We start from the raw sequence: 72,089 nt of genomic DNA, 5'->3' as shown, positions 1-72,089 counted from the left end.
TTGGAATTTTTTAAGAATATCACCAAGACCTGCCCCGATTCACAGAGATGAAAATTAGACGCCATTTCTCAAAGGAAGGGTAGCAAGATATTTATATCCATCTTCAATCCATCACAAAACTCTACAAGATAAATATGATTATCATCCCTAACTATAGATGAGAAAACTGAGTCCTTTGTACTTAGTAAGTTTCATAGATTCCCACTGCTGAAAGCAGGTAAACCAGTATTTAAAGACAGCAGCTCTGCTGAATGTAGTGATGCATATCTGGAATCCCAAAGATTCAGGAGGCTAGCCTGGGCAACTTCCTGTCTCAAAATTAATAATAATAATAATAATAATAATAACAAAGGACTATGGATTTAGCTCAGTGGTAGAGCACCCTTGAGTTCAATCCCTTGTACAAAAGAAAAAACAAATGATTCCGGTACTGGTACCTTTAACAGTAGTTTTAGAAGTACTTACTTGTGTGTCATATGTGAGTAGTTATTTTGATTGTATATCAGTAAATCTAACATGATTACTAGATCTATAAAATTTTGTTATTTGAAAGATCATAATTTTTTAACTATTATGTACAAGAATGACAAATACCACATTTTTCTTTCATATATGGATGTTTTATTTTTTAAAAAAAAAAAGTCAATCTGAATAATAGTGATACTAGGGACTGGAAAGGATGGGAGGAGAAAAGATAGCTCCTCTTGGATAACAAATACTAAAGCAGAAAAAGGTACTAAGTGACTGTTCTACAGCACTGTGGAGAGATATAGAGGTGGAAAATACTCTGAATTTGCACTTATCTTCAACATGGGAATGTGCTCTTTGCCATGATTGTCCTCACAATCTACCACACAACCTCACATGCCATATCATAGAGAGGGCATTCCTTAATCTCCAAAATGTGTGCAATCTCTCTACTTTCTGAGCCTCTGTTGTAAGTTCACCTTTATGTCAGAGTACTTACCTTGCCTCACCTTATATTACAGATGTTTGCACCTGACTTCCTCTCCTCTGCTAACCTATTTGTCTTTCCTATTGCTCTTCTATAGCACATGACACAGAAAAAAAAATCGGTAACTACTTACAAATTAAAATGATATATGAACCTATTAAAGAATTATTAGACATTCATTATTTATTGATTGTCCACTATAGGTAAACAATCAGTCAAGCACTGGCACAAAAAGATTAATCAAACATGGCCAAACCCTTATAGAGTAGGAAAATATAGTTACCCATTAGGTCTGAATACAATTCTCAGAGTTCAAGAGTTTCTACCAGTACATTTATTAACAGCCATGATAAGATCGTATGTCCAACTTAAAATGAGTTACCCGACACAAATTTTTAAACTTCATTTTTTAAAGCTACAAGGACATAAACATTCAAATAATGTAAACATTCAAATAATGCAGGGTCTATTTTTGTCCAATTAGTGAAAAAGCCCTTCCCTCAACATCTGACAATATTCTTTGCAATTTAAAAACAAAGATAAAAATTTATAGAAAGATAAGTAGATCAAAGGCTGAAAGTAAATAATATTTGACAATAATAGCCTCAGAATTTCAACAGATCAAAACCCTTATCAACTAAAGTATAAGATTAAGTATTTTACCTATCTGAACTTATTAATATACCTTATCACTAAAGTGCAATCAATTTAAAAATTGCCTTTATTAAAAATTTTAGCTGAGATTTATGATAAATCTTGCTATTTTAATTCATGAACATTTGTGTCAATAAGGCTTTATTTTAGTTAAATCAACAATATCAATCTTCTAATTTAAAATAAAAACTGAAATTTCAGAGAATGTTACATGTCTTTTGCAAAAGATAAGTTTTTAAAGAGGACCTGATTGGCTTTTTTTTTTTCCCTTTGTAAATCAGCCAGAACTCAAGGTGACCTCCCATGAGGAACAAATCCGAAAATTGAATTCATCTTCTAAAGAAAAATACTTTTGTGTCCATTTCTCTAACCAATGGCCCTGCACACAGCTATGTCAAGCATCCTGCTGACTCATAGAAAAACAAACCTCAAGTCATTCAATGACAAATTCCGTCAAATCAAAATAGGAAATGATTTTAAACTTTATAGAGCTATATTCCTAGAGACATTTGAGTTTTAGAAAAGTAAAGTCTTAGGCTGAAAGAAATGATTTCTAATTGAGAAGTTTAGACATTGGCTAGTAAGGAAGCATGACAATGGATGATAGAAGTCTTCTTTGGTCTACTACAGTCTCATTAAACACAAAACTTCAGATTATATCAAAACATGTGTTTCATCATCATAGAAAATTAAATAATCACTAGAATTAAATAATCTATTTAATTATGATTTATATAAGGACCTCAATTGTCTCCTCTGAAATTTATACCACTTGGTCATTACTAGTTTAAATTACTTTTTAAAATTGACAATAATGCAGGAAATTTAATATCTCTAAGCCAGTTTCTGCATCTCTAAAATAACAAAAATAAAACCTACATTAAAAACTCATTGGTTGAAGAAAATTACACATGTGGTATGCCAACCCAGCTCTTAGCATTCAGGAGGAACTCAGCAATGCTTTTGTTTTCCTTTTCTTTTATCTCATTATATAAAATAAAAGTTCCTTAGGAGCTTCCTTTGCTTAAGCCAAATAAAAAAATCCTGCAAAAAAATATACAATTACTGTGAATGTATCTGCCTTGCTTTGCTAACTTTTTATTATCATAGTAATAACTATCATTTGAAGCACTCTTTCAACTTTGTGCCACAGTCTTTAAAACATTTAACAGATGCCAAAACTAAAAATTCAGGTAAATTAAGAAACTTGTCAATGTTATATGGCTGGTCAGTTGAAGAGCTGGAGTTTTTAGGTAGGCAACCAAGCTCAAAATTTGTGGTTCCCAATTTTATTTTATAGTAGTCTGCCTAGGACATAAAATTGCACAGTCCTGTTTTTATTTAATAATACTTAATAATATCCACTCTTAACCTTTCTCTTTATAATCCCTATATTGTACCCAGCAATCTAGTCACATTCTTTTATTATAATGCTGGTCTTAGTATGTTTATCAAACATTTCTACAGTTAATCTGAGTTAACTTTCTTATAATAAATGTAATGGAAAAGACATTTTACAAACTTTAAAACATTAGACTCTTAGGGAATTTTTGAAAGGATCTGCAATCACTCATGTGCTCCTTATTGAGCATAAGCCTTATATTTAGGAAATATTAAGCAGTGGCATTTAAGTATCTGTTACACTACATAGCTATTCATTTCACAAAACTATTTAAATTATGCTTTTTCATAAGGATCTTCAAATTTCCTTAATTCAGTTCAGTGGTGTTTTAATCTGAAATATTTCTTATCATTTTGTGGAACTGGACATTATACAAGGAAAATATTGTTTTTACTCATCGAATAGAACATTAGACAAAAGTGGAAGTACACTATAATTCAATTATAATCTGTTCCATATCATATATTAATATTTTATGATTATCAGTCCATTATTTTCTGTAATCAATTGTTCATTTTTGAGAAAATAGTTAACACTCTTGTTTGCTTTTATTTTCTCCTGTGAAGATAACATCTCTCTCTCTATTTTTCTTCTTTTCCTGACTGCTTTTAAGGTTTTATTTTTGTCTTTGGAAGTTTTATCAAGATGTACCTTTGTATTTATCTTATTTGGGTTTCTTAACACTTTTTGCCTTGATATTTTAATCAATTTGGGAAATTTTTTCTATGCTATTTTTTCTTATTTATCTTTTCTCTGATATTTCTATTTCAGATAAGATCCTCAATATCAATATGAACTCTTTCAACAGCCTTCCATCTGTCCTCCCTGTCTCTAGTCTTTAAATATAGCTTCCTTGAATGAACATATTATGGTACTTTCATGATTAAGATGCTCACTGTCTGGAAGATCAAGTCCAAGACCCTTAGTAGCATGTCTATACAGGTATTCCACAACATCATGCTTAGCTGTCACTATGGCAACATGTCTCACTCTTACTAGACTAATACTTCAACAGTAAACAACCTACTACTACTTGTAGTCTCCCCAAACTTACACTGGGTGTCAGTAATATATCTGTACTTCTTATTTCTGCCATAGTAGCACTAAATATATATATAGATAGATAGATAGATAGATACATATATATATACATATATGTAAAACATATGTATATATAATTAATTTATATTAATTTATAAATTAATATAATATAGAAGGAAAATTGTCAGCAATAAAGTCAAGGAACTTTCTCTGTTGTCAGGCAGAAATAGAGAATCAGGAAACATGAGAGAAAAGATAAGTGTTAAAGGGGACCAGTATAGAGGTCCGGCATCTGAATAATAGAAATTCAAAAAAGAGTGAAAAAAATGGAGATGAGGAAATTAACAATGAATGAATAGCATAAAATTATTCACAGTTAAAAATTTGAGTATTTAAAGTGAAAAATGGGGATGTTCATAATGAAGGCCCATACCTTAATACCATCATAAAAACTTGCAAGATTAAAAATGGGTTAGTTAGCCAGGCACAGTGGTGCACACCTGTAATGTCAGTGGCTTGGGAGGCTGAGACAGGAGGACCATGAGCTCAAAGCCAGCCTTAGCAATGATGAGGCACTAAGCAGCTCAGTGAGATCCTGTCTCTAAATAAAATACAAAATAGGATTGGGGATGTGACTTAGTGTTCCAGTGTTCCTGAGCCCAATCCCCAGTACCAAAAAAAAAAAAAATGTCTAGTTGTCATCCAAGTGAGAAAGGCCAGTGAACAGTTGGCTATATGAGTTTGGAGTTGAAAGGAGAGCTCTGGACTGGACTGAGAGTTCAGCATTGGACTGATATTTGTGTATTATCAGTGTAAATATAAGGGAAGGCAGTAAGGTTGTATGATATCAACAAAGCAAGGTATGTAGAGAAGAACATCAGGACTGAGTCTTACAGGACTTCAACATTAAGAGGTTGGAGAAAAGAGGAAGAACTCACAAGGAGACTTAGAGGAAGCAACACCTGAGGTCAGAAGACAAGGAAAAGTGGGTGTTGGCCTGAAAGTCAAAGAAAGAAGTGTTGGTTATTAGCTGCGCCAAGCATTGCTGATAGACTAATGTGAGGAGAGGAAATTGAATTTAGCAGAATGGAGGTCACTGGTAATCATGAGGATAAGAGATTTATTAGAACAGTGAAATCAAAAGCTTCTTGGGTGATTATAAAAAAATGAGTGTGAAGAATCTGAGATAGTGAGTATAGAAAGTTTGTTGATCACTTTTGCTGAAAGGGAAATGAAAGAAAATGTGTTAGGTAGAGGAGAAGTGGAGCCAATGAAGATGTTATTTTTTTAAATGGGAGATAAAGTGTACTTAATTACTGATGGAGATAAATGATCCAGTAAAGAGGAAAATCTGATGGTATTATTAAGAAAGGGGAGAAATGTCCTTGAGTGGGGAGGTAAAGTGAGATTGAATGTATAACATGGGAGGAGTTGGACTTAGATTGGAGTACTCATGGTCATCTTTTATCACAGAAGGGGAGAGCAAAATGCATGGGTATGGAAATGTGTAGATATTCTCTTCTGATAGCTCCAATTTTCTCAGTGAACTGGAGGGCAAGGTCAGATGAGACTGAGCATGACAATGGAAGTGCTGGAAAAGTGAGGAGGAAAGAGCGGGTTTGCAGTAGCCATCAAAGAGACTGGCAGAGTAAATGGACAAGTCAAGGCGTTCCAATTTCCAGGCAGTGCAGTGGGCCTATCTATGTCTCACATGCAGGAACTTAATGAAAGCACAATACATAGGAATATTTCTTCAGCTATATTAGTTGAAGGGGTTCCACTGCCTGCAAGTCAGACAATGATATCTGACCAAGGTCAAGGTTGTGCTTCAACCAGATGAGTGTGAGGGGATAGGAGTATGGAAACTGAGGATATGTAGAAAGGAGTGACTGCAAGGGTCAGTCACGGAATTTAAGTCATGGACAAAAGAGAATATCAGGGAAGAAAGAAAAATGCAAAGCAGGACCTAACCAGGCACGCTGATAGATTCTTAGAATAAATTAATGTAAACCTTTCTTTAAAACTGACAATCTGTTGATTCTAAAGCTGAACCTGATAATATGGGAACTGAGTCATCCTAATTCCTCATTCCTCATGGACTGCAGGTAATTCCTACCACATGACTCATTTTTTATAGTTCTTTTCCTCTGGATATGAATGGAGAAAAGGGCAAGACATTAAAATCTTTGCTTTTCTATCTAGATGTAGCATCTTTGTTTTATGCCTAGATATTCAAAAGTAGGCGTACAGAGAGTATTCTTGTAAAAAGCTTTAGAATATACAAAATTGAAATGTGTTGTTAAGTCTCCGTGACTGCTTTGAGCTTCCTCAGCTCCAGTGCTCTCAGCAGCTCATTCGGACTTGTGGTTGTTCTATTTCCCCATTGCAGTTTCCTTCCCAAGTTCACAGGCAGCACCCATGCACAGTAATTTTCTCAGACTTTTGTTTTGTTTTGTTTTGTTTTGTTTGAGACAGTGTCTTGCTAAGTTGCTCAGGACTTGACTAAATTACCGAGGCTGGTCTTGAACTTGTGATCCGCCTGCCTCAGCCTACTAAGACACTGGGATTATAGGTGTGTGCCACTGCACCCAGCTGCAAACTTCCTTTTTTGAAAACTGCATGTGATGTAATAAGTTCTACCAAGTAATCCATTAACCATGATGGTAAAATAATTCCAACTGGGCTTGAGTTCTTGATGTTATTATTTGTACTAGTCTTCAGAATGAACTTTCCTCATCTCATAGTAAGAAATATGGCTTTTATCATAAGCCAGGTCACAAATACATATAACCACACACACACACACTTATGCAACTGAAACAAAAATTTTACAGTTATACCCTTACTCCTCATGATGGACTCTGACAATGTCCTCTATTTAAAAACATATCAGCTAGGACTCTAAGTTATTTGCCATCTACAACTGGTTAATGGGCTGCAATTTAGCAATAAGAGGGGCTTTTATTTTGTAATGCAATTAGATTTAAGGAAGGCCCAGGAAAGGATATATTTGAATGGAAAGGCCTATTCAATCTCCTTAAACTATACTACAATATAGTGATTAAAAATAAAGTAAAAACAGTATCTTAAGTAATATATTAGTAAACTATTCTGGTGTACTCTGGATAAATGACTATAGTCCTGGTTTTTTCATCTTATCAAGAACAACAGAAAGGTCATAAAGAATAAATAAATCATATTGTGTCTAATCTTCAAAAATAAATCCATGAAGTAAACTTCTTAAGAACAACAATTAAGTACATATTTGTTATACGTTGAATCTATATTGTCCCCCAGTGGCTCACAGATTAAGAGTTTGGTCTCCAAGAAAATAGGGCTCAGAGGTGGGCTTTGGGGGAGTTATTGGATCATGAAGGCTCTGACCTTATAGTGGATTAATCCATTGATAGCTGACTGGACTACTGGAAGGTGGTGGAGACTGAGAGTGGGACCTGGCTGAATGGAGTGGGTCTTTGGAAGCATGCTCTTGGGACTAGATCTTATCCCTGGCCCCTATTTTCCTCTTTCTCTTTCTGCTTCATGGTTTTCATGAGCCAAGCAACTTTTCCCTGCCACACCCTTCCTGCCATGGTGATCTGTCTCACCTGAGTCCCTAAACAAGGGAGCCAGTGGACCTTGGACTAAAACCTCTGAAACTGAGCCAAAGTAAATCTTTTATCCTTCAAGTTGTTCATGTCATATATGTTGATCACAGTGACAAAATACTGACTTACACAATATTCATTACTTTTGATGGCCAGTTTCTCTTCTCTAGGCACTGATACTTATTTGTTGATGTAAAGACAACTATAAAACAATAAATTGTCAGTCATCTACTAAGAGCTTGAAGAGCAATCCACATGATAGCAACTCCAGAGGGCTATAGTTACTTTCTAGTTCTCTTTTTACAGATGAGAAAACTGAGGCACAGATACAGTAAGCTGCCCCAGTTTCTCTAATAAATCTGTGAATCAGGCAGTATAGTTCCAGATCTATATTTTTAACAAATATCAGATGGCTATTATTTGTACTTAGGGATGGATAGCTAAGTCAGTAATTTGTCCTTTTCCTGGGTCTTCTGTGTCTTATGTTCTCTTTAAGCCACTACTCAGTGATTTCTTTCTAGATTAATAGATGCCTTGCATTAAGTCTATGGTAATTATTTTTATTAAGTCTTTGGTAATTATTTTTATTAATTCTTTCTCTGTGTGTGTGATGCTAAGAATTGAACACACATGCTAAGTAAGTTCTCTACCACTGAGATACCATCCACCAGCTGTTAATTATTTCATCATACTTACAGCATCCATGAAGTAAAGGCTTTTATTATTCCTTTTATCATCTCTCACCCATGACTACAGGTGAGAAAACTGAGGCTATATAAGCAAATAACCTGAGCAAGATTATGCAGTTGGGGAATGGTGGAGAAAGGTGTCATACTCTAGTTTTCTAGGAGTGGTGTATTAATTACCACATCATCTACACATTTTGCTTTATTCTTCCCCTTTTGTTCAGAACATGTATATGGTTTCTGGATTCTCTGTGCACTGAGAAACACTAGGTTACTTTTCTGTTGCTTTTGCCTTTCCGGTGTATAGCCTGTTCTAACCCTTTAACCATTCTATCCTGACTTGAAGCTGGGCTGTTTTGTTCTATCACTGATCTCACACCTCTGTGTGGCCAGTGTTTGCACTAAAGCAGTCACATTCTCTGCTTTTCTATCTCTCTGTCACTTGTTCTTTTGAAATTATCTCCTGCTGTGATAGAAGAAGGGGCTCTGTGTTTTCACTGGGGAACTTGTTTTTTCAGAAGTCTTTAAAAAAAAAAGTATTATCATCAAGATTTTTTCTAGGAAAATATGAACATGATTTTTCTCAAATGGTTACTATTCTTCTGTTATAAATCATCCCTTAGATGCAGGGGAGCATTTGTTTTTATTGCTCATCCTGAGTGGACTATGTGTTCAAGTCTTGTGATTCAGCTGAAGTGTTAAAGTCCACAGTGACGCAAAAATAGAGTTTAAATTTCTGCCTGGATGGCATGTGTTATTTTAGGACACCTGAACTTCTTGGATCAAAGATACTAAATAGCTTCATCCTAATCAAAAATATCATTACTGTTTTGTTTTCTTCTAATATTTTTAGAATTCTGTTGAGATATAAAGTATTTTAGAGTAAAAAGAAAATACAGTCATATGCCACATTGGAATGCTTTGATGAAAAGGGACCACATATATGACAGTGGTCCTATGAGATTATAATGAAACTGAAAACTTCCTATCATCTAGTGAATGCATAGCCAAAGGAAAGGCAAGAAAAAGAACTCAGAAGAAAATTTACAGTGAAGGAGTTAACAGAAACTTTTGCAGACTTCAACAATCTCCTTAAGAAGTTTGAAAATATGGACCCCAATGCTAAAGGGTTCTTATTAATAGGGAGAAATGTGCATGGTAACATTATCTGTTTACAAGTGGATCTGTGATGAGAAAAGGAACAAACCAAGCAAACCATCATGAAGGAATTTCTAAAAAGTGACATCTTCACCGGAAGCCATGGGCAAGTCCTTCAGGAGGTGCATCGGAAGCATTGCTTTTGCAGGGAATGACAGTTCTGCATGTCAAAACCTTCCATTATGCAAGATGCAGATACGGAGGTGGAAGATTAATGTGGATGAGCCTGGCCTTCTGTAAGTGCAGACTAATGTGTTTGTATCTTCTTTTAAACAAAACAATTTAAAAAGTAAAAAAATAATAATTTAAATAAAGAAAAAAATTTGTGCAGTTGTACAATGTGTTTGTGTTTAAACTAACTAAATGTGTTTTAAATTTATAATATCATAATCACAATTAATACACTACTACAATTATGGATAATAGTGTATTAATTATATCATATTTGTATATAAACACAATTTGACTAATCTTATTCCCCAGAACTTTCCCTTTCTCTCTCCTCCCCCAGCCACCCTCCTCATTATTCACTTGTTCCATCTACTGATCTTTCATTATTATCTTAGAGCACTACAAAATATATGTATATATATATATATATATATATGTACATATACATGTGTATATATATATATATATATATGCAGTATTCATTATAATAGTATGTTCATACAAATATTCAGCATAATTTGGTAGATTTCATACCTCAGTACTTCCGCATGCCTCTCTTTGCTCTTAAAAGCTCCTTCCTTTACTCTATTGGTCTCCCTTCTGTTTTCATGATACCCCCTTTTTTTTTGTTTTCTTTTTTTCCGTATTTCTTTCTTACTTCCATATATAAGAGAAAACATTCAACCTTTGACTTTCTGAATTTGGCTTAGCATATATGGAACACTTGGCATGATGTTTTTCAGTCTATCCATTTTCCAGCAAAAGACATAATTTCATTCTTCTTTTTGACTACATGAAACCCATTGTGGTGGGGCAATGTCAGCAGCTTGGGAGGCTGAGGCAGGAGAATCATGAGTACAAAGCCAGCTTGAGCAAAAGTGAGGTGCTAAGCAACTCAGTGAGACCCTGTCTCTAAATAAAATACAAAATAGAGCTGGGGATGTGACTCAGTGGTCGAGTGCCCCTGAGTTCAATCCCCAATAACCGCCCCCCCCAAAAAAACCAACACATTGTGTATGTATACCACATTTTCTTAATCCATTTTTCTGTAGATAGGAGCCTAGGGTGGTTACATAACTTGGCTATTGTGAATTGTGCTGCTATAAACATTGGTATGGATGTATCATTATAGTAGATTAATTTCAGTTTTCTTAGGTAAATACCAATGGGTGGGATAGCAGGGTCATAGGATGATTCCATTTCTAGTCTTTGTGTGTGTGTGTGTGTGTGTGTGTCTTGTGTGTGCAAGGCCAGCACTTTATCAACTAGCCCATTTCTAGTCTTTTGAGGAATCTCCATACTTTTAATCTAAATATTTTTATAAAACAGTCAAATAGTAAAAAAAAAAAAAAAAGTGTTAAGTTTATTAAGTGAAAAAGTTACAATAAGCTAAGTAAATTGATTGTTGAAGAAAGAAAAAACTTTTTAGAGATTCAGTATAACCCAAGTTAAAGTGATAATAAAGTTTGCAGTAGTGGACTGTAGTGTCCTAAGCCTTCACATTCACTCAAACTCATTCACTGAGTTACTCAGAGCAACTCCTAGTCCTGCAAGTTCCATTCACATTATATACCCTATACAGGTACACCATATTTTAAATCTTTTATACCATACTTTTATTGTATCTTCTCTATGTTTAGATATACAATATATACCATTGTGTTACAGTTGCCTAAAGAATTTAGTATAGTAACATTCAATATAGATTTATAGCCTAGAAGCAATAGGTTATACCATATACCTAGATGTTTAGTTGACTATACCATCTGGGTTTGTGTAAGTATACTCTGTGATATTCACACAATGATGAAATCACTTAATGTTCTCTCTCTCTCTCTCTCTCTCTCTCTCTCTCTCTCTCTCTCTCTCTCTCTCTCTCTCGGGAGTAGGGGGAGGGACTGGAGATTGAACCCAGAGACACTCTACCACTGGGCTATATCTCTTTTTGAGACAGAGTCTCACTAAATTGCCCAGGCTGGCCTTGACTTTGCAATCTTCCTGCCTCAGCCTCCTAAGTAATGACTGAATACTTTTTTTTTCATGATTTAATTTTTTAAAAATTTTTTGAAATGAAACCATTGTACATTGACCAAACCATATCTACTGAAGGAATAAATAAGTGAAAAAATATTCTATTGTACAACACACCAAAAAAGAAAAAAAGAAAGAAAGAAAATCCTTTAAAGGGGGAAAAATAGATAATGGTGGGGAAAAAAAAAAGGATTTTATACCTCTAACCAGGTCCTCGGCCATAATGAACATTCTAAACCATGATACCATTTGATGATGGGATGTCCCCACCCCATATGAATCAGTCATCAGCCTCTCTGTGATGAGTGTAAGTACCAGCACTTTGTGGAATGTGTAGCCTCAGCTTACCCACCTCCAAGCTTTGGGGGAAGGGAAATTAAGTTTGCCCTGGGAGCCCTTTAGGCCACAGGGTCTGATGTCCCTGGAACACTCACTTAGGATCCCCCCACCTTGGCTCCATTGGCTGAAGGGACTTAGATTCCGTGGTGAGGATGAGGGCAAGGGGTGTAGTTGCCACCAGAGGCAAGATGGCAATCGGAGGAAACCCACTGGTGTGATGTTGTGACTCTCAGAGCCCACAGTTAGACAGAATCTCCTTCCCAGGACGTGCTGTCGGTCTCCATCAGGAATTGGGCCTTTGTGGTTGGTTCTTAAAGACCAGAAATAAGGCACCAGGAATTGGAAAGTGTGACTCCAGAAAAGAGCGAGTGAATTTCCCCTTCCCCGTGCCCAGCCTGCACCTTCTCTAAGGGGAGATGCCTTCTTGTAGGAATTGCCTAGGTATTGAGTTTTGAGGCCTGCTTTGTTCTTAATTAACATCCTCAGACCTTAAGCCTTTTCCTAAGCTTTCTCTACTGCACTGGAGTTCTAAATCCCTTTGAGTTTTGTGTTACTGGGCCGGTCATAGGGGGATTGGGGGTTTTGTAGGGGAATTTTGTTTTGTTTTGGCTAATGAGTACACATTCAGGTACCACTTTAACATGTGGATCCTTCTCCCAACCACCAAGAGAAGCATCTGCTCACTTCCATTTTCTAAGAGTTTCTGAGGGGGAAGCTCCTATTTCTTTTTTTTTTTTAAATGGGAGCCTATCTATTTCCTGCACTTCAAGAAGAATCAAAATGTTCCTAAATTTCAAAAACCTCATGCAAAATGTCTCCTGTAAACTCTTTTGAAGAGATCTAACTCTAAGTGAAATAAATACAACCAAAAGATACATAGGCTTGTTAGGTTTTAAAGCAACTCACATGATTTGTGCTTCCTCAAATTGTTCAGACTCATCGTGTCAAACATCATAGACAAACTTCCACATGTAGCTTATAAAATTATTTATCTATTAAACATCTTACATAAACTATTAGAATACACTATCACTTCTGCTTTACCATGCAACTGTAAAGTGTTGTGGCTATAGATTTCATGGTTGACTCCTACCATTTCTCCTATTTACTTGTGATGAGTCATCTCCTGGTAACAGAGTGGAAAAGCATTTAAAAATTACCTGGTTTTGACAAGGTCCATCACAAGTTTAAAGTATTTTATAAAATAACTACTAATTGAGACCTGATAAGAGTTGCTTATTTTCATACTTAAAAGAGCTACTAGGGCCCAGCATTTGGAGGAAAGCCTTTGAACATCAGAAGACCCAAATCCTAAATTCTATTTTTTTTTTTTTAAATAATTGTCTGATGTTGAGCTTGTCATTCTAACTTCTCTCATATTCTTTCCATCTAAAATGTAGCTCAAGCTGAGCATGGTGGCACAAGCACAAAGTCCCAGCTATTCAAGAGGCTAAGGCAGCCCAGGAGTTTGAGGCCAGCTTGGAAAATTTGCCCCCCCCCCCGCCCCCCGGGGGCCCTTTAGGCCACAGGGCTAAAACATATCAAGAAACTATCTAAACAAACAAACAAAAACAAAACACAATTGAAAATACCTGTCAGATCTAAGTCTGAAATTCACTCTCTATGGCAAAGGAAATGTAAGTGATGATGATTTATAAATAGCAAATGGAAGATTCTATTTTATTTCTGAATTTGGTTTATGTTTGCACTGTGAAAATATAGAAACCCTCCAAAAGGATGAGATGAGAACATTGTTACTGACTCCTTACCTTGATTGATTTTTTTTTGTATTCATATATTCTTCAACTATGTTGAGTTGTTTGAATACTGTACTGTTAAGTTCAAAATAAAATGCATTTTTAATGAAAATGATTCACAAGGGCTTTTTATTAGGTTTTGGTATAAATCCACACATCAACTTGAAAGGCCCAGTTCTGATGCAGCTGTTATACATTTGCTTCACAGCTTATTTGTAATGTCATTAGTCACTGTCAGGTCTATTAGTCAGAAGTTTCAAATATATAATGAGACTCACTTGTGGATGTCATTTTTAGTAATTTTTTTAATGTTGACATACAGTTTAGTGTGTTGAAATTCAGCTTTATTCACAGATATCTCCTTCTGTTCTTTTGCAGATCAACATGACTCACTCAAAACTACAGTGCCTCTCTATGTTTTAGGCATTTGTGTCATCATATTAATTTTTTATCCTTTTACTATTTTCATTAATTATTTTTTCCCTTTAACTTTTACTGACCAATGTGGACTAAATTGTAATTGCAACATTTCTATGAAATAATACCAAATTAAGACCGATAGTGGCACTTTGTAAGTTAGTGAGGAATATTAACATTTTTGAACACAGTAAAGTTGATTTAAAACCAGATAGGGGGCTGGGGATGTGGCTCAAGCAGTAGCGTGCTCGCCTGGCATGCGTGCGGCCCGGGGTTCAATCCTCAGCACCACATACCAACAAAGATGTTGTGTCCGCCGAGAACTTAAAAATAAATATTAAAAATTCTCTCTCTCACTCTCTCTTAAAAAAATAAAAATAAAAAAAATAAAACCAGATAGGCTTTGAAGCAACTTTTGATTTATATTTAAGTTCTAGTTTTGAAGGATTTTTAATATTATGTTACAGTTTAGATATCCTTAGAGTGTCTTATAAAATTCTAGTGATTTCAAAACAACACAGCTTTATATTATCTTTATCTTATTCCACTCTTACTAAAAAGCTAAAATAAACTATAAAAAAGAAGTATCTATATTAACTTACATAGATGAATTGACACTAAATCTAGTATAGATTGCTTCATATGGTTGATTATTTGCTCATTAAGTGAATATATACACAGGCATAATGGCACATGCCTGAAATCCCAGCAGCTCAGGAGGATCAGACAGGAGAATTGCAAGTTTAAAGCCAGCCTCAGCAACTTAGTGAGGCCCTAAGCAACTTAGTGAGACCTGTCTCAAAATAAAACATAAAAAGTGTTGGGTTTATGGCCCAGTGGTTATGTGCACCTGGGTTCAATCTCAGAGGAGGAGGAGGAGGAGGAGGGGGAGGAGGAGGGGAAGGAGGAGGGGGAGGAGGAGGGGAGAAGGAGGTGAGGAGGGGGAGAGGAGGAGGAGGAGCCCAGAAGAATATACAGTCCTTACCTACTTTGTACCAGATGCTATACCAGGTGAAGAGAGTAAGTTGATGAATAAAATTTAGGCACTACTTCCGTGGAACTCAGAATTTGGTGGAAGAGATGAACACAGTAATTTGTGTACCACAGAATCAATGCCATTTGAAATGTATAAACTGGGCACTATGGAACCACAGAAGAAAGCTGCTAGGTCTTCAGGTTTAGAAAAATCTTTCTGAAAGAGATTTCACTGATGCTTTGACTTTAAAAATTATTTTAAGTATTTATCAAAGTAATATATGGAAAAGTAACACTCAAATAATTTAGAAGAGCTTGAGATTAAAAACTAACAAAATTACTTCTCTTCAACAGGTGTTTGGCTTCCTATAAGCAAAAGTTGTTTCAAACATTTTTATTTCCATTTATTTTGATGAATCTATCTTAAGATTCAATTATATCATTCTTTTACCTTTGATCATTTTAGTTATTTATCATTTTATTACTTCTACAGATTACTTCTGTGATAACAAATACCTGATAGATAGACTATTGTATGATTTTGTCATCCATATTCTTTCTTCTACCTTTTTTCCTCCAACACTTTCTAACAGTTTCAGCTAACTTGTTGCTTGATATTATTATCATTTATAATTTGATATAGAACAACAATCAAAATTTTTATTCTTTTTCTATAAACTGACTCATAAAAAATTTACACTGATTTGATTATGCTGGGTCAGGTGCTGTGCTAAAATGGAATGCATTTCTTATCAATTGCTTAAAGATTTATTTTCTCCACATCATACCATGCCTTTTAACACAACTTCTTTCTTTGATTTTGCTTTGGGTTAGTAATCAATTTTTCTCTCATGTTTTAGAGAGGTAATATATAGCTTTATCATGTTTTTCCCATAATTGTCAGACTGAGGCCTTTTCTCAATTGCCCTCCTCCTGGCATCATTCATCCTCCCATTCTCATCCGCATCAGTTACTCTGGAATTTCTACACAGCCTCTTTCTGGGAATTTTCTGCATTGTTTTCCTGGGAGGGATCCTCTCATTCTGAATCCCATCTCCCCTCTTCCTTTTTTTTTTTTTTAATCTTCTTTCAATTTTTCTAGCAAACATAGTAAAATAACTCTTTAAAAATATGTGCTAAATATCATATTGACAAATTACTCTGCTGTGTGTGTGTGTGGGTGGGTGGGTGGAGGGGGAGATTGGACTGAAGATCATTCTAGAGTCAAAGTTTTCTCTATAAACCCAAAGACATTGATCTATTTTCTGAATATTCAATATTGGTAATAAATTAATCCATTATCATTCTTTTTTGAGAACCCATTTTTTTTGCAGGGGTGGGGGGTTGCCAGAGATTGAACTCAGGGGCACTCAACCACTGAGCCACATTCCCAGGCCTATTTTGTATCTTATTCAGAGACAGAATCTCACTGAGTTGTTTAGCACTTTAATGCCTTGTTAGGGTCTGTAAACAAGTCAAGATGGCGCCTGGCATTTTGCCAGAGGGAGTGGTTTGTGAAGTAACACCAGCGAGCCATTAAGTGTGGAGATTCCTTATTGGTTGATTGCTGTATCTAGTTTATGTTAATTAAGATAAGCTGTGTGGAATGTATATATACACCTCGGGTCCTACAATAAACGGCTCCCACTCCTGCTGTATCAATGTACACAAGTTGTTCGTCACCCCCCACCCCCCCGCCCCCCAATCCCCCACCCCCCGTTATTTTGCTGCAGCCAGACTGTGACAATGCCAGTCCAGCTAGACATCTTAACATAACCAAAACCAGTATATTGATGTTATGTCCAGACCTGGTCACCATATGTCTCTCTCATCTCAGTAAATTGGAACTATTTTTCCCATTTTTCAGGCCAAAAGTGTTCTAATCAACATTGATTCTTCTGTTTCTTTCACATCTCATATTTATCCCATCAGGCAAACCTATAGAATTTACTTTCAATAAACCACAGAATGGTATCTCTTCCTAACCACCTTCATTATTCATGGCTAAGTTCAAGACCCCCATAATTTTGCATCTAAATTGTTACAATAGCCTTTTAACTTGTCTATTACTGCCCTACTCTGTTCTTCAGCAATTTCTTTTCAGCAGGTTAGTAGGAAGAAATGTTTGTAAGTGTTAGCTTGTATTATTCAACAGCTCCAGATTTCCTACAATGGGCCCATGCAATTGCCAATCTGACTCATCATAAAAACAGTTCTCCTTATAAGGACCTAAATGAGCCTGCTTTAGGTTCCTTATATGGACCTAAAAGAGAGCCTAAAATTGACTGCATTCCATTATGTCTTTGATTTCCTTTTCTAATCCCCTCAATGTTTCTGCTCAGTTACATAATACCCCACCAACACCAACACCAATCTTGCTCTTGGTTAAGCATTCCAGAACTCTTCAGTCTCATAGCTTTTGCAAGAACTGCTTCTTCTGCCTGGAATGCCCTTCCCCCCAGTACTCACATGGCTCAACTTTCTCAGATAGCTGGTTCAAATGCCGATTTCTCTGTGATAAGCAGAATTACTAAGGAGCCACTAAGATTCCTCTCCCCGGAAGTATGCACACAGTGTAATTCCTTTCTCTTCACTGTGGGTGGACTTGAGAATAATGGGTGATTGCTTGTGATTAAATCACTAATCAGTTGACTTTCAGTTCATCTAAAAGGTGATTATTCAGATTATAATAGGTGAACCTGTCCTACTCAGAGAAGCCTTTAAAAGAAGGTGAATATCAGAGAGTCAATCTAGTTGGCCTCAAAGAAAATAAACCATGTCGTGAATCACCAAAGGCAGTAGCATGCAAAGGAAATGCAGGTGCCACATAGGAACTGAGGGTAACCACAATCAAGAGGAGCTACTAAGAAAGCAGGGACCTTAGAACTATAATCACAAGGAAGTGAATTTATTCCAGTAACCTGAATGACCATGCTGAGAACTTTGAGCTTCACATGAGAATCAGAGCACAATCAAGACCTTGATTTTAACTTCGTAAGACCTTGATCAGTGGACCCAGGTAGTCTATGCCTGCACTCTTGACTTAATTCACAAAAGCTATAAAATAACAGATTTATGGTATTCTAAAGTACTGAGTTTGTGATAACTTGTTAAACAACATTGGAAAACTAATATACTCTATGGTCTTTCCTGGCTAACCTATTTGAAATTGCAAACTTTCCTTTTTGAAGCCAATCCCCTGTAATAAATATAAAATATATACATATAAATATATTTTTTTTCCTTTGTGGTACTGGGGATTGAGCCCAGGACCTTACTCATGCTAGGCAAGTGCTCTTCCACTGAGTTCCATCCCCAGCCCCTCCTTTATATTTTTATGACACTACTTTATTTTGTTTTGTCTCTCCCCAAATGAAATGGAAACTCCAGAAGCACAAAGATTTTCATCTTTTTTGTTTGCTATTTTAACTGGCATGTAGTAGACATTTAATAAATATTTGTTTAATCAATTAATAAAATTATTATCAGATATATAAATAAAAGACATAATAATCATAATATCCCCCCCAGAACAATCAAATTGATCATTTGTTTAATGTATAATAATGTCTTCAAAAATCAACTAAATTTGTAATTTAGTTAATAAAATTAATAAGTTATTACCTAATTTATCTCTAGATATGTGAAGTATTACTATAAAAAGTAAACTAAAACTTAAAAATTCATGAATTTGATGCTATAAACAATAATAGGACTGATAAATATTTATTGCAGGCTTATCATTTGTCTGATATACATCTAAATGTCTTCTTATCCTCTAATTCACTTTATCCTCATAAAAACATTATAAGGTAGTTAGCACTATTATCCTCATTTTACACCTAGTGAAACTGATATACAGAAGTTTAATAATTAACTCAAGGTCATACAACAGAGGGGATAGAATCAGATTTAAAAGCAGCCAGCATAACTCCAGAGCTGAGGCTTTTTAACCACTGTATCTGAAATTTAAAGGTTGTAACCTCATTGTGTTTTCAACATTTGAACAGAGATAAAATTTATGTTTGTCCGTAGCCAAAATATAATAAATGGAGAAGACCAATAAAAAGCTGTAAAAAATATTTAAGTCACATGACAAAAGGTTGATATTCCTACTAGGAAAATAATTAAAAACTAAGAAGAAAAGCAGAATACGTTGCTGGGAAAATGACAACCAATACAACAGAAAATTACAGAAGAAAAAATTTAAATATTAATGAATAATATTGTTGATAAAAGAAAGTTCATTTAAGATAGTTTTAGGCATTATCTCTTTCATCTTAAATTGGCAAAAGAATAGTTAATGTTTGGTGAGTGTTCAATAGGATGGGCACTTTCATTGATTTGCCAAGGCAAGTTTGAGTAAGAACAATATTACTGGAACATGATTCACCAGATGTCAATTTCCTTTGAAAAAATTAATATTTGTAAGGAAAAAAATGTGATAGCATGCGTGAGGCACTGGGTTTGATTCTCAGCACCATGTAAAAATAAAAATAAAGATATTGTGACCACCTGAAACTAAAAAATAAATTTTAAAAAAATCTGTTATGTCTGGATGAGGAAAACATGCCTATAATCTCAGCCACTCAGGAGGCTGAAGCAGGAGAGTTACAATTTTCAGGCCAACCTGGGCAATAGGAAGACCCTAAGCACCTAAGCAACTTAGGGCTGTCTCACTAAAAAAAATTTTTTAAAAAATTAAAGAACTGGGGAGAAGACAGCTCAATGATAGAGCTCACCTGGGATCAATCCCCAGTATCATCAATAAAAATAACAGTGAAATAATCACATGTGAAGCAAAAGGTGCATATCTCAAGTCATCAATAATGAAAAACTAGAAATAACCAAAATATGAAGAGATGTTGGTAGACAATTGTTAAATTATTCATTGCTCATGCACAGTTAATACAGATATTTGTAAAGATAATTATCTATGTCTCTGTGTCTACTTCCCCAAGCAGGAACAAGCTCAATAAAGGAAGAACAGTTTTTGTTTTTGTTTTTCTTGTATTCTTTATTCAGAGTTATTCTCAAAAATCAACATAGTTTTGGAAAAGACTCATAATATGACACTAAATGAAAAAAGGCAGCAAAAAATAAACCCACAGGATGATTCAAATTGTTTAAAATATAATATATAGGGTTGTGCATTTATACATAGGAACAGGCTTGTTTTTTTTTTTAAAGCTATGCAAAATTTTAAATGAAGTTATCACTGGGTTTTTTTGTTGTTACTTTTTTTTTTTTTTTTTTGCATCAGGGATTGAATCCAGGGGCACTTAACCACTAAGCCACATCCCCATATTTTTTTATTTTTTATTTTGAGACAGGGTCTGGCTAACTTACTTTGGGCTTTGCTAAGTTGCTGAGGATCCCTTTGAACTTGTGACCCTCCTGCCTCAGCCTCCTGAACTTCTGGGATTATAGGCATACACCACAATGCCTGGCTGAGTTTTGTTTCAACTTATATTTATTTTATTTTTATAATCTACTGAAAATTTTTAAAGCAAGTCTTTTATAGTGAAAATAAAAAGTAAACAAAAATGAAAGACACTTTAAATAAATTGTTAATAAAAATATACATAACTCATATTCAGCTGCCATATATATAAATAAATATATATATATTTAAATATATTATAGTACATAAAGACAAATGGGCCTTCATATTCTCAACTGCTTTCCTGAATCACATCGCACAGCTAGAGGGTGGCATGTCTGCCTAATGGAAGACAACTACACCATAGAAACAAAAATAGAAAGTTTCACACTGAAAAATCCTCCAAGGAAGAGATGAAGTTTCTCACCCAACAACACATAATTGATTTGACATTATAGAGCTTTGTTTTTTAAAAAAATATATACTACAAACATACTTCTTAAGACCTTGTATTCATAACTAATACCACTGACACTTTGTTATTTTGTTGTTGTTGTTGTTTAAACTAATTACATTTTACCTGGGACAAACACCTATTTCAAACAGACTGGTAGAGAAGAATAGACCAATATATCTGCAAAGTTATGATCAATACTTCCGCATCATAAGAAAGGGGTAAAAATTATTCCATTCAATCAGCGATATCTATTAGTACTTCTGTGTGGTAAAAGCAAAAGACACAGGAAAACAACAGAAAAGCATAAAAAATAGGGGAGAATAGCAAAGAGCATCACCAGTGGCAGTAGGGAATCTCCTGTGACAGCTATTACAGAAGGTAACAAAGTGACATTCCATTTAAAATTGTTTCAAATCTTTGCCACCTGTACCTCAGATGGAGCATTAATCTCCAGGATATATAAAGATCTCAAAAAACTTAACACCACAAAAACAAGTAACCTAATCAATAAACAGGCAAAGAAACTGAAGAGACACTTTACAAAAGAAGAAATATGAATAGCCAACAAATATACGAAAAAATATTCAACATCACTAGCAATTAGAGAAATGCAAATTAAAACTACACTGAGATATATCTCACTCCAGTCAGAATGGCAATTATCAAGAATACAAGTAAATAAATGTTAGTGAGGAATGTGGGGGAAAAGGTACACTCATATATTGCTGACGGGACTGCAAATTGGTACAATCACTCTGGAACGCAGTATGGAGATTCCTCCAAAATCTTGGAATGAAACGACCATTTGACCCAGGTATCGCACTCCTCGGCATATACCCCAAAACTGTAAAATCAACATACTATAGTGATGCAGCTGCATCAATGTTCATAGCAGTTCAATTCACAATAACTAAGCTATATGGAACCAAACTAGGTGCCCTTCAATAGATGGATAAAGAAAATGTGGTAAATATACACAATGGATATTAGTTCACCATAAAATAAAAATAAAATTATGGCATTTGCCAGTAAATGGACAGAACTGGAGCCTATTATGCTAAGTGAAATAAACCAATCCCCAAAACCCCAAGGCTGAATGTTCTCTCTGATATGTTGATACTGACTCACAATGAGGGGTGGGGAGATGGTGAGTAGATGTGCATCGGATTGGACATGGTGGAATGAGGTTAAAGAGGGGTAGTGGGAATGGGAAAGACAGTAGAATGAATCAGATATAACTTTCCTATGTTCATATATAAATACACAACCAGTGTAACTCCACATCATGTACCACCACAAGAATGGGAAGTTATACCCCATGTATGTATGATGGCAAAATATATTCTACTGCTATGTATAACTAAAAAGAACAAATAAAAATTAATTAATTAAATTAATAAAGGACAAAAATTTAAAACAAAAAAATAAATTAATAAAAACAAAAATTATATTCCACCAGGCATTTCAACAAAAGATTATAATTGAGCTAGGGGCAGCCTTGTTCACCCATATTTCCAAAGACTCAGGAGGCTGAACAGGAGAATCACAAGTTCCAAGCCAGCCTCAGCAACTTAGCTGGGCCCTGTCTCAGAATAAAAATTTTTAGAAAGTCTGGGAATGTAGCTCAGAGGTTGAGCCTTTCTTTGTTTTGTATTGCAAAACAAAGAAAAAAAGAAGACTTTTTTCCGTGGCCAGAGGACTCACCCAATGATCTGCATCAGTCAGTCACTTTTACATGTCTATAACATAGTCACAATAAATTTATAAATGAATGAGTAAACAACTTGTTGAATATTTGTAGCACACAAACTCCTTATCTAACTTCTGGGTGTGTCTCTCTTAACCTTAATACATGGAACCACTAGAGCATATTTATAGCTAAGAAATACATATGGAAAGCCACATTTCCTTAAGAGACATTTTGCTTATTAATTTGCTTTATGTCTGTTTTCCCCAATAGAGAGCAAACTCAATAAAGGTGGAAGTGTGATTTTTTTATTTGTGATTTGTATTCTTTATTCAATACTATATTTGTAGCACAAAGAATAGAGTCTGTAATACAGCATGTACCCAATACATATTTGTTGAATAAGTGAGAAAGCTTGCACATCGTTTGCAGATCTTATATAATTTTCCTTATAACAATAAATATTAAATGTTTAATAGTGCCTAAGTACAGCAATTCTAGAAATTTCTTCAAGGTATTATGTCAGCTTAAATGTAACTTGAGTTGACAATTAAATAGTCCTTAGTATTCAGGCAGAAATACTCAAAAATAGGCACAGTTGGATATCTTCCTTAGTGGCCCAGGAGAAAACATGTAGGAAATGATAAAGGAGGGTATAAGTAGACACTAAGAGGCCTGGGTACTATATTTTTTCTGTGATATAAAAGTCATAAGCAGTGTGGTTAATTATGCTCCCACATCCCATTTGCAGTTAGGATTAGCTCAAATGCAGAAAGCTAGCTAGCTCTGGTGTTGACCACCAGTTGAGGGCAGCAGAGAGCTACTTGGGACAATACAGAATCCTATAAGACTTCACTTCTCCCAGCTGAGAGGAGATGCTTAGCCAGATCCACAGCATGCTTCTGAAGATGCAGCCCATTTGGAAAACTTGTCCGCAGGCAGGACTGCAGTAACAGAATAGCCAAACACACAAATGCAAAAAGCCTAGAAGACAGGGAGATAGGCAGGAAGCAATACCAGGACTGCAGAATCATCCAGGCTTGACTCAGCACAGTTCCCACGAGGCATTGAATCAGAAAGCCATCTCTCTCCAATGCTGCTAAATCTGAGGACATCTTTGATTACTTCCAACTCCCAAATTGGGGATCCAAAAATCACTAATGAAAGATGTTTTGTACTTTCTTTATGCAAAGATTATTCCTGCTGTGGAAGTAATTTAAAATTATTGGCATTATGGGAGAAAATCATACTGAAAGAAGAGTAGCAGGCATAAACTCTATCATATTATAAGGAGTCCCAAGAATTCAATAAAAACTGAGATTTTTCAAATATGTGCAGAGAAATCCTGGTGAGGCCTAACAGCAGCATCAGTCAGTAACCTCAGTACCTAATGCAAAGCTCCAAACATAAGGATGACCAAATGCAATTTGCAGCCATCTGAAGCCAAGTTTCACACTCCTTTTCTATGTCTTCCTAATGGTATAACCTTAGGTGAGATATTTAGACTCCTTGAGCCAGTTTCCTGACTTCTAAAATAAAGTAACTGTCTTTATAGGGTAATATAAGAAATCTATGGAGGAAGACATGCCTTGTTGATTTTATACAGGTTAAGAATCTCTAGTTCAAAAATCCAAAATCCAAAATGCTCCTAAATGTGAAAATATTGAGCACTGATATGCCACTCAATTTTTTTTTTGGATTTGGGAGCATTTCAAATTTCGGATTTTTAGATTAGAAATGCTCAACTGGTAATATCCATGTAAATATTATAAAATGGTGGGGGGGGGATTTGAAACCTGCAAGACTTCTGACCCTAAAATTTTTGGATGAGAGATACTCAACCTGTACTTTAATTACCAATTCAAGTAATAAGGAAGATAAAAATATATCTAGGAAACAACAGTAAGACACATGAGGAAGAAATCTTTGACAGATTCAGAATTTTTCCTCATAATAATCACTGTTCCTTCTGTAAATCCCGGTCAGTATATATCTTCACCCTCTCTGGAGATTTTATTAAGTGCTAAGCATATTTACATCATGGAGTGATGTAAACAATCTGTGAAAAATCTTCTCCCTATATGTGTGTAATGATGTTCCTAGTCAGAATTCAAAGGCATTTTATTGCCACCTCCTGAAAGAATTTGTTCTCAGGACCACAGAGGCAGGGTAGAAATGTGGGTTGGTTGCAGCTAGAATACTTTGGCTCTGGTTCCTAAAAATATTAATAATAATAATTAATCATCACCATGAGAATACAGGAACATATTTGGGAAACTGAAACACAGCTGCTTCAGCTTTGTGTTCAGTTTAATCCTACTCGCACATTGTGATTGTTCTGATGGACAGCAAGGGAGAGCTGAGCACATGCCAATGAGTTAGTAAATGTTGACTGCAGAGTCTAAGATTTGGGCTATTTTGTAAAACAGAAAAGGGGGGAGATGGGTGGGACATTGAGAAACAGGAGGGTCTATCAATTCTTATTTCTGATGAAATGTCTCACTGGAAAACTCAGAACTGACACTGAAGAGAGGAGAATGACAGCACAGGCACCAGAAGAGGGCCTTTTCAAATGAAGGTGGATGTCTTATTGATCACAGATCTTTTGGTCTATACCAGATAGTAGAGAGATTGAAGTTTTTTCATTGTTTAATGGAAACTATAGTCAGAAAACTGATGTGACCAGCTCAAAGTCTTCCAAATTTTAACAATTAATTCAATTATCTTACTCTAGAACTAGCTGGTTGGCATGCCAATAAGTGGACAAATTCCATATTTAAAGCAAAAGAAGTTTTGGTGAAAATAAAATGGAATAAACAAAATTTGTATCTTTAAAAGTACAAAATGTAGATCCATATATGATGATAGTCGTCGTTTGCTCTGCTAAAAGGAATTTAAACACACTTAGACTTCAGCAAGTGCATGCACAAACTCACCCACACACATGGCCAGTTTACAAAGTCACAGGGAATAAGATGAATTTGTTTACTATGTTGGCCTAAAGTTTTAAATGCCAAGCAGATATTAAATTTGTTATCTGAAAATTGTTGAACTCAGTAAACTGCCGTTGTGCCCAGACTGTTCATTTAATCAAAAGAAGAAAGCAGAACTATAGAATCCATTCTAGTACAGGAATTTCATTTATTTGAATCTCAAAATATTTTGAGCACAGGTGATATAGACAGAGTAGAGTCATGATTATTTAAGACAGTGTTATTTTTAGTGTATTTCCTGATACTGACTATAAAGCAATCTCAAGTCAACTGTATGGTTGGTCCAGATAAAAAGAAATACCAGAAATTTCTACCTTTTGCAATTTTGTTAAGTATTTGTATAGAAATACATTTGATGATGATTTGCAAAATTGATATATAAAGTTCTACACAATATAACATTTTTGGAACTACTTTCCTGACACAGAATTTAAAGTATTGGAATAATGTTCTTATAAGCTAATTGCTCTGTATGCAGACTTGAGAGAATTAAGCATAATTTCCTTTATGAATCTTAATACTCTAAACTTAGAGAAACACTCTTTGATATCAAAGCAGTACTTTTTGAAAGACAATTTAAGTTTTATTAGAAAAATTACCATATCTCTCTACCCTGAAAACCCACTGCTCAGTAAACTATCCCATACTTTCACCACTACTATTGAGCATTATGATCACTAGATGTCACTGCTGCTGTTTGAATGAAATTTTATTTCCTGCTTTCAAAAAAATTCTGAATACTTGTAAGGGTTTTTGTATCATTTGGGGTATTTTTTTGGGGGGCGGTTGGAGGAGAGGTATTTGTACAACAGAAGATATTTGATGTTTTATATTTTAATGACTGTCGATCACTTTTCAGATGAAGAAAGACTAGAAAAGTGAAATAACTTCCTAAGGATTTTTAGGAAAGTAATGATAGGGCCAGAGGTAGAAAACAGTCCTCATTTGTATGTGTCACCCTCTTTTAAGAAGCAAGGTGGGGGCTGGGATGTGGCTCAAGCGGTAGCGCGCTCGCCTAGCATGCGTGCGGCCCGGGTTCGATCCTCAGCAGCACCACATACCAACAAAGATGTTGTGTCCGCCGAGAACTAAGAAAAAATAAATAAATGTTAAAATTCTCTCTCTCTCTCTCTCTCTCTCTCTCTCTCTCTGTCCCCCTCTCTCACTTTCTCTTTAAAAAAAAAAAAAAAAAAAAAAAAAGAAGCAAGGTGTTCCAGCTGTGAATAATGAAGACAATCACCATTTTCTAAACCAAAACCCACTGGATAATATTTATTACACATTGAGTGAATTTTTACTCTGCTTTATACCTAATGACCTTGTCCTTGATATCTGAGTACACAATGGTCATCTTTATGATTTTCCTAGGCCAGACTTACTTGAAAGAGTAAGAAGGACAGAGAAAAGGACATTGACTAAGTTTGGGTGATTCCTTCCTCCAAAGTATCTTACCACAGTATCTTCCCCATAGTGGGGGAAATGTTCCCAAGCCTAAAAAGTATCCCATGAAATAGTTAAAAGTAGACAAACATACACAACAAACACAAGCAAATCAATACAGAAAGCATCTCCAAACCAGCTTCCCTATCAACAGAAAAGGAAAACCAGTGCAATTTTCTTCAGAAAGCTGGGGCTGGCTGGGAACACTGCAGAGATGGCTGTGAGAGCCATCCTGAATTGCTTTCACAGACTAGAAGAGATGGAAGGAGAAGCTTGACAGAAGGAAAGATGAAGCTAAATCTTGGTTTAGCTAAATCTTTGTTGAGAAAGGCAACCAAGTGTTATGCCTGCCTAGCCTTCCCATATTCGGACTCTCAAGGGAAACCAAAAATTCACCCCTCCTCTAGGTCGACTGGCAGGCAGGAGAAAGGGGAGGGAGCTTCACACACTGGCTCAAAGTTGTTGGATCCCTTTTCCAGTCCCCATCTCAAGAAAAGAAGAATGGGGGGGCGGGGGCAGGAGGAATGGACGTGCCCTGAAAAGCTTTAAAAGAAAGAAAAGGAGCCAACATCACAGCTAGCCTTGGGAAAATCTCCACAGATGAGCATTTTTGTTGCATTAAGTGGCCTGCATTAGCAGCCTAAACACGTAGGGGAAGGCTAACATTGCCCGTTAATATAATGCAGGAGAGGAATGATAGACCTGGGAGTGGAGAGTGGAAGCAAGCGCTAGTTTTGCATAAAACAAAACAAAACATTTCTGAGGACTTAAGGTCTTAGGGGTTGGGTGGAGTAGGTCTGGGGCATGCCTCACTCCACAGGGGATGCATGCACTGGAACATTACTTTTACAGATGTTATTTTTTAAAATATATATATAAATATACCACTTCAACTGCCTTTAAAATATAATTCCTACAGTAGGAAAATAGCTTCTTAGTCCATGATGCTGAGGTCATCTTTGGGAGAAAGAAAAATTGTTTCCCAGATGTCTCTTTCAAACTCCAGTCTCCAGACTAAGAACTGACTTAGGGAGTTTTTTAAACTCAGAATGTGAAATGGTCACCTCCACCCACCCCCCTTCTTTTCTTTTTTTAGGGAAAATTAAAAAAAAAACAGATGGAGGAGGGGGAGAAAGGAAAAAGTGAGATATTAAGGGAAAGGGAAAGGGAAAGGGAAAAGGAAGGAAGAAAGGAAGGAAGGAAGGAAGGAAGGAAGGAAGGAAGGAAGGAAGGAAGGAAGGAAGGAAGGAAGGAAGGAAGGAAGGAAGGAAGGAAAGAAGGAAGGGAGGGAGGGAGGGAGGGAGGAAGGAAGGAAGGATGGATCTGCAGCACAGGTATTAACTAAACATGAAAAGCACCAAACGGTTATTTCTCTTTCTCTGACCGCATTCACTCTTCTTTAACATCCCCCTCCCCCTGCCCCAAGATTTCCCCGGGGAGATGAGAGAGCGAGGGTGCACTTTTCTGCCTTAAGCGAAGAACCGATGGGCTTCACCAAGACTACAATGCGACAAGTTTCATAGTGCTTCCGAATACAGCCGCAAATTCTCCTGTGCACTGCACAAGTTTCTCTGCACTCCTGTACACAATGTAAAAATCTGGGATTTCTCCTGGGTGGGTCTCGCTGGCTCCAGGGGGACGCAGTCAAACGTGGCCTCCTCATTAATTCCTTTCACTCAGTATTTCAAGTAACCCACCTGGGACAAGAAAACGACCCACTGTGCTCCAAGAACTAATTATATAAAGCCAGGATCCCAGATCTTCGTGTTGTGGGCGAGGAGGTTGTGGACTAGGGTAAAAGTAGGGGGGGCGGGAACCCCCAAGGTTCTAACTGGAGAGGAGCGGGGATCGGGGCTATTTTCGCTGAGGAAACCCGGGGGAGAAATGCACTGGAATATGGTTATCCCGTCATCAGCCGTCATGTTATTAGACCTTAATCCAGGCTGCTGTAGATGAATTTTGGATGCAAGTGGATTGTCTCTTCAGAAACCCAGTCCCTGACCGATTCCCCAACGCACTCTCACGCTTTCCGAGGAGAGCACCGCGCTACCAGAGACTTGGTGCTTTTGTCAATTGCACAGGGTAATTACTAAAAATATTGTGACGATGTTATAGGGCAGAAGGGTATACAAGGAGGTGGGGTGGAGGAGTTAGTTTGGAGAGCAATTTGCAAGGGAATATTAACTTTGATTCCCGAGGTCACCGCGGGAAAGGGGGTTGGCGTTGGGTTGAGCTGCAGAGCTCTTCCTCTAGGTGGCGGACTTTGGTGCCAAACAGGCGCTAGGCGAAGAGCTGACTTCAAACACAGGATTAAGCTGCTTGCTGGTTAAAAATAATAATAGTAATATAGAGGTGTGGGGCTGTTTTTTCCCCTTTTGGATATTTATTTATTGCAGGGAAAAGTCATTGATTTTCCTAAGCAAACTGTGTTTCTCCTTCACTTGGTGGAAAATAAAAACTGTTTGAATAAATAAGTTATTTCTGAACATTTTGTTGTCAAAGTGTTAAATGTTCCCGTCATTTTTATTCAAACACTAACATGATTACAGCCAATTATATATTCACCAGTGTTCTTTATTTTAGAGTAATTGTACTTGTCACTAATAAAACAGAGGCATAATGGATCGCTACTGTTCTGGATTTTCAAGCAATTTTGTGTAATTTGATTGAATTATACATCTTATCTGCTACTTTTTTATTTTTATATTTGGGGATCCTATTTTCTTGAAAATTGCAGCTCTATGCTTGTTTTGTTGTTTTTCCAGTAACGTACACTTCGGTAACACTGATAAATAGAAAGAGCCCCTTTGAAATGTCGAAAATCAGCTGGTTTTTTTTTTCCACACCCCCACTTCATGGCAAGGAAGACCTGAACTCTGCACAGAAAGACAGTCTGAATCAGTGAATGAGCTTCCTTCAAAAAGTTCAACCTCAAGATAAACCCCCCATCCTCCCCAAAGGCAGTCAGTTGTCTCCCTGCCTGGAGTCTTTGGAGCTTTGTCTCTTTCCTGTAATGATACTGTTAGGTGTCTGGGGCTTCAAACGTGCCAAGACAAGTAGACCATGGGTTCAGTTCATGTGCTGTATGTATCAAGGGAAAGAATATATACAGCACAGCAGAAAGATAAACTGTATATATTTCTCCAATTACACAAGCCCCAAATGCCCTACCTACTAACTCACTCCCCACACCCCTGCAATTACAATTATCTGTCTGCTTATGTTCTTTTGGTTTCAGATATACCAGGAGGATTGGGATCAATAGTTTCTTCCCTCTACTTTTTTAGAGTCTTTCATTTTATTCAAGTGGGGAACATGTACACACACATATATACATATATAATATACCTTATTCTCACATATTGTAACAAATTAAGAAATAAAGGTGACAGCCTACAGACAGGACTATAATCTTTGGGGACTATCTCTCCGAAACTAAAGGGGGCAGAGAAAGTGTAATTCTTTTCCAGTAAATCCTTCCAGTTTCTAGGACAGGACTCAAACACCCGCTAGGAGCTGCAGCTGCGACACGGAGCCAAAGGCTCTGACAAGTGGCTTGTGTATGACCCAATATTTATCAATAACAACAACAACAACAACAAAATTAAGTGAAACCAAGGCTGGGGATTTTGAACTGCTTCAGAAGCCCTGGCGTGGATGCGCACATGGGAGGGAAAAAAAAAAATCACTGGAGATGAGTTGGCTCCATTTGTCCGCCCTGGGGAGCAATCCTGGGGCAAAATCCAGTGCTAATTGATCTCCACCAGCCACACTATCAGCTGTAACTATTCGAAGGGACAAAGAATGAGCAGTGTGTGCTAAAGATACTCTAAGCATTTTTTCAAGCAAATAGGGGCGTGTAATCAATAGCGTGTACATGCATATAAATAGGCAAGGAGAATTACTTTTAATTAATTAGGAAAATAATGTTTCATCTGTAATTCCAGACCTCCTTAAAACACAGTATCTCCCACCCACCGATTATTTTGTGGTCGGGACTTAGAACTTCCTCTAGGAAAACCTGAGAGCCCAGTTTTGTGTTCTGAGCCGGTGAGCATATATATATATATATATATACTTAGCTTAATTGAGGACTGTCCTTGTCTTTGGGGGTGTTTATTCTATGGCCAAAGAGTAGATGGCTTGGGCATCAATCCGAGCACCGCGTCTGCCCCACGGGCGGCGGAGGAGGCTTGAGTTGGGACAGCTCCGGAACGAGCCCTGCGCCCCTGCGCCCCTCCACTCCGAGACAGCACGCGGCTGCCGCCTGCCAGCCGTAGAGGCTGCTTTCTCCGAAGGAGCTTGGCTTTTTCAGCGTTTCCGTTTCCTCGTGGCCTCATCTATCTTATCTAACAAGTTCACGCTCCAGGAGAAAAGAAAAGGGTGAGAAAAAAAGAAAACCTCTTCACCGTGGTGATTCATAGTTCACACGCTCCAGGAGCCAAACTTCCCGACTGAGCTTTCTTCTTGAACGTTGCTTTCTCTCCTACGTGCCTTAGGACAAACCCAGAAGAAGATACTCACATTGGTAAACAAGAATCTGTCTAGGATTGTTTTATAAATAAAAGCGACCCCCACCTTTGTTGTTGATTCTGAAAGGGACGGGTTGGGTTATTTTATTTTTTATATGATAATAGTAACTTGTTCCTGCCTCACTTCTGCACCTAGCTTAGTCTGTCAGAGCCTCTTCTTCTTGCATGCGGGTCCTTCTAAAGAGCAGGAGAGAAACAGGGGTATGACTGTTGTATACTACTGGATTCAATATTCCTTAGATAAAATTGACTATTGGAATTAATTTGATCGGCACACACTGGTGTTTTAGCTGAGTTGTGTACTGTATCAATGAAGCTTAAAACATTTCACTGGTTATTTTTCGCCCCGCGTTCACGGTGGGCAGATGACCTATTAAGCCCCCAAATATTGATCTGTGTGTGCGTACTTCCAGTCTGGAGAGAGAGAGAGAGAGAGAGAGAGAGAGAGAGAGAGAGAGAGAGAGAGAGAGAGAGAGAGAGAGAGAGAGAGAGAGAGAGAGAGAGAGAGAGAGAGAGAGAGAGAGAGAGAGAGAGAGAGAGAGAGAGAGAGAAGTTGCTTTTTTCAGGCGGGTGGATGGTGGTGCGGAGATCTGGAGATGAAACCTAGAAGGAAGGCCTCTTTCGGGCTTCATTGCACTTGGCAGGCATGGACGACAAAGGATCTCTGGGGGAGATCGCCGGGAAGAGCAGTGAGGAGCGGCACTCAGGCCCGGGAGCCCTGCTCAGGGACGCTGGTCTGCGGGGGAACCGTAACAGTTACAGCTCTCAAGGGGATAGGCCCGGGAGGGAGAAAAGCAGGACCTTTGGGGAAAGGCTTCATTTCTTCAGGTTAGTCAGTGGGTGGGGAAGACCTGCATAAACCTGCACTGGAGAGTGAGGAGGCAGGTGGATGTGAGTCGTGCACCAAGTAAAAACTCATCCATTGGTTTATACTTTCAGGTTGATTTAAAAAAAAAATAAAGAAGAAGAAGAAAGATGTATTCCACTAGTAAACAGTTTACTTTCTCTCCTTGGACTTTTCCCAGGCTAAGGGAAATTTGGGGATGAAGAGTTCTTTGAGTGCCCCTCACACTTATGTATTATTATTGTTGTTGTTGTTATTATTATTATTATTATTATTATTATTATTATTATTGCCTGTCCTTATCCTTCCCCAGACTTACAGTGCAGGTAAGCATTTCCTACAACCTCATATATGGACTTTGGGATGTTCCCCGATTTCCAGTGTACATTTAAGTGTTGAGAGTCAGTTAGTTCCAAGTTGCCCAAGAGTTGCAACTGACCCACACTCCATCTTTCCTCTCACAATTGTACTTTGGGGGACCATTTGGAAGCATGCTTCAAAACAGAGGGAACTTTGATGCTGAAAGTAGATGGTTCAGGCTCCTACTGGAAATCACATTGAACTTTCAACCAATTAAGAACAGAGATGGGATATTTAGGAGTTCTGGCTCTTAGGAAGGCCTATACCCTTTTGTTTCAGCCTGATAGGTGTTTATGAAGTTATCTCCCCCTCCTCCTCCTCCTCCTCCTCCTCCTCCTCCTCCCTCTTTTTCTCTTAGTGCCCCCACTGACAGCATACAGCATAGTGTTGTATACTGACTTTTACAAGTCTCACATTCTCCTTTTTCAGAAAGAAAGTGTTCAATCTAGAAACATGAACCTTAGCTTCCATTCTAGTTCAGGACCATCTTTCCAACTCGGTCTTTCTCTTGAGCTTTCTGTGTCCCCTTTGAAGGATGGACTGTATTATTTCCTTGGGCAACTAGAGAAAAAATAGAAATTGGCCTTTCAGGGCACACTTGTCCAGGTGATATGGGACCATTTTGCCAATTGGATACAATCAATAAGTGGAATAGGCCTATGTTCACACTATCAAAGACTCAACTTCTGCAAATTCTACCTCTAAGGATCCGAGCTACTGGCAAATATATGGGGAAACAAGTAAAAGGGTAGTGGGCATTTTCTATTTACAAGAGATGTGCAGAGTATTCTACTAAGAAGTTGTTTGGAGAGGCTAAAGGGTCTTTTGTCTTCAGGTGGTAATATTTTGTCATGTATTTCTCTGAGCCTTGCTCTACTTTGGCTAATGTTGGTACAAAGCCTCTTTTGTGCATATTTTGCTGAAAATTTCTGGACTCTTCCTTTGGACGCACGTGGACTTGGCTTCAGAGGAACTCTTGGCAGTGTCAGAGAGACTTGCCTGGAGAATCCAAGGGGTTTGTGTTCCGATGACCTTCCTCCTCCTCTCCTCTCCCTCCTTCTCCTCAACCTCCTTTGGACTTTCTTGCTTCCAAAGTGGTTCCCTAGTTTATACAAGTTAAACATTTCCACTCTCAAATAGGAGGCTCTCCCATAGATTTTTTTTCCTTGAGGTTCTCAAGCAAAATTGCCGGTGCCACAATGTTATGATGGAAGGATGCTGAAATGACAGGCCTAGTAGACGTTTGTCTTAATCATCGGCTTCTTAATTTAGTTTTAGTGGTGTGTGTGTGTGTGTGTGTGTGTTCGCGCGCGCGCGTGCATGTGTGTGTGTGTGTATGTGTGTGTGTATGCGCCGCGCACATGTGCGCGCACCCCAGAACGTTAAGGGTGCGCGCGCGTGCTGAGAGCAGTCGCTGACAACCTGCAGCTTCCTAATGAGTGACGAGGCAGGGCTGCTGCAGAAAAGTAGCACTTCCCTGGTGTGAAGACCTCTTACTGGGAAGTTTAGTTCACTACTGTTCTCGCAAACCTAATCGTATAACCTGTAACCAAAACCCACAGAACAAGGATACAACACGCTAAAGAGTAACTTCTAATCACTAAATGTTAGCACTATTACCTGCTGTTAGAAAGAGATTACAGACAAGTTGGCTCTAGCGAGGGCAGACCTCACTCCTTACAGAATCTCTGGAAATACCTGGATGTCTCTCTGCCTGGGATCTGCTGGCTCCCAAACATCACCAGGTCAGAAACTCCCTGGGCATGATTCAGTAAGAGAGTTTTAGCTAGAGTTTGGTGTTGGGCACACTCCAGGGACTCCTGTCCAGGGATGGACAACAGGGTGGATGTTAAATATAGCCCACCCTTTTTACCCTCAGGTGAAAAGAAGTAAAACATAAACTGAAAGAGAGAAATAGGTTCTAAGGAAGACAATGTAACACCGCCAGATGCAGAAATGAAATGTACTGCTCCCTCCTTAGATGAATTATGCTGTGGAGAATTAAAATGGGAGAAAGAATAATTCATATCCCAAGTAATCCTTCCTTTGGAACTGCTCACTCTTTCTAAGGTCTATATTCTTTGTGTGTGTGTGTGTGGGGGGGGGTATTTTAAAGCCTGGAGGCAGAGAAGTTTATCACTATACATCCCAGAAAAGTATGTTCACTCTGATTTCTGATTTTTTTCATGTACATTTGTAAATTTGTGTGTGCAAGAGATTAAGGTTAAACTGATTATGAAAAAAATTATAACGATGGAGAATTTGTTTTCATTCTGAAATAACCAGTGCCCTCTGTCTTCTGAAGGTAATCAGAGAGTAAGAGGGCTGAAAATATGGCTTTATGTGTTGAGGGAAGAGGCCCGAGGTGGATGTGGGCAGGCCTTCAAATCCAATTTGCACCCAAATTGGCCAAGTAAGATACACAAAGCCCCATCAAGGGACTTTCAACTTGCACAATACTCTGTCCAAAAACCCTTCCCCCTCCATTTCGGCTAGTAGCAGTTCTAAAAAGAAGCCTTCGCTGATACAACCTTAGGCTATTGAGTAAACAGTGCATGTTTTCTTGAACAAGATATATATATATATATATATATATATATATATATATATATATATATATAATCTACATATCATATATCTTCCTATCTCTCCATAAAGTACAATTAAAATCATTAAAAGGCATTCAAACTCATTTCCTTGAAAATTGCAAATAACCTTTGCATTAGGGGAATAGATTATTAATATTATTTTAAAGCATATTCTATTCATTCCTATAAAATTTCATACTTTGAGTGACTTGTATTCACGAAATCCTTAAAATAATATAACACATTCTTAGTTTGCATGCAAAACGTTTTCCCAGTCAATACAAGCTCTTGGCATATAAAATCAGAGTATTGCAGCTTTCATCAGCAAACCCCAGTTTTTACTACTTGAAAGTATACAGGAAAAATAAACTCATTTTCACCTGCTAAAATTTTATTCAGGATTACAAAGCAATGCACACTCAGCATTGACCCAAGAAACACCTTAAAACATTAAAAATTCATCAGTCAGAGCTGGTGTTGTATTCAAGGAATGCTCCTCCAGTTTGCTGCTGAGCTCAGATTTGAATAAAATGTCCAATGTTAACAAACAATACCCACGTTTGGCACTTTGTGTATTAAATTGATCAAACAGATTTTAGGAGGCACAATGCACAATTTGTACAGACCTGATTGAGTTAATATAATATCAGCAAATTTTACATCGAAATGATTCTGTTTCTTTTCTTTGTGTTTAAAACCAGCACAGATTACAAATTTTAATGATCTGAAAATGTTTGGTATACAAAATCATGCTTATTTCAGTATTAGCAAAAACACAAGAAATTTTTCAACACAAACACCCAGCTGTGTCTATTTTAAAAGCAGTTCAATGACAGCTTGCACTTATGAGCATGCAATCAGCTAATTTCGCTTTTTTTTTCTTCTGTGTTAATCAACACTTTCCTTCCTGCATATCAGAGTACAAATAGTATAGTTACTCCACATCAGTAAATGTTTACGTAACCTGTCCTTTCCCAAGAATCCGGTTACACCGAATCATTTCACGCTAGACCGACTACGAAAACGTACCGGGCCGTCCACCTCAGAGGGAGCCCTGTGTGCCATTATAAGTGGTGGTGAGAAGGGGGGCTGTGGGGGGAGAAATGGGGAGGAGTAGGTGGAGGAATGGAGAGAGGGAGAGGAATGGAGGGAGGGGAAGGGGTGGGGAAGTGAAGGGGGAAGGAGGGAGAAAGAGGGGAGGAGGGAGGAAAGAGGAGTTGAGGAAAAGTAGGAAGAACCGGCCTGAAGAGGGGAGAAGAGTGGTAGGAGGAGAAGTGAACAGGAGGAGGAAGGCCCACAGATCTCTTCAGCCGGTTGGCAAATTCCATTAGCTCACCGGGCTCTGAGAAATCCCAAGCTTAGAATTGAACACTTGGGGACATATCATTATCAATGCTGATGACTGGGACCCTTGAGTTTTCCACACGCAAATAGTTTGTTTGATTAAAATAAGGAGATAAGTAGATATAGGAAATACACATCGTGTAGGGCTATTTGAAGTTAGTCCAATATTCAAGTTTCCTTTAAGGAGTTCCTTATAGATGAATATTTAAAATTCAATGCCATTTGTAATTGTCTGTTTGTGATTCCCTCCAAAGTTTCTCTCTTCCTTTCTCTCTTTGAAGTGGGGGGAGGGAGTGAAAATAACCCTTTATTTTCTGAGTATTCTTCTAGTGCATTTTTTATATTAGAATTTAACTTTCATCACATATAGGCACTCTTCCTTCCACTGTTTTAATACTAAATCTGACAGATTATTTAATTCTGAGTTTATGCTTACATTTTATAATTATTTACCTTACTATAGGGGGAAAGGTGCTTTTTATTTATACTCCTCCACCTCCCTCTTCTTTCAGACTACATCCTCCGTAAAATGTGGTATGTTTCGTGCCCATGTGGAATGAAACAGCCTTTGATCAGTGTGCTCCGTAGTAAATTCCAATCCCTGGGAAATGCTGGGCCTTAGCCCTGCCCCTGGCCACGGGATCCTTTTAAAGCCCCAGAATCGCAATCTTGCCGCTCACTTGAACCTTCAAACCTTTCCAGTCCCAAAGCCCCAGAAGCTGGGAATGTGTGATCCACGTTCCCAAGGCCTCTTACATGCCATTCAGCAGCATTCAGGGTGGGTAAGGGCTGGGTTCTGCATACTGATATTTCAGGACTCAGGTCCTTACAAAATAAAAGCATTTGAGAAATAGGAAGGATTTTTTTTAAACCCGGAAAGAAATAGACTCCCACTTATTTTCCCTCCAATGTCAACAAGCAAACTGAAAATATTTCCAGGGTGCTCACTCGCGGCTACCAGCTTCCAGTTCCGATTAGAAGCTGAAGAGAAGCTGGAGCGGCGAGGAGAAAGCGACAGCGAGTCACCCCGCGCGTGAGGGAAGGTCTGGAGTAAGAGAGAAGGTGAAAGAAGAGACACACGTACAGAGCATGTGTTACCTGATTTATTTCAAGACTGTTTGGTACTGTGTTCTCTCTGGGCACCTCTCATTTCGGAAGGCCATCAGAGGCGCCCACCACTGAGCAGCCCCTGCCCGCCGCCACAGCACCCGGAGCCCCCAGGCCCGGCTTCCCCGCGGCACCGAAGCCCCGAGCTCGCCGCTGCTCGGGCCGCAGGAAACGAGTAAGTAACCCCGGTTTGGCCTCGCGCTCGCCGGCCCAATTCCTCCTCCTTATCCCACCACTCGCAAACCTGTCCCCTGCCCTCCTCCCACAACGTAGAGGACATCCTTCCACCCACCAGGGTGGGCCTTCACCCCACCCCACCCCACCCCACCCCCAGATCCGAACCTTCGGCAGAAGATTACCTAAAAGGGACACAATTTTCCTACGGGCTCAGAAATGCCAGACCCAGGCCTGCAGGGCCGACTCGGGAAAAAGTAGTGCCTCGCTTCTTCCTCCTCCATTTCCAGCCCTCTCCTAGCATCCTCTCCCTGCGCTCCCACTCTTCCCTCCACCGCCACCACCCCCACGTTTAAAAATAAAATTGGATACAAACTTTAATCAATAAGGACAAATATTGACGCTCAAACGAAAATGACCCAATACAAGGAGAAGGAAGCCGGAAATGTGAGATATTTGCCCTAGGAGAGGGATTTCGGTTGATCAGAGCCGGCGGGGTGGAGGGGGTGGAGGGGGCGCGGAGCGGGGCTGCGGCACAGCGTGCTCCCGCCGGCGTATCCCTACGCGGCTCCGCACGGCCGCAAGGTCCGAGGCCCGTAGAGAGGGGGAGGCGAGCGCCCGAGGGGGCGGGAGCCGGCGGGCGGGGCGGGGGTGGGTGGACCCGGCCCCGCCGATTGGTCGACTGTGAGAGAGACGCTCCTGCACGCCGTCGGCTCTGATTGGCCCAGCGGTAGGAAAGGTTAAACCAAAAATTTTTTTACAGCCCTAGTGTGCGCCTGTAGCTCGGAAAATTAATTGTGGCTATAGCCGCCTCGATCGCTGTCTCCCCAGCCTCGCCGCGGCCGCTCCGGGACGCGCCCGCCCGCCGCCCGGCTCTCCCCCCCTTTGGGCTGCTGCTGCTGCTGCTGTGACTGCTGCTGCGAGAGGAGGAGGAGGAGGAGGAAGCAGCAGGGGGGGGGAGCGGGGGGTGGGGGGGAGACCGAGAAGTAGAGTTGGGAGCTAGGGAGCTTCACCCCCGGGGCGGTGGTTGTTTCTTTTTTCTCTTTCTTTTTTTCTTTTCCCCCCCGTTTTTTTTTTCTCCTAATTCCTGAGGGGTGGTTGCTGCTTTTGCTACATGACTTGCCAGCGCCCGAGCCTGCGGTCCAACTGCGCTGCTGCCGGAGCGCTCAGTGCCGCCGCTGCCGCCCGCGCCCCCCGCGCTCCGCTCGGCACCCACCGGTCACCGCCGCCCGCCGCGCCGCTGCTCGGCTCCCGCGCCGCCACCGCCGCCGCCGCCGTTTCCCCTCGACGACTGGGTGATGCTGGACATGGGAGATAGGAAAGAGGTGAAAATGATCCCCAAGTCCTCGTTCAGCATCAACAGCCTGGTACCCGAGGCGGTCCAGAACGACAACCACCACGCGAGCCACGGCCACCACAACAGCCACCACCCCCAGCACCACCATCACCACCACCACCATCACCACCACCCTCCGCCGCCCGCCCCGCAACCGCCGCCGCCACCCCAGCAGCAGCAGCCACCACCGCCACCCCCGGCACCGCAGCCCCCCCAGGCGCGGGGCGCCCCGACCGCCGCCGACGACGACAAGGGCCCCCAACAGCTGTTGCTCCCGCCGCCGCCGCCGCCGCCGGCCGCCGCCCTGGACGGGGCCAAAGCGGACGGGTTGGGCGGCAAGGGCGAGCCGGGCGGCGGGCCGGGGGAGCTGGCGCCCGTCGGGCCGGACGAGAAGGAGAAGGGCGCCGGCGCTGGGGGGGAGGAGAAGAAGGGGGCGGGCGAGGGCGGCAAGGACGGGGAGGGGGGCAAGGAGGGCGAGAAGAAGAACGGCAAGTACGAGAAGCCACCGTTCAGCTACAACGCGCTCATCATGATGGCCATCCGGCAGAGCCCGGAGAAGCGGCTCACGCTCAATGGCATCTACGAGTTCATCATGAAGAACTTCCCCTACTACCGCGAGAACAAGCAGGGCTGGCAGAACTCCATCCGCCACAACCTGTCCCTCAACAAGTGCTTCGTGAAGGTGCCGCGCCACTACGACGACCCGGGCAAGGGCAACTACTGGATGCTGGACCCGTCCAGCGACGACGTGTTCATTGGCGGCACCACGGGCAAGCTGCGGCGCCGCTCCACCACGTCGCGGGCCAAGCTGGCCTTCAAACGCGGGGCGCGCCTCACCTCCACGGGCCTCACCTTCATGGACCGCGCCGGCTCCCTCTACTGGCCCATGTCGCCCTTCCTGTCTCTGCACCACCCCCGCGCCAGCAGCACTTTGAGTTACAATGGCACCACGTCTGCCTACCCCAGCCACCCCATGCCCTACAGCTCCGTGTTGACTCAGAACTCGCTGGGCAACAACCACTCCTTCTCCACAGCCAACGGCCTGAGTGTGGACCGGCTGGTCAACGGGGAGATCCCGTACGCCACGCACCACCTCACGGCCGCCGCGCTCGCCGCCTCGGTGCCCTGCGGCCTGTCGGTGCCCTGCTCCGGGACCTACTCCCTCAACCCCTGCTCCGTCAACCTGCTTGCGGGCCAGACCAGTTACTTTTTCCCCCACGTCCCGCACCCGTCAATGACTTCGCAGAGCAGCACGTCCATGAGCGCCAGGGCTGCGTCCTCCTCCACGTCGCCGCAGGCCCCCTCGACCCTGCCCTGTGAGTCTTTAAGACCCTCTTTGCCAAGTTTTACGACGGGACTGTCCGGGGGACTGTCTGATTATTTCACACATCAAAATCAGGGGTCTTCTTCCAACCCTTTAATACATTAACATCCCTGGGACCAGACTGTAAGTGAACGTTTTACACACATTTGCATTGTAAATGATAATTAAAAATAAGTCCAGGTATTTTTTATTAAGCCCCCCCCCCCTCATTTCTGTACGTTTGTTCAGTCTCTAGGGTTGTTTATTATTCTAACAAGGTGTGGAGTGTCAGCGAGGTGCAATGTGGGGAGAATACATTGTAGAATATAAGGTTTGGAAGTCAAAATTATAGTAGAATATGTATCTAAATAGTGACTGCTTTGCCATTTCACTCAAACCTGACAAGTCTATCTCTAAGAGCCGCCAGATTTCCATGTGTGCAGTATTATAAGTTATCATGGATTTATCTGGTCGACGCAGACCTTGAGAACAACCTAAATTATGGGGAGAGTTTTAAAATGTTAAACTGTAATTTGTATTTAAGAAGCATTCGTAGTAAAGGTGCCCAAGAAAATTATTTTGGCCATTTATTGTTTTGTCCTTTTCGTTAAAGAACTGTTTTTTTCTTTTGTTTACTTTTAGACCAAAGATTGGATTCTAGAAAATGCACTTGGTATACTAAGTATTAAAACAAACAAACAAAAAAGGAAAGTTGTTTCAGTTGGCAACACTGCCCATTCAATTGAATCGGAAGGGGACAAAATTAATGATTGCCTTCAGTTTGTGTTGTGTATATTTTGATGTATGTGGTCACTAACAGGTCACTTTTATTTTTTCTAAATGTAGTGAAATGTTAATACCTATTGTACTTATAGGTAAACCTTGCAAATATGTAACCTGTGTTGCGCAAATGCCGCATAAATTTGAGTGATTGTTAATGTTGTCTTAAAATTTCTTGATTGTGATACTGTGGTCATATGCCCGTGTTTGTCACTTACAAAAATGTTTACTATGAACACACAGAAATAAAAAATAGGCTAAATTCATATATATCTTGATACTTTTGTCTCTTTATTAAGTAGAGCTAATTTTTGAAAGACCACTCAATTTATAGGGAATTCAAAGGCTTTTTCAGCCAAATTAAAATTTAAACTGCTCCTTTAATTTGAACTGAGAATCTAAAAATGAAAATAGTATTTTTCCCCCTTGTGGGCAAATTTTACCAGGAGCAGGCTATTAAATAAACACTAGCTCTAAACAAAGTATAGGCTTTTCAGCTAATATCTTTTAAGTTTTTGTGGATATACAGCAAAAAGAGATATTTAATTTTATGTGCATAGCTGTTTACTCTGTGTTTATTTTAAAACAGTTAATAGAATGCTTTTTATATATTTTGTTTCAGGTATCTTGTTTATAGCACTTGGCAAATTATAAATAAATATATGTATATGGTTAGATAGAAGTGAATAATGAACACATATGTAATATATATAGACACACAGAGCCCTTCAGTTCAGGTACAATTTGCGCTATGAATGCTGCAAACATTTTTGTTTAAATATTTGTATTTATACTTTCTAAGTCAGCATTTATTTTTGTGGCTGTTTACCCACAATGAAAGAGTTCTAATAAAGATGTGCTGAAGTTGCAATAGATTTTGCTGAAGTGATCACCTGTTGTAATGACTTGCAGATCAATGTTGATATTTTAATTTTAAATTATAACAATTTAAAATTCTAAATATTCAGAAGTAAAACCTCTCTTCTTTTCCCCCTATTTTTACAACATGGAGGTATTTATTTGATTCTCTTTTAAATGTCTGTATAATTTAATCTAGAGATTTGTTCCTTTTGCTTACACTGAATCATAATTTTGTTTTAACTTGCAATATGCATATGTTATGCATATATGCATATATATGAAACAAAATGAAAACATTTTAAAAATTGTTTCAGAAAGCCCAAATGCTATAATTCAAAAAAAAAAATTAGAAAACCTGAGTAAAAGTTTCAGTAACTAATTGGATCCTGTGGAGAATCTATGGAGGACAAGTTGTTCATTTGTTATAGTTGTATAGTTTGAAATGTGTTCTTCAGTAATGCAATAAGCTGGCTGCTTCTTACAATGGGTCCAATGAAAAATAATCTGTCCCTAAGATGTTATCAGCAAACAGAGAGTTGCTCTGAGGGGAAAAAAAGAAAAAAAGAAAACAGCTTTGGGGACAAGCAAATTGACTGAAGTGGATTTGAAATGTAGAATAGTTAATATTGGAAAATCTGAGTGTGGGTTGTGGAATGAGATGGGGGAAGAGCAAAGGAGCAAGCTCGAGGTGCCAGGAAAATTTAAAAAGAGCTGGAACCAAATATACATAAATGGGGAATGGGCAAAAAATAGACCAACTAGTTTAATTATCTCTTTTAAGCAGACTGAATATGATTTTATTTTCTTAGCATGAAAACAGATTCATTTAAGATCTGTTTCCTGAAATTTAACCGTTCTTCAGAATGAAGCAGAAAAGAAAATTTCACAAATTATTGTTTTAAAAGCCAAATTTATGACTGATTAAAAAGAGTACAAATGCTGATCTTAGGCAAAGGAAATCCCCATTACACAATTGGAAACCAAAATAGCTCCAAGAAAGGCATGTGTTTAAGCTGGAAAAAAGGTGATGATTTATTGTTTGCTTTTGCCATGGATTTTATTTGTGGAATGAGAATGTGCTACCAGAGAGGTAATACAGTATTTTGCCTTCCAAAGTTATAAGAAAGTCAAACTCTTGTACTGAGATAAAGAGATATAGGAGATTTTCTCCATGGGTATTTTTCTTCTGGTCAAATTAAATACCTATACTTATTTGTGATTATGTGTTTATTTGGATGATAGAAATTGAATTTCAATGGCAAACTTAGTATTCTGAAGTCAAGGGTAAAATTCATTTCTTTGCATTCCTAAAACTAAGTACTGAAGTAGAAGTTGTGTTTGGACACATGTCCAAATTACATATACAATGGATATGATTAGAAATGTGGTTATTAGACATTCTAGAAGGGGGGTATCCAGAGGAAAAAAGTGAAGGCCTCCTGAAGCCTAATGTGAACATTTCATTTACCTTGATTATCCTATCATTCCTCAAGGTATCTTCTAAAACAAACAAACAACAAAACTCACACATGACAGTCTGGCATGGCATTTATACATTTTTGCATAATGTGTTGTTTGTCACCAATTTTTGGCAGTTGAAATTAACTCATGCCAGAAAAATACTTCAAAACTTTTTGAAGATTATTTTCTTTCAAACTTGTAATTAGTTTTAATGAAATAGCAATTGTCTTTTTTGAGATTTTCAAACTGAAAATGACCACAGCTTAAAACTTGAAATCTCCAAATATAGTTCATTTCATTTAGGTTTAAAGTGTTTTACTCGAATTTATCTGGTATAAAGTTAAACTATTAATATATAAAACACTGAGAAAGTAATGTAAACTGGAGCAGTGAAGGAATTTTTCCAACTATGTTTCTTCCTAATATGTTATAAAATTGGGCATCGAATGAACATAAAGTCTAGAACTAACAATACTTAACACAAGTATCCATGTGATGATGGTAGCCTTCATGTGGTTTCTGACTGGCATCAAATCAAGGATAGAGAGGCAAAAAATGTGTTTTGCAGTGTATTGATTTTAATATATATTTAATTTGTTACATACTTCACTCAAATAGGTGGATAAATTAATATATTTAGGACTCTAAAGCGTGGTATGAAGTGTATTTTCTACATCATTGTTGAGGAATTTGCATGCATTGAAATAATTTGCTTTTGAGAAATTAATTTTATGATTAGTTAAAGTTGTGTTTGAGACTAAAATCCTGTTGGAGAATTAGGCTAACAAAGGGTGAAGGTGAAGATCATTAGAGGTTTTAAAGCTGGCTGAGAGGGGTTGCTGGGGTTGTGTAACTGTGCCTAGAGGGCGGGGTTCCTGTACATTCCTACTTCACCAGATAACCTGCCCCCAACACCACTTCAGCTTCTGCCAGACAGATGGAACTCTCCAACATGAAAATCTGCGCATCCAATCCAACAAGCACGGTAGGTGAAATTTGAATTAAAGTTGCCCCCTTTTTATGTTTTTACTTGAGGCCAGATCCTGGAGATGTGGAAAGAATAGGGTCATCTAGATTCTCTCTTTCACGCACACACATCTACATTCTTCCTAAGAGCTACCTACCTGTAAGAGTTAAAAGGCGCTAAAGATCTTTCAATTAGTACTTCGTTCTCAATGTTCATTTGTTCCCTTAAGAGAGAAAGAAAGAAAGAAAGAAAGAAAGCTTTCTTTTCTTCATCCCAATCATCATTCCCAACCCTCCTTCCAGGACCCCTCACCCCCCACTCCCAACCACCAGTAGTTTAAAAAAAAAAAAAAATCCACCTCTTACTTTTTGTCCCCCAAACTGACACTTTCCTCTGGTCCTGAGGATGTAGGCCAAGAGGCTTCAGGGCTGACAAATATAAAATGTAGTGTTGTGTTTTGTCTCTTTTCTCCCTCCCGATTTCTCTTTGTTTTTTTTTTCCCTCCACCCAAGGCTCTGCCTGAGGTTGTCTGAAGGATGCCGTGGGAAAAGACCAAAGAATTGGGAGAGCTCTTACCCCAAGATCGGTAAGTGAAAGTGCCTTTCCGAGGGTACTGGGTGAGGTGGGGAGTATGTCCGACTGCTTTTGACAGTTTTGAACCGCGACTTTTTGGGTTCCTGGGTTTGTGTCTCTCTTTTCTTGAAAAATGTTCCTAGCGAGTGGGCTACCAACAGACGTAGATGAAAGAATGTGTGACTTTTCCACGTTGACAGAAATCATGGTACATCCTAGGGCAAAGGGAAATAGAAAACAAGACAAATCTATATGGACAAGGTGGTGGGAGAGTGAAATAGACCCGAAAGTCTAATGTAATTCATTTTATGGAAATTTCTGAGTCTTACGGGTGTTGCGAGAAATACAGGACTTTTTTTTAAACGTTCAAATGTGGATTATTTGCTCTCCCGGTTTGAGATAAATCTCTTTGCTCCAAAGTCAAGAACTTACCTCTCTGAAGTTCCTTCTTTCTTCCTTTTGATCATCTTCTTCTTCTTTTTTTTTTTTTATAAATAAACATTTCATTCCCCCTATTTCAGACTAACACTTCCAATATCCCCCAGAGCTGGCCCTACATCTCCAAGTCTTTGGCCTGGGTCGGGACGAGAGTCCCTACGAAATTTAGCCGGCCTGCTCCAAGTCGAGTGCGGCGCCTGACGGGTGTGGGAGACTTCCCTGACTCGTGGAAAGACTAGGGAAATGAGCACCACCGTTCTGGGCTTGTCTTCGTCCCTGCTGGGAATATCTCAGTTCCCGGCTTTGGAAATCTCAGGCAAATAATTGATTCTTAATGCGCACTTAGGAGAAAGCGATGTATGCTCGAGAGCCTGGCTGTCCCAGAGTGTCTGCGGGCTCGCGCCAGACGCAGGTTGGCTCCGCCCGGAGAGAATTTGGGGGCTTTGCTGTGATGTCCTATTGGCTTTTCCCACGCCTCAGGGATTCCTGGGTGAAGTTGCAGAGGTGACACCATAGAGGGGCTCCAAGTCGTAGGGCAGGAGCCCGGCGGCTTGTTTTCTCGTGCCCCCCCCCCCTCCTACAAATGTAGAGAAGTAACAGGCTACTGAGCTGGGGCCGCGACGCCGGTGCGGCAGCTGGGGAGGACAGGCGATCCCGGGACCCTGCCGCACCGATTCCCGCAGAGGGTGCAGCGGGGCGCTGCGCAGGGAGCAGCAACGCGAGGGCGCTCTTGCCCAGGATAAGTCGAGTTTGAGTTGAGTAGCTCACTTTGGCTGCTGCCAGGAAAATTGACTCCTCCAGAACCTTGCTGGCGCGCATCCCTACCTTTTTCCCCTTTCTTCTTAGTCTTCGGTTTTATCTTTTCTTTCTCCCTCTGAAAGTTGTTTCTTTTTGTGTACCCGGTGCAGTTTTCAGCACTCATCTGGTAGTTGATCAAAACGTGTCCTTTACAATAAACGTCTTTTCTCCGTTCCCTCCCTATGACTTTCTCTGCCCGTTTTGCTTCTCTGCCCAAGCCTGTGGTCCAAGGTGAGGGCCCTTACAGGAAAACAACAACAATAACAAATAAAAAAAAAAAACCACTCGGAGGTAGGAATTTCCTTAGCGGCAAGAGGGACCCCGGGTCGGGGAGACAAAGGCAGGGGTTCGGGTGGGTGGGCAGATTACCCCTCAAGTGCGGGAGATTCTCCAGGGTCATCTTCAGCCTTGGAAAGGCGACTGGAAGGAAAGGGAGATGCAGAATAGAGCTGGGACACCTCTGTCCTCCCTTTGGCTCCCCTCCCTCGCTAATTTCTAAGCTTTGACACCGTACTCACCCGGTCCTCTATAGAAATTTAAGATAATCCGAAATTCTGAAATTGTGATTATAAATAATATATAACAAGTAATTTAAAAAATTATATTTGTGAAGGTCTTTTTCGTGGTGTGTTGCCTAATACATATGATCTTTTTCCCTTACGGAAAAGCCAAAGGTTTGAGATCCTAGTCAGAATGAAAGGGCGTGCTCAAATACCGGGCATGTTCCGATGTTTATAATCTGTTTCAGTTGGCTTTTCCTACACTGCTAGCACTTACCGGAATGGAATCATTGTCTTCAGTTTTATTCCTTCAATTCATCTCCTATTATCCAACTCTTTGAGGCAGTGTGTTTAAGGAACGTTTAAGGAGTATCTTCCTGCATAGGTGTTTTTGATTCCGTTGATTGAGCAGGAAGATTAAAAACTGTAATGGGGTTAAGGGAGAGTTGTCTCTCAGTTCTTTCATTTTCTCATTCCTCTGAAATTTAATGACCTGATCATTGTTGTTTGAAGTTAAATTATCTGTTAAATTAGACCTAAACAATAACTGATGATATTTTCCTTTTGGGTCTGGTTGCCCCTGAATTCTTGGCCCTAGATGGGAAAGAGAGTCGTCAAGCAGAATGCTTGGTCATGCACTATGACAAAGATAATCAAAATCGATATTTATGTGTGGTGATATTTCATGGAAAATCACTTTGAAAGTAGCTGAATTTCTTAAGTAGGAAATTCTTCTAAAGACTTATGCTCTAGAAGCCTAGACTCAAGGATGAATGTAAATAAGCATCTCCATTGACGAATTAAAAAGAAATGAGAAGACTATGTTCATTCTCCAGAACCTAACTAAATACTTAAATTCATCACACACTCATGCTTGCTAATTTAAATCATTTCTGCCCTCCAGGGATAAATATTCTTGAAAGGAAAACTTAATTCTTAACAAATCTGAAACATTGTTTTAGATGCGAATTTCTAGAAATCCAATGTAGCTTGATTTCTTTGAGTCAGCCACTGTTTGTTTTGCAGTCATTATATAAATCAATTTTAGAATTATGTAGGTTCCCCCTTTTATTTTATGTTTGCATATACTCAGAGATAGGTGAGAAAGCTTTTATGGTATATTGAGGAAATGACATCTTTCTCATTCATTTTGACAAAAGGTCCAAAGAATCTCTAATCCTAAAGGTACTATGGTAGTTGAAAAAAAAATCTTTTTTTTTTAAATTAATGAGCACTATTGTGTATTTTTTTCTATTACACTGTGCTGAATGAATAATTAGAGGCTGGGAGGAAGGTTGAAAATTTAGAGCAAGAATAAGGTGGTAATTTCATTATTTGATACTTTAATAATTTCTATAATTAATGATGTAGTTTTAAAGGTTGGCAAATCTTCCTTAGAAAAAAATAGAGTACTCCTCCCACCCCTTCAAAAATACTCTAGAAAAGATAAAGTAGAAAGGTAGAACTCGCTGCAAGTATTGTTTATTTATTTATTTATTTCCCCAATAGTAGTAGTATTAGTGGAGTTGAAAAATATACTTTTAATTATACATTGCAAGCTCTGATTGCAGGTTGGAAGACTAAAATCGATCTTTCCTACATCAATAGTGTTGTCTATTACTACATTGATTTGTGTTTATTTATGCAGAGGCTTTCAGATATTTACTTACATATTTCTGCATCTGCCTCTTGATTATTATCGTGGGTTGCTTTTAATGAAGGTGCTTATGTGGGAAGCGAAACATACTTGACAGATCCATTTTAAGTAAACCTGATAGTGAATTATAGCAACCCAATGAGTTTACAAAATTACTTATTCATACTTGCTTTTTAGCAATTAGGAATTTGTTTCTGATTAAAATCTCTTGCAGCTTGAAACCTTCCACAATTTTCTTCACCTATTGTATTGATGATTCATCTCAATAAAATAGAAAAAAATGATTTTATGATATCAGCTTTAATAGAATGAAAATCATGAGTGAGAATTGACTCATTTGGCTTACCCTCATAACAGTGAGCTGGCCATTGGGTTTACTAATGCTATAAATGAAAAAACAAGGAGCAATCATTTGAACATAGATATAAGACATTCAATTTAAAACACTGTTAACTCGAAATTATGCCAGGGATACTTAATACCAAACAAGACATTCTGGAGTTTTTGAGTCTATTAAATGTTTGTATGCATTTATATATATATTCTGTTACCTAGCACATATATCTTATGAAAATAGGTATTTCTCTTCAACTAATATCTCATATGAATGTTGTTTATCATTCTCATTTGAAGAAACAGAAAAACAATCAAACAACAACAACAACAACAAACCCCTAAAGACCATATAGTGTGCCCTTTATAAGTACAAGGCAATTATGGGAGAATAAGACACTTTTCATGTTTGTGCTTCTCTTATTGCCATTACAAAATATAGTCTAATTCATCCAGGATTTCACCTTCTTTAGGACTTTCTCTCCCAGCATGAAGGATGAATCCTTGCATGCTAATAGTTTGGAATACATCTACCAACCAAATACTTTAAAAGGTCCTATTCTTCTTCTCCTCTTTTTTTTTTTTTTTTTTTTTTTTTTTTTTTTTTTTTTTTTTTTTTGAGAAGGCCCTCCTCCTCCTAGTCACTGCAAGGAATATAGAAAGAGGCAATTAACCAAATTCTTTTTAAGAAGGAAAGACCTTGGAAGATGGAAAAGGAATTAAACTCCTCACCCTGTCGATTTTTCCTGAAAGTACTTATCCTCAGCGTCTGCGCTGTGAGAGGTGGTGTTGCATTTGAAGGCTACTGGCAGGTGGGCTAGTCCTGGGACGTAAAGTTCTTCCAAAGGTTGAAAGGAGGAGCAGAGGCAAAGTTTGGAGTCTGTTTATTTGCCATATTTTATATTTCTGTGCCCGTGCCAAGCCCTTGAAGCTAAACTAGTGGAATGGGCCCTGTAGGACCAAGCACTCTTGGCATTCTGTAGATATTGAGATTCCAGAGCATCGATGAACAGGTCTTATAGCTAAGGCGTACTCACCAACCCCTCCCTCGTCTTTTTCCCCCCTCGTACACACCAGCTCGTCCTCACGTGCATCGGGGTAGTGGACAGTGTTGACTTGAATTGCTCTCCCTCGCTCCAAGCCTTTCCTGTGAATGAACCCGAAAACACTCGACAGGTCGTGAATAATCGTTTTAATGAGTGTGCAAAGCGTGCGACGGGGTGCACTGAGCTGTCGGGTTAAACAAACAACTTGTACCCTGACCAAATCCGATTGTTAAAGTGCAAAGTGATGTCAGTACCATTTCCATTGCCTTTCGGAAATCCACAGATCTGACACGCGGGAGTCCAATTTTCCCCATTAAGGAAAAATAACAATATTTTTCAGCCGTGTGTGTGATCTTCTTTAATATTAATCTGAGCCAAACAAAACCTCATTTGAGAATTAGTCGTGTCTGTCCCAAACAAATAGGAAGAAAGGAAACACAAGAAAGAAATCAAAACAAGTAGGAAAAGTCTGAGGAAGAATTTCTTTTTAATGGCTCACCCATCCTTGGTGATCAATATTGTAAAATTCTTATCTTATATATTTGTTTATAGCTCTCTAGAGGCAAATATCTAGTTATCTATACTAAACAAATGCGTTGATAATTTAGTCCTGTACTGAAGTTGAATCTGTAAACCTGTAATTATTAGTCCTGTACTGAGGCTGAATGTGTAAGCCTGTAAATATTAAATTGGACATTTAATATTTATACGTTAATCTGTGAGAGAGTGAAGTCATAAATTGGCCCCAAATTTATGCTTTCAAGGAAAACATTTTGGAGCAAAGTAATGAGAAAGGAACCCTGGTGGGCCACCATCTAAAACAATAACAAAAATTATGAGTGAGCTCTTGAAGAATCACACCCCCCCCCTTTTTTTTGCACAACTCCTCTGGGGAAATATTTTGTTTTCCATTCAGTAAAAAGATCTATTTGAAATCAGCCACAAATGTTCCCTTCCATTTTCATTCTTTTATGTTCCTTCACAATTCCAAACATTAACTATGAAGAGTTAAGAAAGTAAACTTTGAAAAGAATTTTTAAAAAACCCACAAATCTCTCCAAAATATCCCTTGTTAAAAAAAAATTGTGAAAAGAAATGTGTAAAATGTTTCCTTGGCCATCACCTTATATATATTCACATGTCAAACAAAATAGCTATGATGTTTGGAAATCATTGTATTGGATCCACATATCTAGCTTCTCAGTTCAATAACAACATTGTCTAAAGGTTTTTTTAAAAAATCAGATTAAATATTACTTATTTTCTTTATCTAAGAAAGAAAATATGTAGTGCATATAATCTGTAAGGTTGTTTGTTCTCTTAAAATTATAATCAGTTTGGAGATATGGCATAACAGGGACACAATCCACTTAACTTTGGAAGCTCAAAATGTGTTCATTTAACTCCTATTGGACATATTGTTATCTACATCTGTGTGACTTTCTGACCATCTATTTCACATATGAATGTGGTCTATATATAACTGATAGCAATTAAGTAAGTAATTCACCTAAAACAGAGCTGAGGCAGAATAAGCATTTCCTATGGAAGTCACTGTAGTTTTGCTATCATTGTTGCATCAATTTAGCCCCAATCGGATAAAAGAGAAAATGTTGAAATTCTGTTTCCATTACAAAACCTGGAAAAGACAATCAGGGATTTAGAACAGTGTTTTTGTTGATTTTGACTGTTATCTATTACATCTCTGAATCAGATTATCAATTCAGAATATTCTTTATTTTCTAGGAAATTTGATTAAAATGATTATTAAAACTAGAAGCATACATTCTTTAATTTTTTAGAAAACATTTTCAGATACCCAATAGTTATTTCCTTTTAAACAGTTTTCTTCTGTGGGCTGACTGAGTTGAATTTTAGGAGTCACTGAAGAGCTACATCCATTTCTGTTTTAGATGCACAAATAGCAAAGCTAGAGGGTGCGTCTGTTTTTGTGTGTATATATGTAGTTAAAGAACTACACTATCAAAACATTAATTATATTTGAAAGAGAGCAGAGAGCTTGTTGTGGAGAGAATTGCATTATTGAATTTATATTCTGTTGAATCTGTCTGAGAGGGTTGAAATTGTATACCTGTCTTATATGATGCATCCTTTTCAGAGAGGTGTGTAACAAGAGCAAAGAGATGAAGAAAGCCCACTTGGAGGGGAGTCATCTTAGATGCTAGGATGGTCCTGGGCACAGGGAATCTATGTGAAAGTGAAAATAAAGGGAAGAACATATGTGGGATCTTTGTTCTCTATCAACAAAAAGACATGGATTTTTTTTTTCCTTTACCAAGCAAATCACAGAATGTTCATACTGAATTTGGGGGAGGGGAACTGTTTGTGTGACTAAAAAAATTCGTTTACCTTATTTTTTATTCCCAAGTCCTATTTATTTCACAGCTGCCAAATTTTATATCCAAAATTTAGATTTTCTTACTCCCAAATCCTACATTGGTATGAATCACCCCTGATCATTTATAGTTTTTGGCTTAATTATTAGTTTTCAGCTTAAAATTACTAATAAACTAATTAATCTGACTAATCTTCCTAAACTTCTGCTGAAAAGTGTAATAGCTACAACAACAACAAAAATAAACTAACAAAAACTGCAATAATGATGACAAAAATAAACTTAACAATGCAAATAATAATAGTAGAAACATCCTTAAAATAATGTCTCTGGCCAACAGAATGAAGATGGAATCCATTTCAGTGTGAAATTTGTGTTTCATGGCTGCAGGCAGGCACTCCTCTGATTTCTTGTTGTGATGGTTAAATTAATGACCCCTTCCAGACCAACTAGTTTCTAATAGAAACTACCTTGGTTAACATGGTAGGTCTTTTTAATTGCACTGACTACTTTTGTACCCATTCCCCTTCATTGCTATGGACATGGTTTTCTGAAGATGTCATTCCAAAATCAGTCAAGTGGAGCAGAGGCAGATGTGTAAAGGGATGGGGTGCTTTCTGGCTGGAGCACTTCCCGTGAATAGACAAGTGGTCATATTTGGGAAACAATGTTCACAAAGCTGAGGAGGTTGAGAAAGGCAGAGTGACTGAGGTTCTTGTGAGTCCTAAGAGATCACTGATTCCAAGGAACGTAGCCTACAGGGTAGAACATAAAAAATTAGAGATTAGAACCCCTAGGATGCACTCTGGATTCCTTTAGGGACAGAGGAATGTAAAGAAGACAACAAAGGATTGGAATAGAATTGAAGGGGTGACATTAGGTTGAAGATGTTAGTAATTGATAGTGCTCTTGCAAGTAAAGCAAATCCCATTTCCTCAGGAGGAATGAGGCATGCTTTTGTGAATTGTAATCTACCAAAGTTTATTGTTCTAAGTGAGAGAACAGTCTCCAGTTTCTAGGACTAGGCTGGAAAGAAACTGCTTGTGAACCTATACCTGCATTAATCCAACCCTCTTCTCCCCATCTCCTAAACCCCAGGTCTTTCTCTCTACCCACTTTGAATGGATATAAAAATAAAGAATGGATGGGGGAGATTAGATTCAATATTTAGCAGACAGATGTTAAGGTTAAAGCAGGTTGTTTGGTAATTGCCTTCATTTTTGAGAGGGAAAAGAAAACTGGTTAGGAGAGGAAAGCAGAGACTGGGAGAGAAATTCCTTGGCAGCCCAGGGACTAGGACCAAGTGGAGGAGGACCTTAGCAGTAGAAGAAGGGATAGTTCTGGATAAGGGAAGGAATACCATTCATCTGCTTTGCTGTTTTCCTGCAAATTAATGTATCCCTGAAAACGTATCAGACAACACAATATGCACACCTTAAACATTACAAAATGAAAGGCATCCCAGAGGTTTTTTTTAAAATTAGTTATCGTCTTCAAACTCGCCACAATCTATAACACAAAATCAGAGTAGTTAAAGGAAGAAGTGGGAGGAGGATGCAACTTCCCTGCTTTAGTACCATACTTGTATCTCTTCACCTTTCATTGTAGGGAAGCTGAAAAATCCCTTTTTTTTTAAAAAAAAAATTCTTTTTAGTCTCTTCATTTTAAAAAGCATGGGAAAAAATCCAGTTCATGAGAACATTTTTCTTTAAAGATTAGGAAAAACAAGGAGATTTCATTTCTGAGGATAAATCCACTGAAGTGATGTTCAGCCCCTTCTTGCCTTTCTAAATCTGCAATGGAAGAAAGCAGTTCTGGCTGCAACTGTGTATCGATCTCCTCTTCAATGGTTACCCCAGGCTTTCTCCATGCCTGGGGTTTAATAACGCCTAGCAAATTCACTTCAACTCTCCTGGAAGTATAGTTCTGTAATGTGAAATTGAATTGGAGCTTTCCATATACAATTTAATTCTAATTAAAATAACATTTAAAGGAAAACACTCTCACCGTGGTTATTTCTTTTTTAAAATATAATTCCTTTAATTAAGAAACAAACTATCATTTTTCAACAAGATAATTCAAAGGATTCAGCATTGCCAATAAAAGTGACCCTCGATCCTAGTTGTTAACTGCACTCAAAAGTATGGCTTTCCAGTATCTATATTTTAAGAATTTCATTTTAATTGTTTATCATGGGGAAACTTCTGAGTCAATAGAGAGATGCAAAACTAAAAGAAACTAATGGGAATATTTGACAAAGTAAAGAAACAATGAAAATAGTTATTTCACAAATAGTGATAGTCATATAGACACATGCATGCAGAGTTTATGCACCCATTTAACAAAATTAATAGGCTTCTATAGCCTAATATCTTAATAAATCTTTAGTCAATGTAAAACATATATTTAAAGGATTATGCATACATAGTATACACACTATGCTGCATATGGTTCAAATATTGTGCTCATTTTTTATAGAAATGGAAAACTAAACAGATACTAGCATTTCTAACTTTTTTAACCATAAATTGGGATTCACTTATAATATGCTAACATTGGAGGAAAGCCAGAACGACTGCACTCTGCTTAGATTGTATTATGAAGCAAATAGAGGTTTTCTTTCTGTCTTGGGATGTGTAAGAGCAAGGAATTCAGGGTTGAAAGAATTTAAGATCTGTATACATTTTCATTAAGCCAAGATGTAGAAATTTTATTTCAAACATTCACATTTTACTATTAAATAAAAGAAGAGTAGACAGGAGAGGTAAGCCCAAATCAAGATACAGTATTTCAGAAAAGGAATGGTTTTAAATGATGCTCCCTAACGTTTTCTTCAACAAAGGATTTTTTTCAAGACAGATACCACCAGCTCTGTTTCTTAAGTGGCAAAGCAAAAAAAAAAAAAAATTTTTTTTTTAAGTAATGGGCTGTAGGGAGATTTAATGGACTGGCACTCTTTGAATATATGTGAAGTGCAATATTCCTCTGAATAACGTTGTATAATAAAGCTCCTTTGAAAAGGGTTTGTGGAGGCGGGTATTGGGGTGTGGATATGTCCAAGCATCTTAACTGTTGATAATGGTGAAAAGATATAACTGGGGACCACAGGAAATGTTTCTATGACATGCATGGATCTGCAGAAGTCTATTGGTTTTATCACATTTATTTTCTTTTATGTATACATTTCAAAAACATACTTTCCACTAGGCTCTCACTTGCAGTCAGCTTCACAGGCAGCAGCTAACTTGCATTAAAGTGTGGTTCAATGTAGCAGTCCAGTCCAAGGGAAACAATGGACAGGAAAAAGTTACAACCTTATCAATGAAATTTTCATTGGCAGAATAGGGAAAAGGGAAGCTCCGAATTAGGGTAGTGGGAGGAGAGTAATATGCTTTAGGTGAGTTTGGGGAAGATGCTAAGTAAAATGCTGTTCAGAGATTGGGATTAATGGAGCAGTTTAAATACAAATCTGCCGGAAATCATGCTCTGTGCGAATGAAAATGAAAGAATTTATGCATATTCTAATTTTCCCTCTTTGGCTGCTATTTTGGAGGAAGAGACTTCTTTTGCTGATGGTGGGACTTTTTTGTTCTGCACAGGAAATGTGTAAATGAACACAAATGTTTTTTTCTTTTCCTTTCCATTTCTCTCCTCCATTCCCTCCTCCCCCTGTCAACAATCATAAGTTGTTAGGAAACTCAGTTCTGCAGTCACCAATCCAGGGCTTCTTCCCATTCCCAGGGTGGTAGGGGGCAGCATGCAGGACTAGAGTTAGGAGTTAGGGTTCCTCTGGGACATAGGACCCTCTGAAATTAATGTAAAGCTTCTATTCCATCTTTGGACCCGCACAGGGATAGAGGGTGAGAAAAGAGCCATAAGTTTAACAACACGAAAAATCATCTGGAAAGCCTTTCCCTTCTCACAACCGAATTCTCAGTATGACTAGGCTAAGCTTAACTGATTTTATAAACCAAGTAGTGAAGACTTACTTCAGCGCCAAAGCAACACCCCTTCCACCCCTACCCCCTAACACGCCTTTGGGAACAAATAGGGGCACGCAGGGACGGTGAATTTTAATTATGGGAAGACCAGCAAAAAGAAAAACTGTCTAGTTCCATTCCGATGTCAGTTACCTAATGCTGACAAGTGCGGAGGCTCCATGTGAAAGTTTTGTTTTGTGGACTACGTAAGGGACTCCTGAAATGTGCTAGTAAAGTGTGTGGGACGCAGGTGGGAGCAGGAACGACTCCGTGGGCATGGGGGGGGGTTGGGGGGGCGGGTAGAAAAGGGAAGAGAGAGATTAAAAGTAGAAAAAGAGAGGAGCTCCCTTTCTCCAGTTCCCGAATTTGCAGGCCAGGCTTGAGTTTGAGAATTGGTTCGGGGCAGGGCGAGGGCAGACAGACTCCGAGTTTCTGGCTTCTTTTCTACACCCTGGATAAAAACAAGAGCAAACATACAAATAAAACTTGGAGAAGACGTTATTCTTAATAATTTAATTCAAAACGAGCTCTGGGACCGGCCCCGGCTGCAGCGGCTGCTCACGGAGCGCCGCCCTGGCCCGGGGAGCGCACGGCCAGAGCCGGTCCTCGGCCAGGCTCGCAGCCCGCCGCGCGACTCGGGGAAGGAAGGGGGTCGGCGGGAATTAAGCGCCCCTGCCCACTAACCCCACCGAGGCCGGGGCCGGACACTTTTTCATTTTCGGCGCTCCTGAGGGCCTGCCCCATGAGGTCTCCACGGTCCGGGCCGGTCCCCTCCCTCCCCGGCCGGCCAGCGCTCACAGTCGGCCCCGCGGGGCGCCCCGCAGGCCCGGACTCCGCCGGGCTCCCCGTCCTTGGTCTGCGTGGCTCCGGGTGCAGATATTCTGAGAAAACGCAGGAGAACAGCGCGGACTCGACCCTGCAAACCTCAGGTCAAGCTTAGCACCAGGCTTGGGAACCTCCGGAAAAGCTCCAAAATCCCTTATTTTGCAGGAAGCTCGCTGTGAGGTGATGCGAAGACGTTGTGGTGGTGGGAGGATCCCCTGAGTCAAGGCCGCGTGGGGCCGGGAGTGCAGAGTCGCGCGCAGCTCAGGGACAGTCCTCCTGCGCACGGGTGGCCCTGCACTTCCGGTCCTCCCCGGCAGGCCGTGACCTTCCCTCTCAGCATCCCCTCTTCCCCACTGGCCCTACAGTCCCTACCCGGTGCTCTCCTGCACTTATGCCTGGTCACGTGGATTGGGGTCGCTTGGGAGAGCCATTTCCTGCATCTTTAGGGTGGCTGGCGGGGTCTTAACTTGTTTTCTTCATTGTCGAATTTTCTTCCATTTATTCAATTCCTTAGAGTTGAGAGTTGAAAAGACTAAAGGTATAGCGAAAGGCCCAACATACACATTTTTTTGGGGGGGCGGGAGGTGGGTCTATTTTTTTTTTTTTTTCTGAATTCCCTGCACAAATTCACACTAGCAAAAGAGGCTTCAGCCTCTTTCCCCCGCCAGGGCCCAGGCCAGCATCTACCCTTAGTAGGTATGCAGTAAATGGTGAAAAGATTACTGGATAGAAAAGATATCTTCTTTAGGCTCATGGTGCTTAGGGCTAGTGGGTGTCTAATCAGCTTGTTGACTTGTGGTGTTTTGTTGAATTCATTTGAGAGACTGATACATGCTTTTTACAATTACTTTGAAATTATTTTAGAGAATTCCCCAAACGTGTTTCAGGAGATTCCTAAGAATTGTTGAAAATATTTTCTTAACTTATTAACTTATGAGGTAAAATGCCATGATTTTTAGAATTTGGGAGTTAACCTTTCTGTAAGACTTTTCCTTCCCATTTTGTTTTCTTTTAATACAATTTTACTTTCCCTGGTAAGAGGTCAAGTCCTTATGAAATGAAGTTCATCTTTATAGCCAATTTGAAGCAGAAGCTAAGAGATTTCTCTTTTGCTTTCCTGCTGCTATATTACATTTAACCTTTGTCAACCTTATGTCTTTTCCATATTGTGTCTCCTGCATCATTCAGCAGTTCTTGTTTTTAAACACCATAAGAACTTTTTGTAACCAGGAGAGAAATTTTAGGGTCGTGAAATTGTAAGACTGAATTCAGTCAGCCAGCATATAGTAAATGCATATTTTACTGAGCACCACTTGTGTAGCCTATAGGCTATCCCCTAGGTCATTTTATGTCCTGCTTTTGTTGATTGTAAAATAGTGAAATCATATAACCGATGAGCCAATAACCGTGAAAGTAATTTGAAAGGTTATAATTGCTAATCAAATGTAAAGCATATTTATTAGCATCGTTATTAAAAGATGCCAGAGGGATACGAATAAAACCTGTTCCTATCCTCTGGGAACTTACAATCTAGTTGGGCATAAATAATGAAATGTAAATTGAAAGAAACAGCCACTAAGCAATGTTCAGTGTCTGGCATATTGAAGACATTCAGTAAATGATTGCCTCACATTAATTTGCAGTCATGTCATTCCTTTAACAGAAATATAATACTGATAAGTAAAGGAAGGATTAATTAAGACAACTTTAATGGAGAAAACAAATTTATCCTTTTTATATCATATATGGAGACTGGGCTATGTAAGCGATTTGTGTGTGAAGGATAACGGTGGTCAAATTAGAAAATGATAAAGATGTTTGATTAGAGGGAGTTCAATAGTAAATTGTAGAAAATCTTAAAGATCATGCAGTGGAGTTTATGTTTAATAGAAAAAAATTAAAGAACTGTGGTGGCCCTTTGAGCAAAGGATGTATGTTTAATGTTGAAATTTATTTTAAAAATGATTCTATCTAGCTCCTGGATATACAGAAAATTGAGAGAAAAGGAGTAGGAGGAAATATTTTGGTACAGTTCTGGAACATGATATTGCTAGAGAGGGGTTATAGTTAGAGCCATCATCCGGTTTCTTCCCTCAATTTATAGACAGTGGAAATAATATTGAAACAATGAACTTGGAAATGAGTGTTAAATGGAACAAAAGTCCCAGTACTACTGAAATGGGTACTACCTCCTTATTCTTCATTATTCATAGTGTTAGGGGATGCTAGATAAAGACTTTTTTTTTTTTTTGTATTTAGCTAATCTACCTATATTCAGTTGAAGGGGTTTTTAACTGGGGGTGATATTGCCCTCCTACCCCACCCTCTGTGGACATCTTAGCAATGTCTGCAGAAATTTATAGTTCTAGCAATTCTTTTTCCACTACTGGCATCTAGTAGGTACAGCATGGGGATACTGCTAAACACCCTACATTTCACAGGCTAGCTCCCTGAAACTTCATATTTTCCTGTCCAACATGTCAATAGTGCTGAGGTTGAAACCCTCTGAGAATGAAACATGATCTCTAACTCTGGAAAGGTACCCACTATGAGTCCCAGGACCTAACTTCTATTATGACAACAATTTCAATTGAAAAAACGTTTTGCTTAGTGAGACAGATGTAACTCCAAAGATGGGTATATCCCTGCCTAGCTCTGAGGCCTTAGAAACAGGAAAATCAGAAGGGTACCTGCTTTGTATTTTCTACTTCTTTTACAGTGGAGTTCGAAATCATCCTTAAGGATTTGTCATCTAAATGTTATTTATTAAATTAATAAAATGTGCCTTTGGAGTTGCTTAGCAACTTATGGAGAGCTTTCTAAAAGTTCATTTGTTTGTTTAAAACCAGGGTAGGTTGCATATTATTAGCTACATTACATAAATCAACAAAGAAATGTACACTGAAAATGGAATAAGATGTTTCAACACATTTTCTGCTCTCCGTGTCTGGCAATTAAAACACTCTAATTGTCTGGTAGAATTGCATCAAGTATTCGACAAACATTATTTATGTATGAAACTTCAACATAATATTGAGTATGTAAGAGAACCAAAGGGGAAAAATTAAGCAGGTTTGTCATAAAGTATATGTTTATCTTAACCTTTCTTCTTCAAAAATCTTATCTACTAAGTACTTTTATCAGACACTAATTATACTCTTTCTGAAAAGAATTTCTCCAACACCCTTCACTGCCTGCACCCTTTAATCATATCTCATTACATCTACCTAATCCATATCTTTTTCACATTGCCAGGGCTCATTAACAGTTTTAAAAGCCAATCTTGGACATTATCATTTCTTGCAATCGAGATGAAAATAATGCCAATAATATTTTATTTCTAAAATGTAATGGATTATTTAAATTTTGTTCTGAAGCCATTTGTTCTTTAAATATTAACAAGAAATTAGCTTCCAGACATACATGAAGCTAGCAGGCCTGGTAAGATGTGTCTGAAACCCTTGAAGCACTTTTTGAAGAAGTTATTTTTGTGAGCGTTTTAAACAGTGGATCATCAGTCACTTTGAAGGGAAGTGATCCTTGATTAACAGTTGGCTGATATTGCACTTCCACAGATGTGTGGCAGCAATACAGGTGCAACCTGTGAAACAGGACAGGTAATTTTCAGGCTCTAAGTATGTTTTTCACTTTAAAAAATGTGCAAGATTAAATGGACCATCATCTTTGTGTATTACTGCCATTAAATTGTTGTAGACAAACGTCCCACTCAAATAATAAACAACAGGGATTTATCTCCCCTAACTTTAAAGAAAAGATTGTAGGTTTGGCTGATCCTTTATTCTTTTTGATTTTCTGTTTGTAGAAAAAATAAAACCCTCATCAAATTTGCAGTTACATGACCAAAATAGGTGCTCGTGGTAGTAACTTTGTAGGACTTGAAAGTCAAATGCTGTCTCAGAATATAACTACATAGGACTAAGAAGGTGTTCTCTAAAACCAAGCTTCTTCCACTATAACAAACAAGCTTGAGGTGATTTCTTGAAATAATCATTTTAAACTCTTAGGAATGTTTAATGGTCTACTATTTTATTTATTATTCACATACCATTAAATTATAGTTTTTGGAAATAAAACAATGAACCAAAAGTGACTATCCAAAAGTACAGCTTTTGAACCAGTATTCAGAGCTGTTACTTAGTAGCAGTAGAGACACAAGGAAATTTTCATTCCTCTTTGATTTTTCCCCATTCATTCATTCATTCTACTACATAGTTATTATATCTTATTATGGGTGGAATATGTAGATTTTTTAAAAAATATTTTTCTTCATTAATATGGTTTGGCTTGTTACTGTTACTAAATAAAAGCAAGTGAAAACATGATAGTAGGTGAGTTTGCTTTTCCATGTCTCATATTTTGCAGTTGTACAACTTCTAAGATTTGAATGGTGTTAGATAATTAAATTTTAATGTCTATAATATACATCCACCCCAATCACTCTTTTAGCCATTTTTCTTTTAAATTCCTTTAATTTCTTTAGTCATCAGATTTGTGTATGTTTGTATGTGGGAGGTAAACTTTGTATATGCTCGATTATACATAAAAAGTTGTTCACATGTGTTCTTTTTTTTTTTTTGCTTTATTTAATGTAGCTTGGGTATTCAGGTTTTACCAAATTTTTACAGGAACACAATAGCCATTGTATATCCCAGTGGCATTTTCTCATTTGTTATCAATTAAATGGATTTTTTGAAAAAAAACTTAACAATGTACTGAAATATCACAATTAAAATGTTATACAGTATTAATTGTACTTTAACAATTATTTTTGCTTTTTGTAATCCTGTTGATGTCTGTGTCTCTCTATACTTATTAAGAAATTTTACCTCTACTGATTGTCCATTTTCTTGTTCTTTTCATGTTGTTACTTTCAGACTTTTTTTTTTATCGGTCTGTACAACGAAGGTTGCCATGGTCTTCTACTTCGCATCCAAGGATATCTACTCAAGGATATGCTGATATCAAACCAGTTTCCAAGCAGAAAATTCATCTTGGAGGAAGATATTTTTCAAGAAAAAGTTATTTCAGCAGTTTAAAAAAATTTTTTTGGATGGTAGTAGTGGGTATCAAACCCATGGCCTCTTGTATGCCAGGCAAGCACTCTACCACTGAGCCATATCCCCAAACATTCCAGCATTCTTTTAAAAAATATTTTCTCCTATAGTATCCTCCAGACTCTAAACTAATAGTAGGTTTCTTAAGTTCATCCAGATCTCTCCTCCATGTCAGAATATTCAGAATACTCTGTGTGTGTGTGTGTGTGTGTGTGTGTGTGTGTGTGTGTGTGTGTGTATGTGTGTTTGGGGGAGTATACTAGGGATTAAAACCAGGAACATTCCCCACTTCTTTTATTTTGAGACAGTCTTGCTGTGTTGTCCAGGCTGGCCTCAAACTTGCAGTCCTCCTGCCTCAACCTCCCCAGTAATTAGAAATTACAGGTGTTCATGGTGTGTCTGGCCATGTCTGTATTCTTGGTCATTTTGCTACCTTCTGGCTCCAAAGATAAAGAAGAAATAATAATAAATGAATAAAAATCGTTTGTTCCTGTCTCAGTGAATCATTCCAGTCTGGAAGCACTCTGGTGGATTAATTAACTTTATTGTTACATTTACTAGCCCACACTTATTTGTGGGAAAGTGCTCCTCTTGGCATTTTCTTAGTTGGTGGAAGGAACACTAGGACTATGACATTGGACTTCACTCTTTAAGTTCATGGTTCTGTGGCAGCACAAAACTTGAACAAAACTTACTTTTTTCATTTATAGGCTGGAAGTACTACAGCACCATCTTTTCCTGATGTTATATTCTAGCTTTTATTTATTCTTGGCCACACTTCTTTCCTGAGCAAGAGTTCTTGCTTAACATGGGGGTTGGGATTGGTAACCCTATAAAGAAACTTGGTACCTCTTATATGGGAAGTTTGAAGAGCTTATCCTAGCAATTAAATTGGCGTTAAGATGGTTAATTGAATCCTGTGGATATAGTGCTCTTATCCCAAGTGAAGAAAATGAAAACATTTCTTTATGTTATTATATACTCCCACTCAATTTTCGTAAGTAGGACTTTCTAGTGTACATTATCTTATCCTGGAATGAATTATTTCAGTTCTTGTAGTCTCTTACAGATTTATAAGGAGTATGGTACCAAGGAGAAATTTGAAAGAAAGAAAGCACAAGATGAGATTGTCTTTTGTTAAACTTCAAAATCAACACAAAACAAATTTAAAAAAATGTGCAAAGTTATCTTTTATTAGAATATTTAATGAATTTTATTATGATAACTGCAATATTTTAATTTTCCTTCAGTTTCTTATGTTTCCTCTTCCTTTGAATTAAAAAAAATTTAGTTATATTCAATATTAGAATACACCCTGACATAGTCACAAAAGCATGGAACACAACCCACTGCAGTTCAGTCCCTGGCACTACCTACCTCCTTGCCTTCCACCAACCTTTCATATGTCCATGCATGGATGTGGCACTGTGGGTCCGGAAATCAGGTGTATCTACAGAACACTATTTTTTAAAAAAAGCAAAACTATCTTAACAGATTAATTACTCCCAAGCAGAGCTTGATTTAAACTAATTGAAAGTATTAATACATTGACAGAAAAAAAATTAGCCATGAAAACAGATAAGGGAAAGTTAGAAGCAAGTAGGAAAAAACCTAATCAAATATGGCTCAGAGATGAGGAAGGGAACTCCATTTCATTGGACTTCAGTTCCTTTTACAAGGCCAATCCTATTGTGAATGAATATCAGGCAATTTAAACTAATTATTCTATCCATAAAATATTTTCATTGTGAATTCATGGGTTTTTTTTCAGGAAATCTGATTATTATTTGAATTACTTAGAAAAGAAAATAATTATAAAAATTTCAAGTATACTATTTATAATTGTAGTACCTTTAAGTGAGCAATGTCCTAAGCTTTCCATGAAGTTTTTCTTTCACTTAAATTGTTTGTAATAAAAGGATAATTTGATTCTGGATCAAAATATTAATGATTTCTTTACTATGTGTATTTTTGATGGATAATTTTTTGGCAAGTCCATAAAAATCAGGATGTAGAGGTTTAGTATGAAGCAGATTCAAATAATGTTTGCCAAGTTCAGCCCTTCCTGTCAGCTTTTCCTGTCACATAAAAAGATTCAAATGCAACTGTATGATTCTATTTGTGACAGGATAGTAGTTGAGGTAAATTACCATTGCTCAAACAAAAATTTGTTGGAACCAAATATTACCCAGTATTAAAATTTTGCATTTAAAGATGGGCATGGAATAAAAAAAAACATTTAAATCCTAGATTCACTTCTTATTGATTATCTCTGAGATCATTTTAACTTTTATAGGTATCAATTTCCTCTCTAAATTGAAAATATTATTAAAATACTCATATAGGAAATTAAATGAGATAATTCACATAAAGCACTTAGCACTATGCCCTGAGTATATTAGGACAGACAAATCAATACCACAGTGACATATTATCTCACCCCAGTTAAAATGGTAGTTATCAAAAAGACAAAGGTAAAAAATGCTAGAAAAGTAAAAAATAACAAATACTAATAAGAATGGAATTAAGGTGAACACTCAAACACTGTTGGTGGGAATTTAGACTATTACAATCATTATGGAAAACAGTATAGGGGTTTCTCAAAAAACTAGACCTAGAACTGCCATTGATCGAACAATCCCACTATTGGGTGTATATTCAAAATAACTGAAATCAGTATGCAGAAAAAACAGCTCTACTCACATTTTCATTGCAGCATTATTCATAATAACCAAGATATGGGATCAACATATGTGCCTATCAATAGATGAATGGATAAAAGAAATGTGTTTCACAGGTATCTATACATAAAACACACACACACACACACACACACACACACACACACACACACCACACAATGAAATATTATCCAGCCATGTAAAAGGATAAAATTCTGTCATTTGCAGCAACATGGATAGAAACAGATATTATATTAAGTAAGGTAAATCAGATACAGAAAGACAATTGCTGCATGTCATGGTTTATATGTGGAATCCAGAAAAGTTCATCTCATAGAAGTAGAGAGTAAAATATAGGTTACCAGAGCTTGAGAAGGTGTATGGGTGGGGGGATAGAGAAAGAATAGAAAACAGATTGAAAGGTACAATTGGATAAGAGGAACAACTTCTAATATTCTCTAGCACCACAGGATAACTATGATTGACAACAATTAATTGTATGTTTCAAAATAGCTAGTAGAGATTATTTTGAATGTTCCCAACACAAAGAAATGATGAAGTCTGAGGTGATAGATATGCCAATTACCCTGATTTGATCATTACATATTGTATCCATGTAGTGAAATGTCACAGTGTACACTATATATCTTTACAATTACTATATGTCAATTAAAAATAAAAATACATTATAAAAGAAATCAACAGAAAATAATGCCTTAGTCATTTACTACTAAGAGGGAATATTATCATAAGATGGTATAGATTCAGGATATGATTGGGGAAACAGGACTTTGACCGGTTCCATTTGAATATTTGAGATCCTGCAGTTTCTAAAAGCTCTTCCCACTCTTACATATTCAGTACAATTGCCACCTTTGCTTTGCTTTGAAATCTAGATTTTATTTTTATCCCTTATACATTTTTATTATTTATATTGGAGGAATTAATTAATGACTGAAGAATATCCTAGCTTCCTTCAATCTTAGTAGCTTAATAATACCAGTTTGGATGGCATGTGGGGGTACTCTGGGTCTTTGCTCCAGTCAGTCCCATTCAGTCAAACAGGAACCTAGGAGTGGCTCTGCCTTTTTTTAGGACATTGGGCTATTTCACTGCATACTCTACTTAAAGGTAGGGAGGAAGAAAGTTTATTGTGGATCCTATAAAATAAACCCTAATCCTATCAACCTGAAGTTAGTCACATTTCCCAATTTAACTGCAGGGAAGGCTTGGGAATGTTATACAGATGTGTATTTAGGAGGAAAAAGAAATGAATTTGTTGAATACATGGCACTACCTCTGTTTTTGCCAACCAACCAAACACAGCCACGGAGAAAACTAAGTCTTAAGAGTCTTCTCTAAATTTTCATTAACTATGAAAGATGGGTAAGAATACTTGGTTATACATTCATTTGCACATTATTTTATAGAGCAGTACATCTTACATTAGAAAGACTTTGTCCGCAGGGATAGGAGTTAGGAAGGGTTTCTACTATCTTCGGATAACTTTGTTCCATAGGAATTCTCTCAGTAACTTTGTGTGAAGCATTTATCCTACTTCGTTTCTACTTACAGCTCATATATGTGAAAGAGATATCTTCAAATGAGCATTTTCCCTGCTTTTATCATCAAGTGTCATTATCCCAACATTCTTTTATTATAGTTGTTATTGAGAGCATACTTTCAGATTTAGCATGGAGATTAACTGTAAAATAAGTAAATAGCAAATTGTTTTGTTGGAATGAAGTATAAAAGTCAATGCTTTTAAGGGACTCTTTTTTTTCATTGTTAACTGCTATTTCAAAGTGACTACAATCTCAAAAGGAAGCAGATTGACAACCTCAGATCTAAGAATTTTTTTTTCTATGAAGAATTGCTGTGATAGTAAACTTTACACAGAGTGTAAACTTTGCTATGATACTCCAAACTATGACTTTCTATATATATATATATATATAAAAAGTTCCACTTCACCAATGAGAGAATTCCCTATACTAGAACCCATCCAATACATGGATTGTCAGGGTTTCTCCAAATAATACTTTTAATGTTTTCATCAAGTTTAAGGACATAGATCCCAATTTTTGTTTGTTTTACACTTTACTCAAGAAATTGCAATTAATCACGAATATCATTCCAGACCATACAATCTGCATACCAATAATCTGTTTGAGACTGACTGTGTAATATAATGGTTTCCTTTCTACTGAGTTTTTTTAATTATAGTAATACTATTTCACAGGGAATCAATATTTAAGTCATTTTCTCTTAATTAATATGTATATGTGAAAATGTTATTATACTTTGAAATTTTTATTAGAGATCAAACTATCTTTTACCCATGTTTCATTAAAAGAAAGATTTGTGATACTCATTAGGATCCATTTTAAGTGACAGTTTTAATTATTAAGTAAAATTAAAGATTGACATTCTTTATTAATTAGATGTCAGAAACCAATGTCCAGCGGGCTGGGGTTCTGGCTCAGTGGTAGAGCACTTGCTTCCTATGTGTGAGGCACTGGGTTCGATTCTCAGCACTGCATATAGATAAATTATTCAAATAAAGGTCCACCAACAACTAAAATAATTTTTTAACAATTCAGTGTTCAGGGGCTGGGATTGTGACTCAGCGGTAGAGCACTTGCCTAGCACATGAGAGGCCGTGGGTTCGATCCTCAGCACCACATAAAAATAAATAAATAAAAATATTATGTCCAACCAAAAAATAAATATTAAAAAAATTCAGTGTCCTTAATTTCATCACTTCTATAATTGGAAATGCATATTAATTTTTGAGCAATTTGTGGGAGAAAATTTTAGAGAAATACACATTTAAAATAGCAGAAATCAGGTGTTTACTATATTTTAAGTAGAAATATATTTCAAGCAGTATTCATAAGAACTGTGTATATAGCATAATTTTTTTGCATTATACATTATAAGCTCATTCATCTTACATTGTCTATAATTGTATAGAGTTTTTTTTTGTTGGTTCTGGGGATTGAACTCAGGGCCTTGTGCATGCTAGGCAAGCACTGTACCAACTGAGCCACATCCCCAGCCCTGTATACAGTTTTTTTATAGACTATTTTTTTGTATTATGTAAAAGAATAATATTGATGAAGATGTGGATTTTTTTCTCATATATGGAAGCTAGAGAGAGAGAGAAAGAGAGAGAGAGAGAGAGAGAGAGAGAGAGAGAGAGAGAGAGAGAGAATGAATTATTTTAAAATGGAGAGATCTCATTAAAATACATGGTAGAACAAAGGAGTAGAGGAAGGAGATTGAGGGGGAGGAAGGGGAAGAGAAATTGGAATCAACTTGACCAAACTATGCTATACGTGTCTGTATGAGTATATCATAATGAATTTTGCTTTTACGTATAGCTATAACTAACTAATTAAAAAATAAATTAAGAAGGACGACCAATAGAGTAGCAAAGGGCTCAGAAAAAGGGAGGAGAGAGGGAAGTGGATAGTACTGCGGATTAAACTGGAGAAAATTATGTTATATACATTTATGAATATTTCAAAATGAACCCCACCATTATGTAAAACTTTAATTCACTATTAATACATAATTTTACAAAAACTAAAAAAGCCAATTTGAATTATTTTAGTCTTTACACAACTACCCCCTCAATTTATATTTTCTTCCATTGCAGTGAAACCATAAAGAATTTTAAAGTTTGCAGTCTACTTGGACATACAAGTTACTGAATATTCACATGAGAAATTACTAACTTGAGTGCTGCATATTTTACATGAGATTTCATATAATGTATTAAGCATTAAAAGGGTTTAAGTGCTCTAGACAAACTATTTTATTCCCTTTGTTTCTATCTTAATTGGTATTACAAATTCTACATTTTACCACTAAACTTCTATATTCTAGAACATAGACATTTTAGCTTAAGATTTTATGCATATTTGGCAAAAATAATTTCAGTCCTATAGTTGTTAAGCAGAAATGATTTAGCATTTGAAGCTGAGTGCAATGTAAATGCTAATTAAAATTCATTGGCAAATCATTTAAGATTTTAATGTAAGTTGACTTCACGACATTTTCTTCTAAAACAGTTGTTACATTTCTCCATGTTTCCTGCATGGTGGATTTTGAATTTAGTATCTGACATGTTTTCTCAACTACTGGTTTATAATGAAAACATGTAGGTACTCTAGGGAATGTGTTAAAAGCAAAAATTCTATGATCCTTGAAAGGTAAATGACAGCACTGAGATTGTCACATCTGGATCAGAAGTGTTTCATCTGTTTATCTAACTAAACAAACACAAATAGAGATAATTAGGATGCTAACAATGCATGCTTTAACAAACAACTTATGGCTTTGATTAGGTCAGAACCTAACTTTTAATTTTTCTTCGTTCCTACAAATTAGTAAAATGGGTTGGCCTTCAAAATCAGGCCTTTGAGTGATTACAGAAAATACATTATTTTGCGTTTTAAATACAAAGATAAAATTAGTGCTTGGCTTTCAAACTGTTATGCATCCTACATATTTAAATATATATTTTATATACATACACACATATATAATCATGGACATTATAGTATGCCTGATTATTCAGTTTAATTTACCTTACCACTTTTTAAATGTCATTGTAACTGAGCAAACACATTCCAGAACTACCAACCTTTAACTGAAAAACAAGTCACACAGGCAAAAGTGAAATAAACCCCTTGGTAAAATCACAATGGTTCATATTTAAAATAAGTTTTTATATCATTATAAACTAGTTGATTTTTATATTTAGCTCAGCAAGTAAATTGGTAGGTTGAAGAGAAAATTTTAATGTAAACTAATATTTCTGAATCACCTTAGTTTTAATTCTTTTTAAAAATTAAATGTATGAACATTTATTTGTCATTTTCAAAATCATGCAAAACAACTATTATGCAGTGAGTGGGCATTAACTATGAACGATAAAGTGTAAGATCATTGAATAATACAAAGGCTCATCAGAAATGAATGTTTTAATTCGTAAAACAATTCTGATATTGTAGAGACAACTTAAAATATGTTGTTTACATTCTAGTCACATGTTTTGATTTTAAATTGGTGTAATTATACTTTCTTGCTGAATCAAAAATATTTTCTTTAAATTCTACTCACATGGATTGCTCTTAATACAATCACACTTTTGTGCAGTTAGGAGTAAAGTAGCTGTTTAATTAAATATGCTATTTGTTTATAATGTAATGTTTCAAAAATACTAATTCAAAAGATAGGAGAATTTATCTCAAGTATTTCAATTTGAGAAGTAAACTTCTTCCACCATAAAGAGGGAAGCAGAAAACTGTAAGCAGTAATGAAAAGACATTTTCCTAGTTTTGGGGGATATGGTATGCACCAGCCTGCAAAATATGACCTTTCCCATTGTTAAGATTAAGGCAAAAATTATTACAGTAAGCAAAGTAAAGAGATCAGTCTCAGCTTTTGGTATTTTAAATACTTTGTAAAAATTGCCATTGCTTTTGTTGGTCAACTCAGAGAAGGAAAACAATAGCCAGATAGCTTGGATATGAAAATCTGAATAAATTGACATCTGTAAGTTGTACACATATGAAAGACTATTTCAGTAAATGCTATACTCAAGAATAAAACCAGAAACATGCTTATATGCCAAAACAAAATTAGGTGAACCGTGTACATTTTTAAATCATTTTTTATTTCATTATGTGAGCTTCTTTATAGTTTCTTCTTTACAAAGAGCTTTTGTAATTGTAGGAAACACCTACAATTACACATAAATAGTCTTTCTTTATTGTATTTTATTTTTTTAAAACTATTTTTTAACACAATGCCTTTACTTTTATGTGGTGCTGAGTATTGAACCCGGGTCCCACCCGTGCTAGGCGAGTGCTCTACTGCTGAGTGACAATCCCAGCCCCACCATAGTCTTTATATTAGGAAAAGGTATTCTCTCAACTTTTTTTAGCTGTATTTATGAGGTGAAAAAAATAGCAATAAAAATTATGTATGTAAAGTTAAAAAACTATATTACAATCAGTTTGCATGGAAGTCTGGATAATCTAGATTTGATGGAAACTAGAAGATAGGTTTTATATTAAAGTATAATACTTTTTGTAGAGAAAATATTTCTGGCTTTGGTTTTTTGATTGTAATTAAAGCACTGTGCTGCATAGGAAATATAAAAGATTATGTGAGAACTTGTAGTTGATCAGAATGAGACAAATTGAGGTAACTATGTCCTAAAATATAACCAATAGTCAAAGTTCAGCTATTACAGAGCTGTTAAATATGTTTCCAATGTTGTTGAGATATTGCCTGTGTATTCTATGAGTTACAAGGTGGACATAAACATCTGTTCCTTCAATCTCTAATTAGTTTTATGTTAGATTTGAAAAAAATAGGATAAGGATATTGATATAAGCTGATATTTATTGAGTGATTATTATGTGCCAGCACTTTAGATTTATTTACTATTCGGATCAATTTGGTCCATTCACCATAAACACCAAACACCCATACATGTGCATCCACATGCATACATGCACATTGTCATATTCACAATATACTTTATTGAGTAAATAAAAATCATTTATGAAAGAGAATTTAAGAGGGGGTCTTTTAAAATTGTTAGAGAAAAGGGGTGTGTGAAAGTATAGTAAAACCAATCCGGTATTATTTTATTTTGGCAGTTACATTTTTTTCTCCCCTCAGTGAATCACAAAGAAAAGAAGATGGGTATGATTTTTACAGGGGCGAAATAGGTTGTCTGTCAGTTGGGGTTAGGCGACAGTCTGTCTGCACGCGGTAAGATGATCTGCAGGGCACCAGAGGAAAGCAGGCAGGATTCCTGGCTTGCAAGAATAGATATTGATCTACCTTAGCCACTTAAACAATGCCTCACCTGTTTGCCTTGTCCATACCTTATTTTACGCAGTCTAATGCTTGTTTTGTTTGACTTTTCTTTTATTTCTCTGGATCTGAGCTTTGATACACTTTGGGGAGTACATAAACACAGTGCTGTACTT

At 37.8% G+C, this 72,089-nt stretch overlaps 1 protein-coding gene across 2 annotated transcripts; it reads left to right on the top strand.

Annotated features, from left to right (window-relative positions):
• Positions 1-37,373: 37,373 nt before the first annotated feature.
• On the top strand, positions 37,374-62,874 carry Foxg1 (forkhead box G1). 2 transcript variants are annotated; one of them, XR_013439054.1, is made up of 4 exons: positions 37,374-38,101; positions 44,739-44,826; positions 45,321-45,394; positions 62,210-62,874. XR_013439054.1 is itself a non-coding variant. In XM_005322723.3 (3 exons), exon 1 carries the CDS (start codon positions 39,399-39,401, stop codon positions 40,863-40,865), a length of 1,467 nt encoding a protein of 488 aa, XP_005322780.3. In that variant the 5' UTR covers positions 38,726-39,398; the 3' UTR covers positions 40,866-44,826; positions 45,321-45,394; positions 62,210-62,874. The 2 variants fall into 2 exon arrangements, 1 of the variants encoding a protein (XP_005322780.3); XM_005322723.3 differs by lacking the exon at positions 37,374-38,101 and having other exon boundaries at positions 38,726-44,826.
• Positions 62,875-72,089: the final 9,215 nt, after the last annotated feature.

Source organism: Ictidomys tridecemlineatus, chromosome 5, assembly GCF_052094955.1.
Source record: "Ictidomys tridecemlineatus isolate mIctTri1 chromosome 5, mIctTri1.hap1, whole genome shotgun sequence".
In the NCBI taxonomy this organism is placed as follows: domain Eukaryota; kingdom Metazoa; phylum Chordata; class Mammalia; order Rodentia; family Sciuridae; genus Ictidomys; species Ictidomys tridecemlineatus.
This window is presented reverse-complemented; position numbering and strand designations above follow the sequence as displayed.

Excerpts from the sequence above, each read along its gene's own strand:
- Foxg1 (XM_005322723.3), top strand. The coding sequence starts at position 39,399 with ATGCTGGACATGGGAGATAGGAAAGAGGTGAAAATGATCCCCAAGTCC.